Source organism: Carassius auratus, chromosome 15, assembly GCF_003368295.1.
Source record: "Carassius auratus strain Wakin chromosome 15, ASM336829v1, whole genome shotgun sequence".
Classification (NCBI taxonomy): Eukaryota; Metazoa; Chordata; class Actinopteri; order Cypriniformes; family Cyprinidae; genus Carassius; species Carassius auratus.
Window position 1 is genome coordinate 12,503,908 of NC_039257.1, and position 55,000 is coordinate 12,558,907.

General features: G+C 36.5%; 4 protein-coding genes across 10 annotated transcripts in view; 2 read left to right on the top strand and 2 right to left on the bottom strand.

Moving 5' to 3' along the window:
* The window catches only part of LOC113115135 (small G protein signaling modulator 2), a 43,835-nt gene extending 31,817 nt beyond the window's left edge, over positions 1-12,018 (bottom strand). For 3 of the 5 annotated variants that reach the window (XM_026282445.1, XM_026282443.1, XM_026282442.1), the window contains exons 1-2: positions 11,637-12,017; positions 7,947-8,022 (exon numbers count right to left, since the gene is read on the bottom strand). In XM_026282445.1, coding sequence (XP_026138230.1) covers positions 7,947-8,022; positions 11,637-11,696 — 136 coding nt within the window. In that variant the 5' untranslated portion in view covers positions 11,697-12,017. Of the gene's footprint in view, positions 1-7,946; positions 8,023-11,636 lie in introns of all 5 variants that reach the window. The other 2 variants (XM_026282444.1, XM_026282446.1) reach the window with 2 other exon arrangements.
* Positions 12,019-13,255: 1,237 nt separating this feature from the next.
* On the bottom strand, positions 13,256-16,883 carry tnfaip1 (tumor necrosis factor, alpha-induced protein 1 (endothelial)). Of its 2 annotated transcripts, none has more exons than XM_026282447.1 (7): positions 16,678-16,882; positions 15,753-16,095; positions 15,486-15,655; positions 14,627-14,710; positions 14,455-14,507; positions 14,150-14,345; positions 13,256-14,072 (listed from the first exon to the last, which is right to left on the bottom strand). In XM_026282447.1, exons 2-7 carry the CDS (start codon positions 15,991-15,993, stop codon positions 13,854-13,856), a joined length of 963 nt encoding a protein of 320 aa, XP_026138232.1. In that variant the 5' UTR covers positions 15,994-16,095; positions 16,678-16,882; the 3' UTR covers positions 13,256-13,853. The 2 variants fall into 2 exon arrangements, with proteins under 2 accessions (XP_026138232.1, XP_026138233.1); XM_026282448.1 differs by having other exon boundaries at positions 13,854-14,072; positions 16,673-16,883.
* An 865-nt stretch (positions 16,884-17,748) lies between these two features.
* LOC113115137 (mitochondrial import inner membrane translocase subunit TIM50-like) lies at positions 17,749-49,815 on the top strand. The gene is made up of 11 exons (XM_026282449.1): positions 17,749-17,981; positions 18,863-19,022; positions 19,738-19,769; positions 28,885-28,906; positions 38,905-38,963; positions 39,050-39,169; positions 42,396-42,500; positions 43,717-43,815; positions 48,334-48,490; positions 48,579-48,685; positions 48,772-49,815. Exons 1-11 carry the CDS (start codon positions 17,784-17,786, stop codon positions 48,868-48,870), a joined length of 1,158 nt encoding a protein of 385 aa, XP_026138234.1. The 5' UTR covers positions 17,749-17,783; the 3' UTR covers positions 48,871-49,815.
* Positions 49,816-53,912: 4,097 nt separating this feature from the next.
* dlc (deltaC) overlaps positions 53,913-55,000 on the top strand; it is a 4,899-nt gene continuing 3,811 nt past the window's right edge. For both annotated transcript variants that reach the window (XM_026282450.1, XM_026282452.1), the window contains exons 1-4: positions 53,913-54,193; positions 54,272-54,505; positions 54,631-54,688; positions 54,800-55,000. The exon at positions 54,800-55,000 is cut by the window's right edge and continues 57 nt beyond it. In XM_026282450.1, the coding sequence (XP_026138235.1) occupies positions 54,143-54,193; positions 54,272-54,505; positions 54,631-54,688; positions 54,800-55,000 (544 nt within the window). In that variant the 5' untranslated portion in view covers positions 53,913-54,142. The remainder of the gene's footprint in view (positions 54,194-54,271; positions 54,506-54,630; positions 54,689-54,799) is intronic.

The window sequence follows — 55,000 nt, forward strand, 5'->3', positions numbered from 1 at the left end:
GATGGATGGATTGATAGATGGATGGATGGATAGATATTAGTGCTGTCAAAATTAGCGCGTTAACGCATTCGATTAATTTGAAATATTTAACGCGTTAAAAAAAAATAACGCAATTAACGCGGTTGCAGTTTTTTTTATTTCCAGTTGTGGCCATGTGTGTTCAACGTGCAAAGAAATATGGATAAGACCAAGGAAGGGCTTTTAGACGGAAAGTTTCAGTATAAAACTCTGCCGGATTACTCTTCAGTCTGCCACAAGAAACATTACTCTTCATTTAGTCTGCCACAAGAAACAGCAACATTAAAATCATGAACTCAAATGTCATTGTTTAAAAAAACAAAAAAAAAACAATGACTGTAACGTGCGTAAATCAGACCTTTCTGTAACGCTAACGTTAATAAGCTTAAACGAAAATAACGAAATAATTGTGTAGCGGAGTATTTTTTGTACACAGTGCCGCGAACTGTCAATCACTCCTGTACGCGTTCTTCACTGTCAGTCTTTTAATTGCGATTAATCGCGATTAATTTTAAAAAATTGTGCGATTAATTAGTTAATTTTTTTTAATCGATTGACAGCACTAATAGATATACAAACGAACAGCTCTTCAATTTAATCAGGTCTCCCTATAGTCATACAGTCACACACACACACATCATTCCAACAGGTGCACTGATCACGACTGAATGTCCCCTGGTGACAACCAGCTGTAAAACCTAAAAGGCAACACATAAATAAAACATCCCATCTAGACCTCCAGTCATCAACAACAAAAACACCTCCGTCAGAGCCACCTGAGACAGGTCTTCCCATCAACCCCAGTGGACAGCCCCTGTGAATCCATGTCTCAGTGCAGACTCCTGGTTGATGAAATCGGCGGGAATATGACGCTGCTCCTGTCCTCGTGAGCAGAGCGAACTGTACAGCCGCAGTGGAGTTCAAGCAGTGAAGGTCAGATAGCACCTGTTCCCTGCAGACAGCATCAAAACCAGAGCCTCGGGGGCCTGTGAGCTCCTCGACACCGTGGCAGGGATAATCTCATCGATTGCGATCAGTGGACTGCAGTGGACCCCTTCACTGTCACCTCAGGCCACAGCACATTGTCTTTAGAAATAACCCTAAAGAAGACCACCAGCTGAGAGGGGTTACATAACCATGTGTGTTTGTTTCAGCAAATTTGTGTGTAATAGCCTCGGACATGGCCGAATCCCTGTATAAAGACAGTGTTGTCATGGAGATAGACTGTAATTAGTGGAATACTAGAGTCTTCTGCAGCATCTGTGGTCCCCTAAATGATGCTCACAAACACATATGTGGAAATACAGGACTGACTGCCAAAAAAGGAAAGCTAGATTATATATCCGAGCGAACAGCTCTGCACTTAAATGAAGTCCGCTCGCAGTCTAATTTGAATCTGGGTCTCAAATAAGACTCATTCACAAGATGCTTCATTGTGAGCATCAGCTGAGGGACGCTGGGTAAACAGACATGACTCACAACTCTATTCATTCACTCATTAAGGTATAATTAGCTCACAGTGGTGCAGGTGTTCGAGAGGAAACTTCCGTCTCAGCTCCTTGTGATGTTTAGGGATTTTAAACTGCAGCACAAAGAAAGATGGAAAGGATGAAATGAAAATACTGGTACTGTATTTGTAAAAAAGGAAAATAGGAAGAAACACCACAATGCTTTACTTCCTTCACTAGTCTTCCGATATTGTTTCCATTCCACGAATCAGGAAGTTTCGGCTGTCTCATGATGTGACCTTATACCCTAACCTTTGATTCCTTTCAAGTCTCTGATTTGAAGGAACAGGCCATCCAAAAATACAATTTTTGCTGAAAATGTACTCACCCTCAGGCAATCCAAGATGTGTATTATGTATGAAAATATCTTAATGTTGGATTTGTTGCTTACAAACACATAGCTTTTCGCTTCACAAGACAATAAAGGATGGACTGGGGACATGTAAATTACTTGTGGATTATTGTTATGTTTTTATCAGCTGTTTGGATGCTCATTCTGACGGCACCCATTCACTGCAGAGGATCCACTGGTGAGAAAGTGATTTAATGCTACATTTCTCCAAATCTGAAGAAACAAACTCATCTACATCTTGGATGGCCTTGGGAGGTTCTTTAGAAAATATGTTTTTCATGTCTCTTCAAAATATGTTCTTCTTCTGAAGAAAAGAAATGCATGAACTTTTAATCAATATAAAACAGCAACACCGCAGATGTTGCATTGATTTTAGCAAACCGATTTTGCTAATGCATACAAACAGCAGAAAACCAGCATCTGAGGGGATTCGACCAATTATTTCTGTATTATTCATGAATGGGACCAAATTCCAGCATGTGAGTAATATAGTTCCTATCAATTCAGTAGTTTTTAATTCATATTAAATACATAAATAGCAATTTGTGCTCTCATCCTCTTCTGGTGACCCCTGACCCTGCCCACACACAGCCTGAAGGATTTACAAGGTCTGTGTTTTTCCTTCTATTAATCAACCAGTGGGATACAGCAGCCAGCAGACCCCCGACACAACCCACCGCTTGTTAACTAATATGCATGGAGGATGAAAACTTTTAGAACATGCTGGCCAAAAATCTTTTGAGAGACAAAATCTGCACATATTTAGCTATATGTTTACACGGTTATTTTTGTGAAATGAACAAATGAACACCAGCACTATGCTGACTCTACCCTTGGGAAACCAGTGGAGAACTCATTTTATGCTGGCAGTGAGTAAATGAATGAAGTTATATTGTTATGTAGAGCTGTTGTAATAGTTTTGCACCTTGGTACGTTTTATATAAAGATGAAAACATATAGAACTTGCTTGAATATGAATATCAATTACCTCAAAAGTGGTTATACTAACTGAATCCAACTGTGCTACAATTACTATAGAAATTCTGGAAACGCTTTACAATGAGGTCAATTTTTTTTGCATTAATAAATATATTAAATATAAAAATAAATGCTGTAAAAAAAGATTTTAAATTTTTTATTCATGACACCTAATATTGACAAATTACATCATGTCATTTATAATCACATTCTATAAAATGTCATCATCAGTTACATTTTATATAATTTAATAATCTGTCTATTTCTAATTTATGTTGGTTCATAATATTTATTAATGCTAATTTATACAACTTAGAAATTAACTCTACCAAAAAATAATACTTTTATAAAGCAAAGATGATCAAAATTGACCGTACACACATTTATGATGTCACAAAAGATTTCTATATTAAATAAATACTGCTATTTTGAGCTTTTTATTCGTCACATTTTCCTGAAAAGACATTGTATCAGTAAATATATATTATCTAAAATATTTTATTAGAAAAATAATTATTTTCAATTGTAATACTATTTCACAATATTACTATTTTATTTAATAAATTCAGCCTTAGAGGGACTTTTTTTTAAAAAACAAAACAAACAAACAAAAAACTACGTACCAACCCCAAACTTCTGAAGGGGAGAGAATAAGTAAAATCAGTTAAAAAAAAATAACATAATGCATGATACCAAATGCAAAAAAATATATAAATATACAAATATTTGTTTTAAAGTATAACCGCAACCACCTTAAAAAAAATCACTGGATGATTTGTACACTGAACAAGAAAGCTTTATCCTGATTAAGAATAAGATGTTTGAAGTGTGAAGGTTTTTTTTATTTTATTTTTTTTAGACTAAATACACAAAGTGATCTGTGAGTGCACTCACTCATGTAATTCTCAAACAGGCATTAGCAGGGGCAGCATCAGGACAGGGGCTATTATTCAGCTCTGCTGTGTCTAATGGCTCTGCATCATGAGGGCATGTCCGTACAGTGTGTGCTCTGCATTATGGGAAGGCAGCAGGGTACACGCACATGATCCAACAGCAACACCAAAATCAAACACACAGAAAAGGACGCCAGTGGGATCAAAGCATCTGACAGATGCTTTCTGGAAAACCCAGTTTTTGGTCTTTGACTCATTTCATTTCTGAAGAGAAACCTAAAAAATTGCCAATTTAGGAAATAAATATCAGCATAAAATGTTATTTTGGAAACCTTAGAATATTAGTGTATGTGTTTTTATATGCCCTTTTTTCTTATTAAACGAATGTGAGAAGTATGCCAAAAGACATTATTGTAAGAACCAAGCAAGGCTTGGTTGGTTAGCAATAGCATGGCACAGTCCAGCCAAGCAACTGCCATTGAAATGAACAGGAACGCTAATAGAACGTTTCTCCTTCTAGCTAGGAACCAAGCCTTTTTGTTGGTGCTCAAATGCAGACTGCCGCCCCCTTAACACTTACAGTACAACGCTCAACCAATCCACAATGCACAGACACAATTCCTTTTGATTTATTCCCCTGAAACTTAATTTAGCTGGGAACTGCACTGTCATATGCTGGTGTAACGTGGGTGAGTGTGTGCTCCAGGATGAAAGTGAGGGGGTGGATGACTGCGTGGGGAATCCGTGTCCGGCGACTGACTGGAAAACAGGGGAACTGCACTGTTTTTGGGTGGTGATGACAGACTGGCAGCGCTCCCCAGTCACCCACACACACATACACCAGCGCTGAACTGTATTTATACTGAAACCATCACTCCACTTACGGTCACGACTCAGGCATTCTTCTCCTCAGACACCCAAAAACACTCCAAATCATTATGCAGAACACCTGCGATGCGTGAGAGAGTGAGATAACCGGCACGAGGGGAGGAGCGACTTTGAAGCAAGCACTAAAATGACAGTTTCTTTCAGTCTTTTCCTTTTCCACTCTGAATAAAAGAAACTAAAAAATATGTGAAAAACTACACACTAAGACATACAACAGTCCTAAATTCCTTTTTAATTAATCAAAATAGATGTAAATTCTCCTTCCAAGACAATGAAGATCAAGAGACAAAACGAACCAACACAGAAGACTTATAACAATATTATAATAAACATATAACAACAATAACAACATAGTTGAAGTGTTTCATTTTTTCGAATATATACTTATAAACACTACCTGTTAAAAGTTTTTTTTACTATTTAAAATAACTATTTAAATGTATTTTAAAATGTTATTTATTCCTGTGATTTCAGAGCTGAATTTTTTCTATCATTCTTCAGTGTCACGTGATCCTTAAGAAATTATTCCAATATTTTGATTTGCTGCTCAAAAATTATTATTATTATTGTTGAAAAGAGCGGAGTAGATTTATTTTTCAGGTACCTTTGATGAATAGAAAGAACAGAAGAACAGCATTTATCTTAAATATTTTGTAACATTATAAATGACTTTATCATCTTTTGATCAATTTAAAGCATCCTTGCTAAATCAAAGTATTTATTACATTAATTTTTTCTCCCAAAATATACAAAATATACTAAAAATATACTTATACTGACTTGCTTTTGAATGGTATAGTGTATAATGTTACAAAAGCTTTTTTTCATCTTTGGAGCTATCTATTCATCAAAGAATCCTGAAAATTTTAGTCAGCTATTTTAAATATTGATAATTACAATAATTAAAAAAAATATTGAAAAGCAAATCAGCATATTAGAAATTCTTTTTGAAGGATCATGTGACACTGAAGACTGGAGTAATTATTCAGAAAATTCAATTTATTGAAATGAATGGAATTTATTTACAGTAATAAATTACATTTAAACAGATATTCAGATAGAAACATTTATTTTAAATTGTAAATATATTAAGATAATGATAAATATAAGAAAAAATATGAACTTAAAAAAAAATGTTAATACTTAATAAATATTATAAACTATAATAAATATGAAACTTAATAAATATAAAGTATGTGGGTGTGTGTGTGTGAGTATAATTTCATTATTTAGATTTACACAAGCTGTGTGCAAACACATTTCCTCAATGTGCACACTTTTGCACAGTCAGGCTTAGTGTCGCTATTCTCACATTATACAGCAAGAAGGTTAGATCTGATGTAGTCATGGAGTTCAACAGCTATTGCAATAGCATTTACACAGCAAATCTCATATTCCAACTCCTTGTCATTTAGAGCTAATGAAAAGGAGCACCGAATGAAGATGTCCTCATTACCGTGTCCATAAAAAAGGGCCTGAGTAACAAAAGTAATAATTCAAATTTATTATCGGATGTTCCACAATTAAACAGCGCTAACCGGCTAATGGAAGGACACGGATGAGTCACAGACTAGCCGACTAGGGCTGACATCACTGCTTGTTATCATGTGACCTTTAACCTTGATACACAGAAGCCGTTCCAGTTCAGCCTTCTAAACGAGAGCCGTCAGTGAAAATAACATGCGTTTGGATAAATTTAGCATTCTGTATAAACACGCCAGCACTGCATACTTCTAAAAAGAGTTCAGGCCACTCAGGCAAACATGGGCAGACTGATTTTTGATTTGCAGTGACGGGTCCTGATGTCTTGTACATTGCTGCTTAGATCTTACAGCTCTTCTGGGGTTTGGAAATTCCCACAACACAACAACTGAGCCTCAAAGCAAAAGCCGCCACACCATATTGGATGACAAGAGACACAAACTGTAAATATCAGCAAGCTCAAGCAGTGGCAGCGCAAGAATATCTGCTATGTGTGAAATATAAGATCACCCCCAATGATAAACGGAATTCATATTTGCATAAGCACTTAGATCAAGTGCTATCTGTGGGCAAAACACTACTCCCTACTGTATGAAGGTAAAATGAGGTTGTAAATGTTAACAAAGCTGTGTAATAATGCAGTACATTACTTTTTCCATTTGTACTTGTAGATTGAGGACTAAGCAATATTTTGGTGCCACACAGCACTGGTGTGTCACTGACGTAATGAGGTTGAGCCTGGGTTAATGTTCCAGTCTGTCTCTGTGTCACTGGAGTAAAGAGTGTGTGAGTCTCACACACACACACACACACACACACACACAGAGACTCCAGTCATCCGCACCGGACAAATCAACCTTATTGTTGGCAGTGATCCAAAGCTCCGGAACTATCATCATGCCACAGAGCCCCAGCCATCGCTTCTAAAGTCTTTCCTGATGAGGGCTCTCATATGTCACCATAGACAAGGCTCACCAAAAATTATTTTTCTGCTGGCCATGGTTTAGACTAGTGCTAGTGCCTATATTATATATAATATTACTGCTAATTTATGCACAATTGTTTTCTAGAAATTCTATTTTTTGCAATATAATTTAATTTGTGTCTAAAAGAAAGATATTTTTCATCACATGTTGTCAAAAAGTTATATTAATATAAAATCATTATTAATTAATTCATAATTTAATTGCAATATAAATTTGTAAAACTTGGAAACTGTGCATCTACTTTTAGAAGTTAGAAATAATATATCATCTATATATTTTTAAATATTTATTTTCGTAATTTTAGGCTCTTTACACAAAAAGGGACATGCATGCATATTAATTATTAGTTCATTCATTTGAATAATTTTTCATTATTCAATTTGCAATATTAGATGGGAAATTGTGCAGCAATTTTTACAAGTCAATTTTAGATATTTTGTACTTTTATTTATATATCTATAATTTGTACATAACATATTTTTCGATTATTATTAGGTTTTCTTTACAAAATGTTATATTTATCTACATTAATTATTTGTTAATCATTTAAATTCACAATATGAATTTGCAATTCCAGTTGCCACTATTTTTCAGAAAGAATTTTTTTTTTTCATAATTATTTTATTTCATTCTATAAACTTGAATAGAGTAGTTATTGGGTTTTCTTAAAATGTTATATGTATATTAATTATTAGATGTTTAATTTTTTTTGTACTTTAACTTGCAAAATGAATTCACAAAAATCGTTTGGAAATTCTGACGCTACAGTTTAACTCCACAACAGCTCTAAACTCACTTGTACTGCAGCATGATCATTTGTTAATGAATTTCAACAACTCACTGCAAAGTGCAATAACGTGGCTGCTGTCTTCATGTACAAACTTCTTGGTCACTGCCTCCTCCATAATCTGCTTCACCTAGACATGGAAAGACACACAATTAGGGAGCGGCAAACATTGGCAAAAAATAGCGACAAGTCCAAATTCTTGGAATCAGGTGCACAAAAACATCTAATTAATCATCACAGCATAACCACAAATGCTTTAATTAGCATCACTGAATTGATCGTTTCCCTTGAAGTGCAAGGAACTGTGTAGAATCATCACATTTTTCTCTTCCAACTGTCAGTAATACGGCAAATCCCAGACTAATTAATCACAATCCTTGCAGGCGTCTTTATACTGTCTGTAATTTGAAGAACAGCAGAAGGGTAACTGTACCAATGAGAAGGAGCAAACCATGGGCATCTGCTGATTATAGGCATGACTTGTGTGAAGTGTGAAAATCTACTCACCCTTAGGCCATCCAAGATGTAGAGGAGCATAATTTTTTTTCAGTCCAAAATTGTCAGTGAATTTTGATATGAGAGGACAGACTTTTTTCACTGGAGGAAGCATTATTATGGATTATGGATTCATATTTTGGCCTAAAGTTTAAAGTAAAAATTTCTAATGATCTATTTGTTTCTTAAAAACATACAGATCTTCACAAAACATTTACCGATGGACTGGAGTGGTGTGGATTACTGCAATGTTTTTTTATCAGCTGTTTGGACTCTCTTTCTGACGGCACCCATTCACTGCAGAGGATCCAATGGTGAGCAAGTGATGTAATGCTAAATTTCCCCAAATATGCTCTTATGAAGAAACAAACTTCTCTATGTCTTGGATGACCTGAAGGGGGGTACATTTTCAGGAACATTTCATTTTGGGCGTGCTATTTTTTTTTTAAGGCTGATATTAAATATTTGCTGTTGTCCTTGGGATGAAACGAAAAACAGTAATAGCTCAAATAGTTTTTAAACCAGTTCACTAACAGCAGCCTGTTGCATTGTATAACATGTCTCGAAAGACATGAGAATGGTTGGACGCTTCGAATAGTGCAAATGCTTCACATAGAGACATAGCTGACAGCAGTAACAATGGGATTAATGAAGTCATCACTCAAGGTTTTTTACAGCTGAAATAAGGGGCACACACACACCACATGTGGAGAGATATCGTCACAATATGCTCAGTTAATATACCATCTAACATCTTAAAATACAGAGAGCTCTGGCATCCAGGATATAGAGAACACCTACAAAGACAGACTCAATCACATGCACAGCTATAAAAAGCAAAAGCAGACTGCAGTTCAAAATCTAAGCTCTTGAGTGAAAATCTGACAAAATAAAAATGGGGTATGCAGTTCTGCAGACACAAAAATATGTCATAAATATTAAATAGATCATTGCAAAATGGTGTGATGTTGCTCAATGCAGGCAATAAATATTTATGGGGAAAAAGCAGAGAACAAGAAAATGAAACTAAGTTGTTTTGCTCTTGTGGGAGCCATTTGTGGCCATCCCTGCTTCATGCAGCTGTATTAATCGTCCACTGATGCAATTTAACTTCTTAGGTAGCTGCTGATGCTTTCAGTTCCTAGGCAACCAGGAGGCGGCTAACTGCAGCTTAAAGTGACAGAGACATGGGATGTTACACAAAGAAAGTCAATGGAGGAATAACAATCTAATCCTCTGTCTATTGCAGGACTGTTATTACCTGTATGCACTGTAAATATTCATTCAGATTCTGTATTTCATCACTATACAAATGATGCTTAAAATTGCCGAAAACCAAAAAAGTGAGGTCTTTTGTAAAGATATGTAGGCTTATTTCATTGTATGTATCAAATGTCTTACTGGTTCCCACAGACATATAAATGTGGAATGACCTGCAGGATGAGCTCTACTAAACAGTGGAAATCAATGTTACTCTACGTTAAATAAAAAGAGTACATGATATCTCTGTGGAGGAAGTGACTCATTTTAGAGGTAAAAATAGGTTATTTGAATGAATATGATGCACAAACGTTCTTTAAAACTTGATGAATGAGATGATGTTAAAAACTGGTTTCTTTATTAACCCAGGCCACTGAGCCACCTGAGGACATATACCTTAAGATTTGTATTACCACATCCATGATATTAGACATGCCCTTGACTATCATGAGAAAAGATGTCTGCCAGGACTGTGCATTAAGTTCATCCGCTATGTGGACAGTCTGTTTTGACACAGGAGACATGCCGGGACCAATTTAGAACATCTATTCTTTGCAGAAAATAATTCAAGATTTCTATTATTCATGAGGGCCGGATTTAAAACTAGCATTCCCTGCACTGTGGGGGGAAAGATAAGAATTAATTACACCGATATAAAAGAATGTAACAGCTTCTCCCACTGTACACTTCCTGGAGTGAATACATTGGAAACTCTGTGAATGTGAAGTCTTATCAAATAATTATTGAAAAATACGCTCAAGAACAGTTCATTCATATTCATCTCAAGACTACTTGGCATAAAAATGGTCAGCACATAATTTTAAATATATGGATTAAGGTTCCTAATATATCCTTTTTAGGTTAAAATAATGGATGAATTTGTTTTCCATTATAAGAATCTTGAATACTTGAATCTGATTGGTCGATCACAACATTGAGTAGGCTAATATATTTATACTAAATAAACTGGATATTTCTGCTGCACTGTACAAAAGTAAACATGTTTCTGAATTGTTTTCTAAACTAAATTGGACTCTTATTCTTAGAGGAAGATTTATACACTTATTTAGATGTAAATGAATACTTTCAAATTAATGTCATGTTAAACAACAGAATAGTAAGTGCAACAGCAAATATATTTCATTCATGTACATTATTGTTTACTTGACTTTACTTAGTCATATTAAACAGTTTTTAATAATTAGTTTGAAACCAGTTCAACCTATAGTGTGTGAACCAATCATGTCCAGACTGGTCTTAGCATATACAATGCAGATATGAATTTGACTGTGTGATAACCCCCTCACATTAAACTTATTTGATCATTGATATTAACGTCTAACTGAAAAATAGGTTAATCTTGCATTTCACATGAGAAAGTTTCTCTGCATGTAAAAAAAAAGAGAATAAACCCAGATCAAAACAGGTGACATGCAGAGCAATCAATGCAACGATCTCTTCTAATCTAGTCAAATAATAAAGTAGTGCGCTTTCTCTTACAGTGGTGTTATAAATAAACCTCGCGTGCCCTGAGCGCTCAGCCCCTCAAGTGTCTGTCAACGGAAATTCGATGTCAACTCGTTTTTGTTTACTTTGCAATAGGCTAGTAGCATATTCGTCAGTAAAAACGTACTGTGTTTAGACTGTATTTAGCCTTTTGCAGAAGGCAGAATCTATTGATCACCTCAGAAACGATTGATTGCATCGTCTCCCATAGCTACATTAAGTTAAAAGCGGATGAGGAAAGAAATAGCCGATCTCTCCAGCGCTACAGGTGAAAGGGTTTGAATGTGAACCTATAACAAATATAATAGCCTTCCTGAGCACTCGTTATACATTAATCCATCACTGTACGTAATAAAGCATCAGCGCATGCGAAACTTATATGCATGCACTAAATCAGAAGAAAAGCATGCATGCGAGCTGATCGTGCACGCATGTTTTAGCATTCAATCAAAAATAAGACAAGTAATAAATGATAGCACCCACTTCTCTTTTGACGTTCCAGAGTAATTTCTCTTTAAATTCTTCATCTGTAGTCGAACCCATTGTCCCCGACTATTAAACAACCCAAGTGCAGCATAAACTGTCTGGAGACATAAATCTGAACGGCTCGCCTGCCTTTACTCTCAGTATTTTTAATTTTCTTTACCCTTATTTCGTTTTCAGATAAAAGTGTGCACTGACAGCTGAGCCTTGACGCATATAAGCACTGACGAAGCGCATCGTGAAGCCATCTTCGGTTCCTTTATGACGCAATCACCGCTGGCCCCGCCCCCTTGGCATTGTTGATCAATGGGACAAATCTCTTCACGCGCCGTACGCCGTTTATTTTTAGCACCCCTCCACATTTGACAGCTCATATGGAGGCGCCTGTGGTGGTTCAACTAATAAGGCATTGTCATTAGGCGTTCAACAAGACATGATGTTCATAAGACCTACTGGATGAAAAGATACGTGATGCATGATGGTAGTCACATCCATCCTATTATTGAAGAAAGGAACCGCTGGGTTTATAAATGGCACAGGTGCAGCCAACTGTAAATAAAAATAATAATAATAATAAAATATAACTAGCACAAATGTAAACTACAGAGTTTATATTAAATATTTCAGAGCTGTTTAAGGGGTTTGTGGTAAAATTTATTTATAAATTAGTCAACCCCAAAATGAAAATGTTCTTAATACTTAATTAAAGAATACTTATTTATCGCAAGAGATAAAGAGAAATTTAGCATTACATCACTCGCTCCTCAATGGATCCTCTGAATGGGTGCCGTCAGAATGAGAGTCCAAATAACTGCTAAAAACGTCACAATAATCCACAAGTAATCCGTGAGACTCATGTGCATCAAGAATGTCTTGTGAAATAAAAAGCTGTTAGTTTTAAGGAAACCATTCCATCATTAATGTATTTTAACCACATACATCACTTTTTACAACATATTTGTTGAGAACAGTTTTTGATCTGTTTGACAAATTTCTCCCGTGATCCAGCTGAGACAATTTTTCACTGGAGGAAGCAATATTATGATTAAGGACTCATATGTTAGGTAAAAAAAAAAGTGTCTTACAAACTTAAAATAGAAACAAATTGAATATTTAAACACGCAAAGAAACAGCTTTTCACTTTACAAGACATTAATTAATGGACCGGAGTGGTGTGGATTACTTATGAATTATTGTGACGTTTTTGTGACTTTCATTCTGACGGCACCCATTCACCGCAGAGGATCCATTTGTGTGCAAGTGATATAAAATTTTCCAAATCTGTTCCTATGCAGAAACAAACGCATCTACATCTTGAGTGGCCTGAAGATGATACATGTTTTCATTTCTTTTAATAGCTACTGTTAAAGTTACTAGATAAAAATGAAATACATTTAATTCAAATAAAAGCAAACAAAAGATGATACTTTTAAAAATACCTTCTCCCTTTTTTTTATCATACATCGACAGTCAAAGAGGTCCAAAGTTGTTTTGGACCATACAAACTTTAAATGTATTGGCAAATAAACCTGAATTATTGTTTCAAAGATTTTTCATTTTAAGGTGAACTACCCTTTAAGTTATATATATTTTTAGAGTGTTAAATAACCACAGCAGGAAACCTTTAGATCACATTCATTCATTCATTAAGTATTAAAAGCACATTTCTTTTCATCTTACAAGACACAAATCGAACACTACAACCTGATTTTTCTAAAACACAAAACCCCAAATCCATATAAATGATTTCTTTTTTCATTAAATCACAGTACTTGAAGATTAATGTAGGCATAAGGCAGGACTGTAACGGAGTATATGATCCTGTACAGTTAGCAGAAATAGAGTGATGTACTTGGCAAGATGTTATCAAAACATTCTATGATTAGGTTAGTAACTACAGTTTAAAACATAGTGGTTTCCTAAAAAACAACAAAATAATGAGGTAAATAAATTAAAATATAGGAACTAATGCTAATTCATGATCAACTTTTTGCATTACATTCACATTAAAGGTTCAAACCGCATTTCATCCAAACATTGATTGTCAAGTCACCTACTGAAAAAAAAAAAAAAAAAAGACAAAGCAGCAATCTGTTCAGGCAGCAAACTACAAAGTGGTTAAACGGTGCTGGTAGTTTAGTGTTCTCCACAGTCAATGTGAAAACAGAGGCACTAGTTGAAAGTATACACATAAAATGTCTTCAATTCACATTTAAGCTAATGTCCAAGGGGTCTGTCGTCATAAGTGCTGTATCTTTTAATGTGGATGCGCCGCACGCGCTCCCTCAGCTCCACGGCCTCCTCCTCTTCACTGTGTGTGCAACAATTGTTCCGTCTGCGGGTGGCCTCCAACAGGGAGTTATCTGGGACTGGGAGAGTCTCATAAAGCAGGGCATTTAGCGTCTCCTCGTAGATCCGTGCTTCTGGAAACTCAACCTGAGCGCATTACGAGAGTTCTTCTTTGACACGTTCAAACAGTGCCTATAGAAATACATTTTATAAACACCACTTACCTTTGTCTGCTTCTTCTCAGTAGCATAAACGATGGACGTGCAACAAACTTCTGCTAGCTTACGGCTCTGTCCGTAAAAGGACCAGCAGCAGATCTCGTCTCCGATGACATCTTTAATGAAGAGCACACGGCTGCTGTAGCTCAGAGACAGCTTCTCAAACAGCTCGATATTCTTGAGTAGGTTGTCATCCGAATTGCTTTTGAGGAAGATAAACACCAATCACAAAGACAATAAGAACAGTTGAAGTGAGAACTGCAATTCTCAAAAAGGTCAATCATGTTTTAGGTAAAAGCACTGGTATTTACCTTGTATAGGAATATTTGTTGTTCCCTCGGTTGTAAAGCAGTTTTACAGCAGGCTATAAGTGGAAAAATAATAATGGGGAAAGGCATTCAGAGTTGCAGATTATCTTGTTTTATATTTGAACATGAAACAAGCCCCGAAAAACAGAATATTTGCAGTCCATGAAAGTCTCACCCTTACGCAGCCCTGTATCAGCCTCTCTTCCTCTTTAGGAGATGTTATGACTGGGATAACACATAAAGCCTTTTCTTCATTGTCCTACCAACAAACAAACAAATAAATGGAATGATCTCACAAACCTGACAAGAAATATCTGGGTCATATTTCACCCCAAAATTATAATTACTGTTGTCATTATTATTATATTTTTTAGAAATAAAAAAATTAGGTTTAATTTAGGAGCATTTAAATAGTTTGCATTATTGCTTAACATACACTAAATTTCAAAGGTCCGCATTTATTCGCATTTATTCTATTCGTCAAAAAATCCTTAAAAAAAATTGCCTTATAATTTCCGTTAAAATAGCACAAAAACTGTTTTCAACAATATCATAAAAATGTATTGCACGATATTACAGCTTTTAACCCCCCCCCCCCCCCCCCAAAAAAATAAAAAATTTAATTCAGCCTTTCTAAGAGTAAGAGTAAATCATACAAAAAAAACACTCTACCTACCCAAATTTGTATATTAATATGATATTACAAGACTTTGCCCCAGTTCCCATTACCATAATGCACCCTAACCTTTAATATTCCCATTATTTTCAAACAGGATTATCATTGCTACAATAGACCTTCACGTTTTATGTTACTGCTATACAGTACACAATGATTAGTCTTAATTAAAATGATCATATATTAGAAGCAGTAAACCACTTCTACCCAGATGTACCGGTATTTAAAAATGAAAATAATATACATTTTGTTTTCCATATTACAGTAACAAGAATCGTATTTGCATTACAACAATACGAATGTGTAGGAGATACACAATCACACAAAAACAAGACTAATCAGGAAAGGCTCCACCAACCTGCAGGGCTCTCTGGCACAAGTCTATCAATCCCTGGATCTTGTAATACTTGGCTTCTGCTAGGAGCTCCATGGTACCCTGTTTGCTCTTGGGCAAGGTCACAAATCCATCACGGAGATAGCTGAGAATCGAACCAAAGTGTTTCCCACAGCGATCTATTAGGATCCAACCTTTAAAAAAAACAGCAGAATTCAAATAACAACATCAGCACTGCATACCCAAGCTAAACTGGTGACATCATATCTCGGCACTGTCTAAATAACTCACCTTCCTTATCAGTGAGCACCTCCATCTTGCCGCTGAACATGGATCTCAGGAGGGTGTCCTGTCGGGTGAGCACTCGCAGCGTGGTATAATAAGGATTTCCGCCCACATTGAGCTGCACGTACTTGTTGCCGGTGACACCGCGGTAAGTGCAGGTGTCAGTCTTGGGGCAGGCCACTGAAGAGATTGACACAATGGGCCCGGTTTGCGGTTGAAGCTGGTGCAGGCAGCTCTCTCCTGACATGTCCCGCTGTAGGTAGATAACCACCCTACACACGATCGGTCTGATTTCCCCCGCCGTGGTGAATGCTGCTGGGCAGGCTGCCAGAGACGCAAAACCTACATGCTACACATCACATAAAACAACATGCATACACCATTTATTAATATTATTTATAGATCTTATATATATATATATATATATATATATATATATATATATATATATATATATATATATATATATAAGATCTTTGATATATACACCTTTGTGTGTGTGTGTGTGTGTGTAGACAATTAACAAACACATTTACATTAAATGTGAAACATTTCCAATATGGTAGAACCATGCAATGACTGCCAATGATAATAGCAAATATGACCTTGTACTATAAAGACTGAAAGTGTCTGGCAATCTAAAGTGTGAAATAATTCATTTATATTTGTGTATATCTTGTTTCTTTTATATATATACATTAACGTGCCTTTTTCTGTTGATGAATTGCTACTAAACTAGAAACGTATATACTTGTGTTTACAAAACGTATCTGGCTAATAAGGACGCAAAAAGCACAATGACAAAGCATTTTGTGGACTGCGTTTATGTTTAATGCTAAACTAGAACTAGCTTAGCTGGTTTATTTCAAAATAGTTATATGTTAAGGTAAGTTTGTCGAAATGAAGAAACTTTTCCAAGCTATAAACTCACCCACTGTTGTTCAGTAACTCGTGGGCGTTCAACTGAACACGAAGACTTGATCAGTTCGACAGTTTTAATTCAACCATAGTTGATAAGAAGGAAAACAAATGGTTCTATCTGAAGATATACAAAAGAAAAAAACACTTTTCACTTCTGCCTTCAGTGATAACAGAACGATGTTGATTGATCTTCTTCTTTGAAAGCACAACAGCAACAGGTTAAATCATTATAAGGACATACTGCCACCCAATGGCCAGTGCAGGGATCGTCAGCCTAGCCAAACCCTTTTAAAACGCTTTACTTTGTAAAATATCTTTCAGAAATAACATTGACAAACAATACGACGTAAAAATCGAGTTTCTCAGTTATCTAGCTTACATTTTTATCCATTTCATGTCCTGAAATCATGTTTAGCCTATTAAGGATCTGTAACAGGCTTTTCCCAGATGTAATAACTTTAACTAAAAGCATTATCCAACATTATTACTAGATATTTGTACTTTTTATTTTTTGCTAATTTTTATTTCTTTGTTTGAAATGTTGTACAGACCTTCTTCTTGTTTTCTTTCTTTCTTTCTTTCTTTCTTTCTTTCTTTCTTTCTTTCTTTCTTTCTTTCTTTCTTTCTTACTTTCTTTCTTTCTTTCTTTCTTTTCTATTAAACGTCATACCAGCTTCTAAGGCTATATTCATGGCGAGAATAAAGTACAATCAATCAAAGCGGTTTGACATTTCAAAATAGTAATTCAATTTACAAGTATAAATAACTTTTATTTTGAAATGTATGCCCATTTCACAGTGAATCTTCTAGATATGTCGAAATATAATGTGTATATCTCCATAGGGTGCCATCTTTGTATCATTATTATATATGTTAGTTATTATACAGTATCTTTTATTATTATTAAACCAAGCATTGCTTTTAGGATATTTGTAGTTAAAATATCGTGGACTTTTAACAGCTTTTGACGGTGAACGTGACGACATTCCAAGACCAGCCTTCGCAGTTCCTGGATCTGATTGGCTCTCTCTGCCTGCCAATCACAACATTCGCAACCAATCAAACTCGTTTGTCCTTTCCACTCGAGCTCAGTGCACTAGCTGCATCATATTCAAGATGTCGGCGGTGTCTGTGTATCCCATGTGTGTCCGGGCGAGCCGGGGCCTCCTCAGACTGAGGCAGGGGGTCAGAGGCTTCTCAGCCCCCATGGCGCTGGATGTTGTCAGGTCTCTCTCCACTGACACATCCAGTAGCAGTGCCACAGGAGGACTGGCCCAGGCAATCCTGCAGGAGAGGCTTCAGCAGAAGAGCCAGGTGAGCAGCTATGACCGCCTGACATTCCTGCATGACAGGGTGTTAGACAGCCAATTATTAAAAAATATGTACATTCTCACATGTTAGTACTTTGGCGTTGAGTGTATTGATGAATAAATGACCCTAATTTGTCAAATGGTTAGGTCTGGTTAGTAAAGGTTGACAGGTGGTGGTTTGAATGAAGTCAGACGTGATTTATGTATGACAGAGCAGTAACATTATTTACATTTTCACATCATCAGTAGAAATCAGTACATGTAATAACTCTTGAATATGTAGCATAAATGAAGGCACAGAACAGAGCGGTATCACAAATGCTCGTTCTATGAGTTTCTGTAAACCTCCCATATGAAATAGTCAGAAAACTCGGTTACCTTTTAAATGGAAGTGTATTTACTCTTTAAACGATTTTTTTTTTAACTACATGTGTTTTGCATCATATTTGATACATCACCTCAGTGTTTTATGGTTGTCATGAAGATAATTTAGAGGCCTTCGAAATTGATGTTTCAAATATGATGCATGCTTTATAGGGTTAAAAAAATTGTTCATAATACAAAAAAATTGCAACATTACAATTGAGTGTTGTTTAAATTTATTATTTATTACTTTCACATTGGAGCTGTATCATGCAAAGTCAGGAGCCCTCTTTTGACTGTTGAATACAGATAAGGGCTAAAGGCTAAATGTCTGTCAAAGGACTGAGTGACAGCTCCTCAGACCATTCAAAATATTGGATTTGGTGCATATTAGAAACAGAAATTAGTATTCAAACTGGCTGCTGTGTAACGTAATATTTTATTCTTTTTTGAGTTTAGTCAGTTAATGCTCAGGATCCCAGACAAATGTAAAGCAGGATGCTTTTGACACATTGTTCATAGGGCCAGCTTCCTCCAGAGGGTGATGACTCTGGTGACAAGAAAAATGAACAGGGTGAGGACAAGAAACAGAAAGAGAACAGCGCATATGCTAAGAAGATGGCCCTTCGGTTAGCAGGATTTTTGGGACTTGGAAGCACAGTCGGCATTGTCTACATATTCGGTGAGTTTGTCTGATGATTTCTTACGCTAAGGGTGGGCACCAATCGATTGGAATATAACAAGTTTGAAGATATTTTTTTGAACATCGTTGGATTGTTTTAACCTTTTTTGACTGGCATGTTATATATATAATATAAACATCATATATTTGACCTTGGAGCACAAAACTTAAGTCGCTGGTGTATATTTGTAGAAATAGGCAAAAATATATTGTATTGGTCAAAATGATTGATTTTTCTTTTTTGCCAAAAATCATTAAGACATAGATTAAAGATCATGTTCCATGAAGATGTTTTGTAAATGTCCTACTGTAAATATATCGAAACTTAATTTTTGATGCATTGCTAAGAACTTAATTAATAAAAATCTAAAGGCAATTTTCTCAATATTTAGATGCTCCTTCAGATTCCAGATTATTTTTTTAAAATATATATATATTTGCATTGGAGGATTACGTTGCGTTAATGGTAAATGTTTATTTAACCTGCATATTTACTATTATTTTATTTGTGTTTCTACAGCTAACTAATCATTTTACATGTTTTTTGCATGCAAGTTAAAATTATTATTATTTTAATTATATTTATATAATTATTTTATATAATTTTGTATATAAATATATATAATATTATTATTATTATTATTATTATTTTATTTTTTTTGCTCAAACTCAGTTTAAAATCATGACTCAAATAATGAATGTTTCTGGTCTGTAGGAAGCAGTTCTGTGGATGAACAAGGAAATAAGGTAAGCATGAAATTTCATAAAGTCAGGTTTTAAGACTTTATAGTTATTTTTGCCAAGGAATCTTTAAACTGTAGTTGAACATATGTTTTGAACTCATCCATAGATCTTTTATAAATATGAGCTAAGAATTTCACCACCTTCTCAAGAAAGAGAAAAAAGTTAATGCCACATTGGCTGAAAAGATTTGCTTAGCAGATTAAAAGTATCTTAATGGTGATAGTTAATGGCAAAACACTTCTCAGCTGTCCATCTTTACCCTCCATTTTATTCTTATATGGTAATTTTAACAAGCTCTAAGCCACACTATTGCCCATGGCACACTTTCTCAATGGCCTGGCAGACAGTTCAATCAGATATCGGTGTGAAGACACACTTCCTTTCTTCAGCGAGCAGACTTCTGGCACCTCTCGAGGTGGCCCACTTCAAACGACTCGCTTCACAAAGACAGTCTCACAGGAGACCGGAGTGAAATCTGCTTTGATTGCTGGTGTTGCATTTGATACCTCTCTTGCCTATGCAAGAGACCTGTACTACTGTAATTGTAGCTTGACCATGATGTTGTGACAAGGACTGTTTGTTTGTTTCAAATTCTCAATGTCATAGTCAATTTTTATTGTATATTGATTTATTGCAGCATCTTCACCCAAAATTGAACATTGTGTGATTATGTACTGACTTTCTATTCCAAACTTAAGGTGTTAAAGGTATAAATGAGCATTTAAGCTTCTTTGTCTTATAAACGTTCAAATTAGCAAGGTCTTGTAATCTTTTTGGAAGCCACCCACCTTTAAAGAGGCACACTTCACAGGTAGATGCCAAACATGCCTAGTCTGGAGGCATGTGCCAGAGGTGGGAATTCAGGAAGGTGGTCACTTTAAAGAGCACCTCCACCTTTGACGTCCTGTTTTGTTACCTGCTTAAGTTAGAGCTGACTTGTAAGGGCACACTTCACAGGTCCGTGTGATCTGGGGAGTTCAGAGGGCCGTTGGTGCCTGATCGCACACCTCGTCCTTTATATTGGTTGAGTTTTACTGTTCTCAGCTCTTGTGATCTTATTGTGAGCATGAGACCTTTATCCTGTTCCCGTACTGTAAATATATCTTTGTCTCAGAGACTGGCTTTAATGATCGATCTAACACACTTTTTTTCATCTTCCTGTAAATTAAAAGAATGGAGGACAAGAAAAAAACATTCTAGCTGAAAAAGCTGTACATTTATATACATTACCATTCAAATGCCTTGGGTCAGAAGGTCTTTTATGCTCATTTATTTGATAAAAATATGCACTGTAATTCACTTTGAATAAAAGCATCTGCTAAATGCATACATTTAATTTAAATGTAATTTAATATCCAACATCCCTGTGACAGATTTAAGCTTCACATTTTTTAATCTGTGACTGACAGAGGAGTATCTTGGTGGCAGGGATTTATATCTTTAACAAGACTGACACAGGTAGAGTGAAAGACTGGACTTTTTTAGATCATGTAAAGGTTACAGAGTATGTGTGTGGAGCATCAACAATTTCCCCTCCGCACTCTGAGCATTAAATAATCACTCTGCTCCGGGATCACCATTTCCCGCTCCACTCCACGCTCGCTGATATCTGAAACACTGAAGTCTGAAGTAATTCAGTATGTTTGAAATACCACAGTTCAACTTCTGTTCATAACGTATTAACGTTTAACCTATATAAAAAAATAATAATAATTGTTTCAAAAGCCCCTTTCACACTGCACGTCGGACCGGCAATATTTCCGGAACATTGCCGGGTCGCCTTCTGTGTGAAAGCAACCACGTCCCGGGATCGATTACTGAATTGAACCCAGGTCGGGGACCTAGTAACATTGGGGGTTCGACCCGGGACTGGCGCTGTGTGAACAAAAGCCAGATCTAATTCCGTGTCGAAGTGATGACGCTAGTTATCGCGCGACTCTTTTACCGGCTGTTTTGAAGGAAGATCAACATTGGCGACGAAAACATATGTGCAAACTGTAATGAAGCAGAGATCAGTTAGTTCCTCACTTTCTGCGCTGACGCCGAGATCGTTTGCTTGCTTCAGTGAAACTATAACGTGTCTAGTGTTTTCGACTCATACATTACACGTCACGCACTGATGTCACGTGTCGTTACGGGATCTTCAAGGGTTGTGTGTGAAAGTACGCACATATACCGGGTCATCACTGGCAGTGTGAAAGTGCCAAATCTAGTGACCCGGGAACAATTGCAGGAACACTTTACCCCTGTATTTGCTGGAATGGCAGTGTGAAAGGGGCTATAGTGGCTAATTGGAACACAAGTGTGCAAACGTTTTACTACTACATGACAAGCTAATAAAATGTCTGCATTAAAAGGTATGCAAATTTAGTTTCTAATTAAACGTTTTTGTTTTTATTTTACATACGGATCGATGCATGTCTTACAGATTTGTTTGAATGCATTATTGAGAGAGGAATTGCGTCTGAACAAGTGTTGTAGTACTTGTTTAAATCATGCTTTCAACTGAAAAAAAATAAATAATTTTTTTTAATGAATCTAGAACGAACAAACAAGAACTAACCGTTATAACTTCCTGCTCATGTCCATTGCCGTCATCATAGCCTTCACTTTCTTTTTGATATGAGTGATCTCTCTCTATCAAGCTAACTAAATATCTAACATGTGAATTCTTGCTAAATGTGCAGTTATATTACGGGTCGTTGGCATGAATTGTACTCGTGATGCTCTGACTTAAAAATCAAAACAAACAAAAAAAAAACACTCACACCGCTCCGCTCACATACTCTGATAGGGTACAAGTGATTTCAAAACATTTGAGCCGGTTCTAATTTGACTTTTGCATGCTGTGAACATAGGCGCTGATCCAGTGGTTGTTTGGGAATGGTACCTATGTAAAAGCTTGAGATATTATCTATTCACTTCATCATATTGGCAAAACTGATCTGGCAAAATATCTAATGCATACTTGTGTTTGCGCTCTGGGGAGAATCAAAAGGTTTAATTTTGTCCAGTGCAAGCTTAGAACTCTCATAACAAAACTTAATGAGATCAAGATATAGATAAGGGATAACCTTTTAGTGATTATAAAGGCAGTGCTGTTCTTTTTACGCAATAGCCTTTAATCTGTTCAGAATTTTTATAGAACTTTAATTTTTTTTGGCCACCTACATGCTGCAAAGTTTAGAAATTATATGCACTTATTTATGCAGGATTCAAACTCGAAAGAGCAATAGACGAGACAAAAATATACATGGAAATGAATGTGAATTGAGGCTAGAGCACAATTTCTGAAGCACCCGCAGTATTTAATTCTGGAACCAGGCCTGGATAAAACTAGGCAATCAGATGGAGTTTTGTTTGGCAGTAGGCTATGCTTCAAAGTCAGAAAAATTAGCACAAAATTTGGTAGAGATACAAATATTTGGAAATCCGAGGGCGCAAAAAATCATAATATCGAGAAAATCGCCAAATGAAGTTCATAGCAATGCATATTACCAATCAAAAATTACGTTTTGATATATTTACTGTAGGAAATTTACAAAATATCTTCATGGAACTTGATTTTTACTTGATATCCTTATGATTTTTGGCATAAAAGAAAAATCAATTATTTTGACCCATACAATGTATTTTCTGCTATTGCTACAAATATCCCCCAGCGACTTAAGACTAGTTTTGTGCTCCAGGGTCACATATGATTCGACTATAGGCAAGATTTGAAAATTCTGATTCAACTATGTAAATCCTTAGTGGGGACACCCCTAGAAATATTATTACAATTTAAACAATTGTTTTCTATTTTTATATATAATTATAGATTTTAAATGTTATTTATTCCTGTAATGGTACGACTGAATTTTCAGAAGCCATTAATCAAGAAAATAGTTGTGCTGCTTAATATTTTTGTAGAAATCATAAAACAGTTTTCAGGAATCTTTGCTTAATAGAAAGTTCAAATGAAACTAATTTATTTTAAATAGAAATTTTTTGAGACATTATAAATGTCACTTTGGATGAATGTTGGAATATTAAGGCATCCTTGTAATAAAAGTATTCAATGCATTTAAGAAAAATAAAAGACATTTAAATCACTATTTTGCTACCCTTTTGCTGCACATTTGGCTCAGAATGCATTTTGAAATTCTCAAATCTCTAAAGTCTAATCTAGGTTAATGTTAAATAAAGATATAAAAGCTATATTCATTGTTAGTTGATGATACCTGATGCATTATAATGAAGTTACCAAAGAGGAAGTCAAACTGGCATGCTTTGGTGTTATTAGCTTAAACAAAAATACCAATATATCAACCTGTTCTGTTTACTGTACAAATTTTAACTAGCATTTAAAACACTGAACTGTTTATAGTTAACACTACTCAAGTAGCTTATAAAATAGTTGGCAAATATACACTCCTGAGAAATGTAAATGCATGCTTGGTTGAATGAATAGATTAACAGATATCAAGTATATAAAATAAATTCAAATGCTTTGGAGAACTAAAAGTATGATTAATGTTCATTGTCACAAAAGGACTATAATTTTATGCCATATCATACAGTGACCCCAGACACCAAACCTAGAAATGTATGATTGCCATTTCAACACACAATATATCAAACCCAGGGGATTTTATTTTGTAGGAAGTTATACCATAAACAATGGTATTATTGGTTCCCATAGCTTGTCTGGTTGCTGCAAAGTAGATTAGTTGAAAGATAAAATTGTATCAAACGTCATGGTTTTTTGACTATTAAAGCAATTTCTCACATATTTCTTTAGTAATGTGAGCTTCTATAAATACATTTGTAGGAACCTTTTATTCATATTGGAAAAGTTGGGTTTGCTTGGTATCCTAACTGTGTTATTTAGACCCAACTGTTAAGGTGTTCATTTTCAGACCTCTGGTCACTGTCCACTGCGCAGACACACTTCTCACAGCACGAGGGGTGTGATGATCACAGGTGTCACCTCATTGCTGCTGTGCTCTATAAACCAAACACCTTTCGAGCTCTCTTTAAACTGTGGCATGTGCTGGGCTAAGGTGTTTGCACGGGAACACTCTTGTTAGCTGGTTCCACCTCTCCTGGTCTGCTTTCTTCACTTATTTCAAAAGGCACACTTTAACATGTGCATACGACCGTATAGGAGACAAAATGTGAAGTGTGCCAGATCTTTTGTTGTCAAAATTGTCACCTCTACCCACTCCAGTTGGATGTCAATTAGGTGACAGCGTGGGACTGGAAACCTGTCTCTCTTCCCATAGACAAGCTTTTGTCTGGTTTTTTTTTTTTCAGAACTCTTTGCTTTTAAATGTAATGCCACGTTTCCACCAAAATTACCCGGAACATTTGTAAAAGGAACTTTTTCCCCCCAGACCTGTTGCTTTCTGGATTTCCACCGCAGTCTAAAGAACTGGGAAGATTAAGCAAATAGGCTGGTGACATAGGTCTGTGCGCGTTTCTCAATACAAAGTACACTGATTTTGGACTTGCATCCGCGGTAGTTCAGACTTTGTGCATTCGACTTGGGAGTGTGATGTCCGTGAAGACGCAAGTCCGGTAAATCTGTAAACAGCAGTGTACTTGCTAACATCAGTCAGCTCGCCTTGACTACTGCAATTTTCTGCACTGTATATTTACAATAAAACGAAGTAGGATATCAAATACCACTTCCCCCTTTTGTTTTCATTTAAACATAATAACAGCTGCAGAAATGTACGTTGTTCAGGGATATGTGTATATATATGTCCATTACAATGAAACGAAATATTATATAAATTTGTGTTTTTTTTTTACTTTTTTTTTTTCATTTTAACATTTCGAAAAATTGAATACAGGCAAAAGATAACCTGTTAGATTTACCCAAAACTAATTATATTTTATGTTTAACCACTAAAGAGACATCAGAGCCAGCGGCACACATCAGACGGTCTAGCCGAGGTCAGGCTGCTCTCGGCGGATAGATGAGGACTGAGCTCCCGCTGGCCACATGGAGCTCACCGTTTCCCAGATCTGCAAAACACATTTTTAAATAGGCGCTGTCTTTATAAATAAACCACAGATTTGAGTTTTAAACAACTACATTCTCACCTGAAATGGTGGTTGAACTCAACCAATGCTGCTTGAATTCAACCAATCAGCATGTTCCGCCCCCGAAAGTTCCGGAACTTTGAAAAAGTACCACTTCGCCAGCAGGAAGTTTCTGAGGGGCATTTTTTTACCCTGAACTTTTAGTTACTGGTTCCTGCAGTAGAAACACACCAAGTACCAGCCCGAAGTCCCTAGTTCCTGGGTAAAGTTTATATATATATATATAGTACCATTTCATTTATTTATTATGCGAGGGCATAATACCTTTTACCTTGTTTATTTTTTATAAACAAGTAAAATAAATATTTATTTATTTTATTCCAACAATGGCTGAAACAGATTCCACAGTTCCTGGCCATATGCCAATATGATTGACATTTACAATCATTTTGAAACATCGCAGTAGTTTCCAGGCTCTTAGACATTTTTGGAGGAACTATCCCTTTAAAGGCTTCCCTTTTACATCAGTGTGCTATGTGTAAAGGCTTGAGGTGTTTCCTCGGGAAGATTGCTGCCTGGAAGCTTTAGTTCTTCACATGTCTGTCACTGGAGGTCCTGTAGGCTGTGGGTCACTTTGAACAGGGCACACTTCTCAGGCGGTTGAGATGTCGTAAGACTTGTGAATGAAGTGTGCCAGACCTTTCAATGCTGAGTCACACTTCTCATGCTGAAGACATCGGCGAGACTTGACTTATTAGACTTCTTGCCAGAAGGTCTTGTCACCCTGCCACAATATTTTGGACATGGCTCGCACCTCAGTCTTTTAGTTATTAGACGTCCTCAAAAGATCATTCAATCGGGTAAAGTGTTAGGAAAACCCACATGAAGGGATTGTTTGTCATCTCCCACTGTTACACTTTTGACATTAGCACACTTTTTACATGATTTAGGTATTTACAAAATAAGTGGCAGGCTGTTGTAATTTCCAAGGGCAATAGAGGATTTTATGCTAGACTTTAGCTCAAGGACAGTTTTGAAAACAGGAACCTTCACCAAAGCCATAACCTTCAAACGGACTGTTTATCCAGCATTTGTCATGTGAATGAAACCCTTTTAATAAAGTCCTGCAGAAACAAGTGACTTGAAGGACACACTTAGCACAGTGTGGTGATGTTTGTTGTCTACACTTCCTTAGTTGAATGACCCTTTTGGCTTGCTTGCCTTTTGGACGAGTGAAGAAACTGGGCACACTTCACATGTAGTTACGACCTTGTTGGAGATATATGTGGAGTGTGCTAGGCTTCAGGGTGCCATTTCTTACAGCCAAAGTTTTTAATTGAAGGGCACTTAAGGGAGGTGATAGCGTGAGAGCAAAGGCTGAATCCTCTTCTCATGGAACAGAGTTGGATGTAGGTTGGGGTTTGTTTCGGTGCTTCAGTGTGTGCAGCATTTCCTGCAAGGCTTTCAATTCAAATATTCTCTAATGCTGGTGAGGAATATTAACAGATACATTTAAATAGCTGTTCAAATGTTTGGGGTCAGTAGGATTATAAAACCGATTTTTAAATAATTTATTTGTGTTTACCAAGGCTGCATTTATTCGAGTAAAAATACAGTTGAAACCATAATAAAGTGAAATATCATTATACTTTATATTTTAACAATGTATAATTTATTTCTTGAAATTCAAAGCTGAATTTTCAGCACCGTATACTAATGTATGTTGAATAGCAGTGTGTTTGTGGGTAGATAATGAGTACAGTGCACTCTGTATGGCTACAGAGCTTTCATCTTCAGTGGCTGGGGCTTCCCAGAATACAAATATAAATACAAATTCATAGCTAAAATAGATAGGTAAAATAAAGTTCCATAACCATGTAGTTTATCCATTGCGTTTTGGGGCTTTTTTAATATAAATATGGCTTTGTTAATATAAACAAAAATCTCTCTTCATCTTCAAACATCATTTACTCATCCTCATGTCATTCTAAACCTGTTTAAATGTCTTTCTTCTGTGGAAGAACACTTTGCAGCATGTTGAAAACACACACACACAGAGAGAGAGAGAGAGAGAGAGAGCTCAAATAATCTTAGTTTCACAGAAGCAACATGATTGATTGTAGTCTGGTAAGGTGCAGAAATATACTTCACCAGCAGGGGGCAGTGTGTGTTCTTCATGTTTAATAAGGTGTTGCTTTTCTTAACTCCACTTATGTCTATTTTGTGTTTTCACTTAACATGTATGATTGAGTGTTGTGTTCATGTGATAAACCAGAAAAATGAGGCTTGAATTCTCCCTGGCTTCAGCTTAAAATCGCACTTGGCCCTTTGTTTCTTTTATACTGGGTGTGTTTTGTCCAGTGGAGGGCGCTAGAGTGGTTTCTGTACAATGAATGACAGGGGTTAGAAACAGGCCCTTTACCCATGTTGTACTGTGAGCCGTCCCACCAGAGAGCATGTGGGGTCCTGGACCCTTAAGAGGATCAGAACCTGCTGGCATGCAGCTGAATATTAATTGGTTTGACACTTATTGGTGGACCAATGTGTATTGTTATTTTAAGATTAAAGAACTATATATGTGTACATTTAATCTGACAGTATGCCAAAAGGTATTTTAGCTGTGCCTGATGTGCCATGTTCAGTAGTATTGTAGAATACATGTATTATAAGTATTATAGATAACTAAACCAAAGCTTGAACTAAACATTATAACTTAACTATTTAGCTAGCTGCCAAAGCAACATTACTGAAATAATAAAAAATAAAATAAAAGATGTAATATATACATATTAAAAAAAAAGCATTAAAAAACTAGTAAAATAGCAAAACAAAATTATTAAAACTTTAACTAGAAAATAAAATGGGAAATGAAATAATTATTATTTTTCCAGTCAGTCTGGAAGAATCAAAGGAGTTTTATCGAACGGTTTACTGCTAATTTGTTGTTGTATTTCTAGTGTGTGTGCAAGCACTCTCTTATACTCATACTCACATGTGATGACTTGATGTACCAGTGTGCATTGAAAACATGTCTGCTTGTATCTCACCTCATCTGTTCTTTTTTTTTGTTTTTTGTTTTTTCCAGATTCCAGATGAGTTTGATAATGGTAAGTCCTCCCCTTATCTGAACACCTTATGCTCTGAGGCGGTTATGAATTGGTTTGGACATTTCATGTTCTTACAGAGGCTTTTCAAGCTGTATTAAAAAGTAACCTTAATGTAATAACCCGAGCTGAGGGCCTATCGTGGTGGGCATTTTATTTCTACATATAGACTTTCATCTAATTGATAAGACCATTTAAGTGGGTTTAAAGCCACTGAATGCATAGCTCAAAGCTCAGGAGGAAGTTGGCATGACAAAAAAAAAAGAGAACTCCATTATTTGTAGACCTTTAGTCTACAAGTGCAAAATGCTGTTATTCTCCCTCCTTTTGAAAGCAGAGTATTATTCGCCCTGTTACACAGCCCTTTTTAGCAGATGAGGTCCCTTCTGGCCTGCTTGTTGTGTGTTTGTTCACCTGTCAGTTAGCATGGCACATGATTGATTTCTGGTGCCATGCAGCACCTTTTACCCAGTGCCAGCGGGTGTCAGCCCACTTCACAACCAAATGTTTTATAGGGCCAAGCCTCTGCACATGACTCCTGCAAGCATCAATCTCTCACACACCCGGATTGGCCCTTAACCAGTGACATACAGTGCATGTGCCAGTTCACATTGGCAGTTATTTTATTGCATTCATTGATGCTGCATTGACTATTAATTTGGGGTTTTAATTATGAGGTTTGTGCCTCTTTTTTTCCATTTTAATTGGATAGTTCACATACAAATAGAAATTCACTTTGATTGTACCTGTTTATTAAGCGCTACGTTGTTTCAGACCTCTATGACTTTCCTGTGACCTGTAAAACACACTGAAGTTTTAAAGAATGTCCATATTTCAAAACAGAAATTTTACGTTTGACGTCAGTTTTTTTTTTGTTTTTTTTTTTTGTTTTTTAGCTAGAAACTCTGTTGTATTTAACTTAAATATAAATGGGAAATTCACTCCTTTTAAGTTTGTGGTCAGTACGATTTTTTAAAAAGTTTTTGAAAGAAGTATCTACAGAAAAAACAGCAATATTATGAAATATTATAATGTATGCATGTAATGCAAAGCTAAATTTTCACCATCATTACTCCAGTCTTAAGTGTCACGTGCAGTGGTGGACGAAGTACACAAATCAAGTACTTGAGTAAAAGTACAGATACATATGGTCAAATATTACTCCAGTAAAAGTAAAAATACTCCTTTTTCAATTTTACTTAAGTGAAAGTACAAAAGTACTCAATTTTTTATGTACTTAAGTAAAAAAGTACTGCAAGATAGATGTTTGCAATTTTATATATGCTACTTAATTTAATTTTATATTAGCACATTTTTTTTATAATCCTACTGCTCAAAATACCAGGGATTTTTTCCAAAATAACCACTATATGGAGTCAAGATATTTTTGTTGTTGATATGGACTACGCTGATTAGAGTAATGTTCACTGTGAAGCTTACACTGTGATGTACCTGAGAGAAAACAGAGATGACCATCTGATTTTCACCAGTAAGAAAAAAGTATTTTAAAGTTAGTTGTTTTACAGAACATCAAAGTTACAGTACAGACCAAAAGTTTGGACACACCTTCTCATTCAAAGAGTTTCCTTTATTTTCATGACTATGAAAATTGTAGAGTCACACTGAAGGCATCAAGAGAGTATTTGACAAGATTGTTTGGTCTGCTATTTGAGCAAGAAGTAGAGTGATGGGGTGCTGCACCAGATGACCTGGCCTCCACAGTCACCGGACCTGAACCCAATCCAGATGGTTTAGGGGTGAGCTGGACCGCAGACAGAAGGCAAAAGGGCCAACAAGTGCTAAGCATCTCTCGGGGAACTCCTTCAAGACTGTTGAAGACCATTTCAGGTGACTACCTCTTGAAGCTCATCAAGAGAACGCCAAGAGTGTGCAAAGCAGTAATCAAAGCAAAAGGTGGCTACTTTGAAGAACCTACAATATGACATATTTTCAGCTTTACACTTTTTTGTTATGTATATAATTCCATATGTAATTCCACATGTGTTAATTCATAGTTCTGATGCCTTCAGTGTGAATCTACTATTTTCATAGTCATGAAAATAAAGAAAACTCTTTGAATGAGAAGATGTGTCCAAACTTTTGGTTTGTACTGTATGACATGATAATAAGGCCTGAAGTTAGGAAGAACATTTTAAGGAAAAAAATAATAAAACAAATTTCATAATGATTTTTTCCTTCTCAAATCTTGTCTGTGGTTTAAAAACACCCCTGGCCAAACGGGGTGCATCTCTTCCCACTGATAATTACTGTAGTTACCATGTTCTGAACATTACATCCTTTCTTTTCTAACCAGATGTAATCTATATATATATATATATGTGGCTGAATAAAAATATTTGGACATTATAAAAATTACATCAATTTAGCACTAACAAGCTTGTTAGCTAGACAGTTAGCATCAGCTAACAATATTTACTTATTTTCAGTACGATGAACATTCATGTCTGTCTACTCGTCTATTTAATCCAAACAATATACATATGTATAAAGTTACTGTCGATAAACAATATAAAAACAGACGTAACATAGGACATTTTAATAAAACTGTTTAACATTACGGCAGCGGTGAATTTGAACGTGCATGAGTTATTGTATTTAATCTGTGTTATTTTATGGGGGGGGGGGGGGGGTTTGTTGTTGTTGTTTTTTTTACGTACAATTGATGTGTCTGCATCGTCTGCACTCGAGAATTTCAGTGGGCTCAAATAGATCACTCTTTACAACGGATTTAGTTCCCAAACAACTGACAGTTTTGACCTAAATATGATTTTCAGTTACAATAATTAATCCAAAATTTCGACATAACTTACTTTTAGCAACATCAGACGCACGTGCGCTCACAAGATCTCCCGGTTCTTACTTCTGGAGAGACTCGCACTAAACGGTTCATTTGAATCAGTGAGTGGTCGACTCCAGAACAGCTGCAATCGGATCATTCTAATTCGTAAACGATTCGTTTGGTGCGATCCGCGATCCGATTTAAAAGTATATTTTGAAAAGACTCAGTTCGTTCATGATGAATCAGACATCGCTTCTGCGTGTCGGAGCACGTGATATATTATAGGGAGTAACGATATGTTTTATGAAATGTAGTGAAGTAAAAAGTACGATTTTATGCTTTGGAATGTAGTGAAGTAAAAGTAAAAGTTGCTCAAAATAAAACTACTCCAGTAAAGTACAGATACTTGAAAAATGTACTTAAGTACAGTAACGAAGTAAAGCTACTCCGTTACTGTCCACCACTGGTCACGTGATCCTTCAGAAATCATTCTGATATGCTGATTTGCTGCTCAAGAAACATTTATTTTTATTTTCAATATAAAAAAAAACAGTTACTGCTCAATGTTTTTGTGGAAACTGAGATGCATCTTTTTCAGGATTCTTTGATAATTCAAAAGTTCGGAAGAACCACATTTAGTTTACATTTATATCATATGCAGCATTATAATTGTTTTTGTCAATTTTGATCAATTAAATGCATCTGTGCTAAATAAAACGAAAAAAATTAGTGAAAATGTTTGAACAGTAGAGTTAACAATAATTGCATTATGTTATTTATTTATTAAGGTGTACTGTTCCTTTAAGTTTGGCTTCCTGTTTGTTAAATGGCTTTGGTTATATGGTGAGTTTTATGTGGTTATTTGACTTTGATGTATTTATAGCACCATCGAGTACAGATATGCCATCTTCAGAGCATTATCATTAATAGAGTAAAAGTAGAGACGCCACTTAACAGCGGTAAATGCAGACCACCTGCGCTTTTCATTCACTGCTGATGTCAATTGAGATAGCAGGCTGCTTTCGCTTTCTCTACGTGATTGCACACTGTTATCATAATTACATAATTAATTCTGCGCATTCCCTGATGTGCCCCCCCCCCCCATCCCTGATTTATTACCTCTTAGCCCAAAGCGCTGCTGTCAAACATTAAAGCTCTTATAGCTTTTAATGTCATAACGAAGGCCCATGATTACTTAAGGGACCGAGGTGAAACGCCTACTCCCTCAAGGGAGTGGAGAAGCAGGTTTTTTTGCCTCCTGGGCCCATCCTCACCCTCCCTAACACAGCAGAAGGCCAGTGTGGAGATGAAGAGTGGACCCTTGATAAGTGCCGTCCTCAGGGAGAGGGGACAAGGCAAACAGGCGTGCCTCCAAAAAACCTTTTCTGCCTTGCCAAGTGACGGCATTCAATAGAAGACACTTATATGCACATCCTGCACCAACCCGCCCCCTATCAAAACCTGCATCACTCAATTTGTACGAGATGGCAACTGGCCAGCGATATAATTAATGTAGTCACAAACCGTTGTTTTTATTAGATCACATCACCGAGACCAAAAATAATTCTTTGTCTGTTTGTTTAAAACTTTAGAAACCGCATGGTTTCGTACTTGTGTTACTGGTGTAATGTGTGGAGTGAAATATAACGACAGGTTCACCCATCAACACCCGTCAACAAGTGTAGTCTTGTTTTTTCAGTGGTACTGCATGGATTGAAATGTGTCAGGAGGAGGGGTTGACTTGCTTGAGCTTAAACACGCAAAGATTTCATCACCAACCGATAACAACAACAATAATCAGGAAATAAAAATGGGAGGGTTTGTGTAATGCTCAGGTGTGAAAGCTCACTTTCCATTGAAGGCATTGGGTTTATTCGGTTATCTCTGTAATCCCTTTTTAGTCTGCCAGTCATGGATCTCATAAACCTGAGAACTCAAAGGAAAACTTTTAAAAAAGTCTTCACATCTTCAACAGTAACTAGTGTCCACACCAATAGGTGATACCGTTCTGTTTATTAGTAAAACTTGCTTTCTCACCAAGGCTGTTTATTTTATCAAAAATAGTACTTGTAATATTGTGAAATATTATTACAATTTAAAATAACAGTTTTCTATTTGAATGTATGTTTAAGGGATAGTTCACCCAAAAATGAAAATTCTGTCATTAATTACTCAACCTCACGTCGTTCCAAACCTGTAAGACCTTTGTTCATCTTCAAAATGCAAATTAAGGTATTTTTGATGCGTTTCGAGAGATTTCTGAGACATCCAATAGACAGCAAGGATCCTTAAACCAATCAAGGCTCAGAAACCTGGCAAATGTTGAAATGATCCATGTGACATCAGTGGTTCAACCGTAATTTTATGAAGCTACAAGAATACTTTTTTTCTCCATATCACTACAAGGTGGCATGGAGGGGATAAATTGTTGAATAAAGTTGAATAAAATTTTTGTTTAATTTGCACAACAAAAAGTATTCTTGAAGCTTCGTAAAATTACGGTTGAACCTCTGATGTCACATGGATTATTTTACTGATCTCCTTGCTACGTTTCTGAGCCTTGATCATTTTAGGATCCTTGCTGTCTATGGGATGTCGCAGAGAGCTCTTGGAATGCATCAAAAATATCTTAATTTGTGTTCTGAAGATGAACAAAGGTATTACGGGTTTGGAACGATGTGAGGATGAGTAATTAATGATAGAATTTTCATTTTTGGGTGAACTATCCCTTTCAAATTCAATTTATACCTGTGATGCAGAGCAGATTTTTTTAGCAGTCATTATTCCAGTCTTTAGTGTCGAGTGATCTTTCAGAAATCATTCTAATGTATTATTTATTGTTATTAATGTTGACAACAGTTGTGCTGCTTAATATCTTGTTGAAAGTGGGTCAATTTTAAATGAACTCAATTTATTTGAAACGCAAGTAGTTACAATCTGTAACATTATAAATGTGTTTACTGTAACTATTAGGGATGAGGATCTCATGACTTGAGATACGATATGCATCTCGATCCATAGTCAACGATACAATACATATGAAGCAGCTACCGGTGTGATCTGATACGATTCACCCCTGTTACGATACAGTGCGATCCGATTTCGATTCAATTCAATACAATGCGATCCAATGCAATGGAAAAAATATGATCACTTCTAATGCCTCAAGGCCCGTTTCATAAGGCTTTTTTCAGTTCGTATGAATCGCTGTCAAATGAATTTAACATAGATCAAGTTTAGTCACTTTGGCAACTTATGCTGGGAAACTTACCTGGACTGGTTGATGGTATCAAACTTTTACACCATGTGTCCCAACCAGACGTGACTCAATGCAAAAAAAAAAAAAAAAAAATCTTTTCCATGCAGTTTTTGTCCTAACCATCCGTGACACGTGAAAAAAGTTTTTTTGTTTTGTTTTTTTTTTCTGCAATGTTATGGCAGGACCAACAAAATATGACGGTGATAATCTTAGGTAAGGATTATGTGCTTTATTCAATGTTAAAAGTTTCTAATGTGATTTTTAATATCATTTTGGATGATTTTTATAACCATAGTGAAAGCAACAATAGATATTTTACCTCAGATCTTGAAAATAGATTAGGCTAAAGCAAACTTGTTTAAACTGTGAACTGCGAACCAACAACAATAACAGAAATGGTATCACTCAGTCACTCACTAACTTAAAACTGTTCAGTCCATTCATATTTGAATCATCTATTTTTAGTGTCCACTTTTCTTTACTTCACATTCGCCAAGTTTTTGCTGTCACATCGTGTCTACACTGGATGTGACAAAGCACTGCTAATCATTTGAATGTTGTGTCAGCACGTCATAAATAGAATGAGTCAGCAGTTTTATTTCTGGGATTTGCCGCGCTGCGCCGCATCCACTTATTATAATCACTGATTATAATGAGTTCTATTGTATTTTGTTGCGACGTGACGCTCTCGTAACTTTTCTCAAGACAGTAAATTCCAACTAGGACATACATTCATATAAACTCCTACCTCTCTAATTGAATTGCGATTTGTTTGGCATCTCAACCGATCTCAGTTGTCACATATTTGAATAGATTTTAACCGGCTTGCGGTTAATGGTTACATTCCTAACTTGTAGCCAATGCCCACTTTTTAAACTGATGCATTCCATCAACTTTTTATCCCGATGCACCGAGCAAATCTGGGAATCTTCCCATCCCTAGTAACTATTAATCAATTTAATGCACCCTTGTTTAATAAAAGTATCAGTTTCTTTAAAAAATTTACTGTTAGCTCAACATTTTTTCCCCATATTCCTTTAATGAATTCATATTTGATGTGAAAATAAATTAAACCTCTAATGTTACTCTAACAGTCTAAGTTCCAGGTAGACTGTAGAGTTGGCCTTGTTATAGGGAGGAATAGGTTATTCAGAACCGTTTTTTCATCCTCAAGCACAAAAAGCCTCCAAAACTTAAAACAAACAAATGGCGAGCTGTAGATGACCCAAGAAAACACAAGCTTAGGCTTGGTACTCTATCCACAGGACAGTTAGATCCCCATATAACAGCAGTGAGACAGGAGCCGCACCTAAAGACCACTTTTCACGGATGGAGAAAGGAGCGATTGACAGGGAGGAAAAAAGCAAGAGGCTTCCAAAGAAAGGGATGGAAGAAAGGCAATTGAGTAATGGCCTTTGGCAAACTAGCGAAGCATATGCTAACCCAGTGCAGGATTAAAGGAGGCCTTTGTTGTGTCCAGAGGCCTAGCCTTCGATCTTCCTCTCCCTCCCTCCTTGCTGGAGACTCAATGGACATCCCTCCAGAGAGCCACAGACCCTCTGTGAAGCAACAATGGGACTCCTCGCATTTACACTGACAAACAAGGTTAGCACAAGAGACTCTTCAAAGTGCACCCAGTTGTTCTTTGCTTTTCCGGTGTCGTCTTGGATCAGTCTTGGTAACGGTTTCTGCAACTGTTCACCCTTTGTATTGATCTTGGTCTAGTGGAGAAGGAAGGACTTATCCTGGGACAGATGTGCCAGTTTGACAGGTTTAACAGTTTAAAAGGTGACTGAGGTGGATGTGAAGAGGATAAACTTTATCTAGAATCATACAAAAAGCAAAAGAAATGGTAACTCTACACTACCATTCAAAGATTAGATTATTTAATTTATTTAATTTTTTATCAAAAATAACAGAAAAGAGGTTTTGTATCTCAAGTAAACTTTATTTATTTTTATTTATTTTCAACAAATGCACCCGTTTCCACAAAAATTAAGCAGCACAACTGTTGATAATACTGAAAATGTATCTTTGCCATCACAGGAATAAATTAAAATATATTCATATAGAAAGCTGTTATTTTAAGTTGTAATATTTCACAATGTTTCTGTCTTTACTGTATTTTTAATCAAATAAATGCAGCCTTGTTCAGCATAAGAAACCAGTTAAAAAAATAACCAACCCCAAACTTTTCTCCAAAAATTTGTGGTTATTTTTTCCATGGAACACAAAAATACATTTTTCAGTTCCCAATGTTGTTGTTTTTGGTGTCCAATGTGCCAAAATGTCACAAAAGCACGCACCATGAACTTAATCTAGTTCTCTTAAAGTCTCCAAATTGCTTTATATAAATTTAAGTCATCATTCACAATACAGTGATTCATACTTCTCAGGTGCCATATTTGATTTGAGTTGCATAATAAATTATTAAACAAAGTCATCATATGGCTTCAGAAGACTTTAAATATCATGCATGGACCACTATTATGGAGATTTTAATTCTTTAATAATTTTCTTTTGGGTTCCTCAAAGCAAGAGTGTCTTTAGAACAATATTTTGGTGAGGAAGTGATGCAGTTTTTGGGGAACTATTTATTCAACAGGTGTTTTTGTCTAACAGTGCTTCAGATTTGCTTCATAAATCTATACTTTATAGAAGCAAATCCGTGTTGGTAATGCCATATATATATATATATATATATATATATATATATATATATATATATATATATATATATATATATATATATGGCACCTACTAACACACCACCACTGTTTCTCTTCAACACAAGTATGATGACAAGACGTCCATCTCGTCTCACTCATTAGTCTCAAGGGAAAGTTTATTCCATTGGAGGCTGCCAACGGGCACATGTTCCCTCACAGAGCTCACACACTCCCCCTCCGAACTAATCAAACAGGGGAGAAAAGGAGGGAAAGGGCTTGAGTGGCCAGAGGAGAGGGTGTTTAAGCAGTTTATGTCATTCCTCCCCCAATATCTCCCAATCAGCCTCCTTCCTCGTGCTCTGATGTTGTTGACGGGGGCCCCTTGGCGGGCTGGCTGCCTTAACAGATGCACAGCGAGCTGCATGGAACCTGTGTGCCGCCACTTTATCTGTCCTTTCTGCCGCTTGAAGTGGCATATGGCATGTGGAGACTGGAGGGAGCTGAGGCCAGGAAATGGGGCTAATAACTTTAGTTTGTAAGATGTGGGGATTTTGTAAATTGTCTTGAAGTAGCCATTATCGTTGGATATGGGGAAGTAATATATGTAAGCTCAATGCTCAATTCATTTTTTATAATAAAAAAGTGACAATTACTTCAGTTTATTTCTCTTCCAATTTATTTCTTGCAAATATAAACATTTAAGTAGGAGCTGTCATAAAAACTTAACAGATTTATTAAATTAGACACTAAAGAATATGTGTTATATAGTTCATATATTTAGCAAAATGCTCCTCTCCAGAGTTAATTTATCTAGCTGACAGCAGGTTTATGGTCTCCGAATATGTTTTTAAATGTTAAGTTACGTGGCACTGATTACAGGATGTTATATTGACATCTTTCTGTGGTCGAAACAATCAAGTAATTACATGAGATGGGAAATGGATTTTAGTGGTAGTCTTTCTTTTAACTTCCTTTCAAAGTTCATTTACGTTATTTCCATATTAGTTAATGTGTGCTTTGCAATGCCACTTTTTTGGGAAGTACACTACAATTTTCCGTTCATTAACTGAAAACAGGCTAGACTAACGATTTTTTCCAATTTAAAAATCAATATTACTCCGTGAACATGAGAAAATATTAAAATCAAGACTTTTTTTTTTTTTTTTTTTTTACCCAGGCCAAGTAAATCGAAGGTATTTGACAAACTAAAATAAACATGTATACATTTTTATTCATCTGACTTTTACCAGTCTATGATTTATCTGTCATCTAGATGTTCCTGTCATCCAGCAGCTGAGAAGAGCCTTTAAATATTTCAAAGATTACAGACAGGTTAGAGGATACTGAAAATATTCCCATCTATATCTGCGAAGGAAAGAATCTGGGATTTAAAATGTTTCCTTTCTGTTTCTCTGTAGATGATCATCGAGCCCACAAGCCCAAAGCTTCTTCCAGACCCTCTGCGAGAACCCTACTACCAGCCTCCATACACTCTAGTGCTGGAGCTCACCGACGTCCTCCTCCATCCTGAGTGGTCGGTAGGTGTCAGCTCAATTAAAGTAACCATGGGAGGACCTGAGGAAACACCAATGCACAAAACTAATAATGCATCCAAAAGTAGTGTATTTTGCACTTTTTTTCCATTTAAAAATAGTCCTACTGCTATATGAACAAAAGTGTAATAAGATTTGGTTTGCAAACACTTTAAACAAATAAGGTGCTTTTTACAGCAGTGTTCCTTTTACATTGTAGCAGTTATTGTTATTGTAGCCTAAATCTCAACTTATAACATTTATGTAATTAAATTAAATATAAAACAAGCCATTTGTCACTGCCACGGCATTTTTTTTATAGAAAATATTTAATCGTTTTTTTTATAGAAAAACAAGTTATGCTCAGCGTCCAGAACCTCATAAAATTATAACAGGCACCGTCCTATTAGAGATCTGCATGATTGCGGGACACATCGCAGCAGAGTGCGGCGCGGGACAACACTTGTGCAGGATGCGGGAGAATAATTAGGGTGTGCTCACTAGGCAATCTTAACCGTGCCGAGCACGTTTGACCCCGAAAGCCTGGTCCGTTTGACTAGTGTGATCGTTACGTTTAGCAGTCTCTGGCTTGGTTGGAAGAGGTGGGCAAGATCGCGGTTCAGTTTTATATAGATCAGGGAGTGCAGATCTTCTGATACGTGCTGCATGATGGCATGAATATTTTTGAGCTGCAAAAGTGATAGATCTGTAAAGCAATGTATTGTGAGAGGCATACGTGTTACTGCATCCCATACAACTCAAAATAATAAACCACAAAGTTAACAAAACAATTCACTCCACTGTGCTGAGCCTGTGCTTCTCTGCTGTCTTAACGTGCTATCGGAAACGTCCTATTTCCAAATTATAAAGTCATGATTATGAGGCATTATTTTCCATCAAATAACAGTGTAGTGGTTTGTGAATGTTGATGCTTAGCCTAAATAATTTGATCGGGAGAATCCCGACCCATGAAAGTCTTTATTATGTCTTTATTTTGTGTATACATACACAGAAATAGCTTTTTTTGTGCTATTTTCAGACTAATAATTTTGGTTGCCGAACATTTAGTGCATCCGTATTATATATTATTCAGATACAACATATTCATCAGAATTGTCAGTAAAGACATTTCCAGTATTACAGAATTTTTCTGTTTACGGCAAATGCAGTTGTTTTGAAATTTCTATGCATCAACAAATCCTTGCATAACAAAAATGCATCCGTTTCCTAAAAAATATTAAGCAACACAACTACTTTCAACATTAATAATCAGAAATTATTTTTGCATACCAAATCGCCATATTAGAATGATTTCTGAAGCGTCTGACACAAAATTCAGCTTAATCACCATTTACATTTAATATTAAAACAGAAAACAGTTAAGTTAGAATATTTCACAATTTTACTGCTGTTTTTTTTTTATCAAATACATGCAGCCTTGGTGAACATAAGTCATTTCTTTCTCAAACTTTCACAAATCGTACTGTTAAATGGTTAAATTGGATATTTCTGTTAATTTTTTTTATTATTTTGCCTTTAATTAAATTTTAATAGGCTTTCATTGTGAGAAATACATTTATTTTAAAAGTACAATAAAACAAAAAAAAAACATCTTTATTTCTAGTAATTTTTCCAACACCCAATATGACAATATTTCTGATATGCTTTTATTACGTTTAAGATGGAGTTCAGCGTTTCACACCATATAGACCATGTCAACTCCCCGTCCCGATCAACCACCTTGACTTCACATTCTCAGATCTAGATTCCTAGAGCGATCATGAAATGATTCTTAAAACTAGATTGGTTAGATTGAACCCCTAGTAAACATTTCGTGGGCGTTTGGCTCCTAATTGCAGGCCCTGTCCTGTTCCAAACTAAACACAGCTGCGTCTGCTCTTGTATATTCTGTACATACACTGTTTATGTGCAGTGCTGTATGATGTGTATTTTTGTGCTCTCAGATTCCAGACTACAATAAAATGTCTCAATTTGATCAGTTTGATTTATTATTAAACAACCCTTAGTCAGTTTATTACTATCCTTATCAATTTCTGTTCAATCTGGAACACTGTTTTGGGCCAACCACCTGTTCCCTCTGTTCCTTCTACCTGGCCAGCTGTGAGGGAACGGCCACACACAGGTGACAGGTGGAGCATAGCCGACCTGTAACCTGACACACCTCAGCAGACTGTTACCGTGGTGCATGCCACAGTGATTTTTGTTGAACCTCAAGTGAAGCTTTGTCTGTGACTGTACTCTTTACTTTTTTTGGTTTTGTCTGAAAGTGACGTCTATATATATATTGAGGCATAGGTGTTTAGTTCCACATAAAAGCACAACTGAAGTATCTGTTACTCTAAAGGATACCAAAGTAGGCTTGTATCTCACAGTACTGAGTTTGATCTTAAAATACAACTTACTTGACCAAAGACATTTAACAGTGAGTTGACATGAAAAATGCTTCTTTGCTCTGCTTTTATTTTAAAGACAGATGATCGCAATAGTCATGCTCTTGTTTTCCAGTAAATGACTGAGTAAGGCTGTTCAACGGCATTGTTTGTTTAAAAATGTATTCCAGATGGTACGTCTAAAGATGTTGGAGATTAAATATATCAACACTCGGGAAATCGGAAACAGCACCTATGAGCAAAACACTGCCAATAGCAAAAATCTGTAACATATTATTTCCCTTTTTTTGTCTTGTTTTAACAACTGAATGCATTAAAATAAATGCACTGTATTTCGAAAGACAATATTATACATTACTGTTCAAATGTTTAGGGTCAGAATAATTGTTTTATATATATATATATATATATATATATATATATATATATATATATATATATATATATATATATATATACACACTGTTACGCCAGTCTTCTGTGTCACATGATCTTTCAGAAATCATTCTAATATGCTGATTTGATGCTCAAGAAATATATTTCAAGATATACAATATAATATTATCAATGTTGAAAACTACTTTTTTGACAAGTTAAAAAGTAAAATGATAAATAAAAAGATTAAATTTGTATAATAATGAAAATTAATGTTTTATATATAATGTATTATATATGTACATATATAAACTAATTCTTAACTATTCAAATGATGTTAATGAAAATTATTCTGCCGTTTAACATTTATTCTAAACACTAATAAACATGTAAAGTTTTTATTAAATGGTGTTATAATGTTTTCTGGATCTCCTCTCTCCCTTTAGTTGGCCACAGGTTGGCGTTTTAAGAAGAGGCCTGGCATAGACTACCTCTTCCAGCAACTGGCCCCACTTTATGAGATCGTAATCTTCACATCAGAGACGGGCATGGTGAGTCTCTAAGGTGGTGAGGACTGCCTGTTTACCACAATAATTCAAGTGTGAAGTGCTTATTTGTTTTTAGCATACACTGTTTCAATTGCAGTTAAAAGGAAAAGTTTCTTGAACCCTGCTTGAACATTGAGCTCACTTACAATAGATGCTGTTTTGGGTACAGTGGCACACCTACTTGTCTGTTGATTCTACAAACACACAGTCTTGTGCTCAAATATAATGTTTCCTAATTGATGCCATCAGTGAGACATTTGTGCTCCGCTTTAGTCCGCTAGTGTTTGTGTGTGTCTGTTGTTGTGTTGGTGTGGCACACTTGTAAAGTCATGCAAATGAGCTTTGTTTTGATTGAAGAGCCATTTGGTGCTGCTGCTGTTGTGTTTTATTCTAATGTATGCGAATGTCAATTCAGCTTTTCAGCTATGTAAAAATGACCCATCTACTGTCTTGATGGGCTGCTTAAAATTTAGAGCAACTAGCATGTGCTTTTGACAATATTTGATGGCTCAATGTGATACAAGAAGTGTTTTTAGATATCATGATTCCACTGCATTGTTATATTTCGCTTGCTCACCAAATGATACTCTGCAGTGAATGGGTGCCGTCAGAATGGGAGTTCAAACAACTGATTAAAAACCTCACAAAAATCCATAAGTAATCCACACAACTACAGTTCTTCAATCAGCATTTTACGATGTAGAAAAACTGTACATAAGAAACAAATCCGTCTTCAAACCATTGCTGAAATACGAGTCCTCTATCAATAATAATACTAATGCTTTCTCCAGTGAAAAGGTTGTGTTGTCTGAATCAGGAAAAAATATGCACAGCTCAAACACTGTTTACAAGTGAATACAGTCCAAAAAAGTTCTGAACAAATATGCTGATAATTTTTTTTTGTGAGGGGACAACAAGGATCATGGAATATGGTCCTGTATTTTTGCCAGAAGTGATGGGTTAAAGTTAAAATGACTTAATTATTTGTTTCTTACAAACACACAGTTTTTCACTTCAGAAGACATTCATTGATGGACTGGATTACTTGTGGATTTTTGTGATGTTTTAATCAGCTGTTTGGCAAGTGATGTAATGCTGAATTCTCTACAGAATTGGCCTGAGGGTGACAAGATGTTCAGATCTCTTATTGTAAAACATTTCATAATGTGGATAAAAACGATTCCTGCACACACAATATTGTATGTTTGTGTGTGAGCAGACGGCGTACCCCTTGATTGACAGTATAGACCCTCAAGGATTTGTGATGTACCGGCTCTTCAGAGATGCCACACGCTACATGGAGGGCCACCATGTTAAGGTAAACAACACCGTCTGCGTGTCTAAAAATCTGCTTATCGATATCATGCTTTGCTGGTGATGTGCGCAAATTCAGTCTCAGTATTTAGGACACTTCTCTGTTCCTGTAAACCATGTCCACCACTTACCGTAATAAAATCCAGCTGTCTGGTATTTCACCCCTACATGGCCGTGAGTCTTTTGAGTCACAGTATTTGAGATGAGCCATATGTCCCAAAACAATGAAATATTTCCTTGCCTTTAGATCGATGCTGCTCATTTGACCATCATTTGTAATGTCTTTTTGTACAGATGTTGATAGTTTGGTGTTACCAAAGTGCACATGTTCCGGGGAAATCCATTCATAAGAACTGTGAAGTTTTAAAATGCTGCAATCCTGATTCACAGATGACCATTTGCTAACTTCCTATTGTCTTACAAATCGCTTTGAGTAAAGGAGTAAAAATACTCCTCCATCTGTATGTAATACAGTATGGTCTGATCTTATTGCTCAAGATCCCGCCCCGTGAGCCCCCTCTCCTGAGTGACCCGGGCAACATTATGGCGCGTTGCCCCCCGTGTCTCTTCTGCATGCCGTCCTTCTGTTCGCGCATTGATTTCCCCACTGCTATGTGCTTTTTATTTTTTCATTTTCTCCACAGCCCAAGACAATAGCAGTTTCTTCCCCTCCTTCTCTCCTCCCCCCGTCTCTCTTCTCAGGGCTCATTAACCTTCTGCCCCCTCCTTTATTTTTCGTTAGACTGTCCGTCGTTACCTAAGCTTTCTCCTCATTAGGCTTATGAATGGTGCATAACGCTTCACAATTGCATTAAAGTTTACAAATTCAAATTCAGAATATATATTTGCGGTATAATTACCAAAAACCATCTCATTATATTTTTACAGCTCCTTTTTCAGGAGGTCTGCTAAGAACAGGTTGGTTTTAGCCTGTTATCCCTCACATGGCTCCAGGAGGTGAAAAAGATAAATAAGAATTAGATAAGATAAACAACCACATTTCAAACGTTAAAAGCACAAAACAAGGAAGAAAAACGTAGGAGGATTTCGAAATAAGCCAAGAGGAGACTGGTTTTCCTTTGCTAAAGAAAGAAAACTGTTACCTTTGCTCCTACATTTTCCAGAGACGCGCTCGTGACGTGTACATCTTTCATCGTCTGCCTGCACGTCTTCTGGTTCCAAACAGTCAGCAGAAGTGAGAAAAAAAAGTGTTTTACATTTTAAATCTGGTTATTTCTCTTACAAGAACGCATGGATTCGCTACATGGGGCCTTTATTAACCCCCCAGAGCCATGTGAGGGATGTTTTATTAGAGATGCACGCACTTTATTTCACGTCTTCTGAACTAGGATGCTACGAGGGTGAGTAGAAGATGGACATATTTTTATTCTCGGGTGAACTAACCCTTTAAGAGACACAGGCCTGTAAGATGCACCTTAAGATCTTGTGTTAAGTATTTGCTGAAGTAAATAACAGAAAAGATCAATTCCCGGCTTTTGTGAATCAGTATAATCAACATCAATTTAAAAAACTAGTATTAGTGCTGGGAGATATGCTCGATTTTTATATTGTCATATCGTCAGCCTGTGAGATCGCAGATACACATTATTATTGTGGTTATTTATTTAATTACTTATTTACTTGGTTTCATTGTCGGAAAGTGATTTGTATTTAACATGATAACAATTTCATAAAAACAATGCAAGTTTGTAATTATAATTCTTAAATTTCCTACAGAAAATGAGCAAAGAACATTTACATTTACCGAAGAACGTTGTCTTTCTAGCACGAGTACATGCACTTTAAAAAACACTCCCGTTATAATCAGTGAAGCTGTCTATACTGTATGATGAATAAACCTCTTATTCTTACTTTGCACGTACATCTGCACTTTGTTGTTTATGATGAGAATTTGCGAGCTGAATTCAGTCGGCAAGTGTGCTTTGAACAACAAAACTTATTTTTCAGTGATAAATCATCTGAATGCCTCTGATTGGCCATTGCATTCATAATCTCAGCATAATCGTATGTGATTGGTTATAACGCGCAACACTGTAAAAACGCGGATATTATTGTCTGTCGGCACAACCCTATAATGTATAGTATGATAAAATATATACTAATTTGCTTTTGAAGTTGCTAAAGAATACATTTAACAGTGTTTTTGAATTTAATGCGTCATTATTTGTGCTGAACCGAAATTATTTGCAGTTAATACACTCATGATACTTCGTAGCTGCTTGTAATCGTACACAAGCAGAGATTAATGTATGCATGCGTATTTGCGCAATAGGTCTTCACTTGGGTCACATTTCACCACTGCCTGTCTGGCCTTGTCCACCAGACCCCCATCAGCACTCTCTCCATCCACCTTCTGCCAACCCACGTTTATTTCACTCCGCTTCCCCTCCTCTCCACCTCTCTCACCTCCCATCTGGCTGTCAGAAGCGGGTGAGGGAAGGAGCAAACAAAGTCAGATAAGTGTGTCTTCTAAAGATCTGATTTAACAACTAGTTCACTTACTAAAAACAATGCGAAGTTTGAAGAAAACTGGTGCCATGACAAGACTGAATGCAAAAGCAGTCATGATGGAAAGGTTTTCCATTTTGGGCCAGCATGAACTTGATCGCTTTGAGTGATGCATGACGAAAGGTTCCCAGGTATTTAAGTAAAACAAACTGTGCTTAGTTTCTCAAGATAGCTTTTCTGTGAACCGTTTGGTACAGATATGACACCAGTAGATGCTGTTGCTTCCCACCCCAACACAGAAAGGGGGCGGGACAGACTTTGATTGGCAGCTGTGTAGCGTGGCACGTGTGTATAGTTAGCGGCACGCTTCCTCCGGCTCGTGCTTCAGTGTTTTACCTGGGGAATTGGAGAGACTCGGCAACATGACACTCTTACGCCCAGCTGCGTTACACGGCTCTGGTCACACGTACACACCAGCTACATAAACTTACTAATTACCATTAGGTTTCACATTTTGAATGTGATTTAGATGCCATTAAGGTTGCGTGTTGCTATAATCCATGAAAATCTCATTATTTATACATGCACGCTCATACACTCGTAATAAATACAGTGAAACACACACTCTTGCTCCCGGTGTGTTTCAGGGCATCCCTCATTTGGAGGCAGATGCTGGTAATTTATTGTAAATGCTACGGAGTGTGCCGCCGTCAAGAGGGCTTTCCTTTCAGGGCCCCTTCATCTCTCTCGCACATGCAACTTTTTTTTCGGTCCCTCAGGGGGATGCTGATGACCTCAGTGATAGAGAGAGTGCAGCGTCCCTGTCCATCTGCTCTGAAGGAGCACCACTGAGACAGCTGGTCTGGAGAGAGTGTGTGTTTGTGTGTGAGTGAGCGGGTGAGCGCTGGGGCCAGTGGGCTGGTGTTAAGTCTTTGCACCCCTCCACAAATGCATAGGTGTAAATATGGTTCGCATCAGTGACACACAAACGTTCAGGGGTGAGAAGGGTCACATTTAACCTCAATTTGTATGTATAGCTGGGATAAGTAGACTGCAGCTAGTTTACTAGATGGCAGGGCTCTTGAAGCAATAGTCCACAAGAGGCAGAGCGTTACAATGATTTTACCACATGTAAGAGGGGTCTTGGGGATCTAAACTATTTAATTTTTTTACTTGTTTATTAAAAATGTTATGTTCTTAAAGGGTTAGTTCACGCAATTAAAATTCTGTCATAAATTACTCACCCTCATGTCGTTCTAAACCCATAAGGCCTTAGTTCATCTTTCAAACAGAAATTAAGATATTTTAAAATAAATCTGAGAGCTTTCTGACCCTTCCATAGACAGCAATGTAATTACCACAGTCATTGTCCAGAAACATAGCAAGGAGATTGGTAAAATATAATATATTATTTTTATATTCTTCATTATTTTTTTGTTTTTTATATATATTTTAAATTAAAATGTTAGTTTGGAGCATGATTTGATGAACTGTGATGGTTTTAACTCCTCCCTTCTTTTAGATTGATTTTTGAGAAAAGTGAGACTATTTTTAGAGACAATGTACATATTATCAAAGAAACTTTGATAATTTGTTAGAGTCAGGATTTGTTATTGATATATATTTATGTACCTTTTTCTTTGTTTTTGCTCCTTATTTTTGAGAAAAAAGCTGTGGTAGCTGGCATGGTGCTAAATTATAAACAAACAATAGAAATATATTCATATATTTAATATATTCTATATTTATATCAAGTAAAAATCAAGTATATAATTGTATTAAATTATTATAATATAAAATCATTAACTTTTTAAACCCGTTCATTGAATTTGTCTAATTTGCTTTTTCATTGCAATATTTTAGTTTTAGTTTAGTTTTAGTTTTTCTACAGATTTAAAGGTTTAAATCTAGGTTTGTGTTTACATCTTACACATCTTTTAAAACCTTTTTCCCAATTCCTTTTTTTTTTTTTTTTATAACTAAAATAACTTGGTAAATATGGTGCATATGCTTGAATGGTATTCACTAATGACACTAATTGTTTGTCCTGCAGGACGTGTCTTGTTTGAACAGAGACTCCTCTAAAGTCATTGTGGTGGACTGTAAGCGAGAGGCCTTCGGTCTGCAGCCTTTCAATGGTCTGGCGCTGCGCAAGTGGGATGGCAACTCAGAGGATCGCACGCTCTACGACTTGGCTGCTTTGCTTAAAAGTGAGTATGAATGTGTGAGAGAAGAGTTCTAGGCAAATTGGAGCTGTGGGATCGTTGTTCATTTTTATAAATCATTTTCTCTCTATAGCTATAGCCATCAGCGGAGTGGAGGATGTGCGTTCAGTACTAGAAAACTATGCCCATGAGGAAGACCCCATTGAAGCCTTCAAAAGAAGACAAGCACAGCTTGCACAGGTACTCATCACATCATCTCTATTCAACCGTCAGATGCCATATTTAGTCGTATTTAATAATGCAACATAAATATTTTGCACATACAGGAGGAAGAACAGAGACTTTCGGAGCTTGTGCAACAGAAGAAACAGGGATTTTCTTTAGGTACTATCGCAGGTCGTTTCTGGTCCCGGAAGCAGCAGTGAGGACTCGTCCTGCTCACACCCACCTGATACGGTCCCACCTGAACTGTGACCAGCCATTGAGATGAGGGTCATAGTCATACAGGTGGACAGTGTCAGTGGGAGGGAGGGAAGAACAGGAGCAGAAGGGCACGTGTGGGAAAAACATCTAAAGAGATGCTACCTTCCAAAAGACATTACATTCCTGTGGAAAATAGCACTTCCTGGACAGCAGACACAGATATGGTGCCCTAATGTATGATCTCACTAAATAGAAATTGTTTCAGAGTGGTTGGACCAGTTTCTATCTACTTCTCGGCTCCCTTATCTCTGCAAGAGCAAAGAACTTCAATGTGAACTGAAAAATAAATGATGTTTCCATAAAGAAGATTCTATTTCAAACCCATAACTGATGCTGTAGGCTATAGCTGGATATTAGACTTTGAAAATGTCTGCTCAGCACATGGGCACATGATGCAAAACCTTGGATTTGTGTTTGTGCTGCCTTTGTCATGGTGATACTGTTGCAGTGTGTTGAGGAGAACCTCTCGGATAAAGAGCTCAATCTGGTGCTATTTCTCTTGAAGACAGAAATGGCTAATCATGTCTGAGGGTGTTCTTGTGGAATGTTCTGTGTATTTCTTTTGTTGTGAAACACCCAGAATATCGCCAATAAACAGACCGTAATGTAATGTGTGTGCGTGTGTGCAATGGTTTGCCATGGACACATTTTCTTGTTTAAATGGTCTCCTTTAGAGCAAATCAGCTTGAACTATGATGATGCTTTAAATGATTAACTTGTCCTTTAATTTATTAGTAATCATAATTTGACAGATCGTTATATAAGGTGTTTTTGAGAAGAAACTGTAGATTAAGTGTAACACTTAATGTTAATGAAGCCTGTTCCACAATTCTGAGGAATACAGTTATTATTATTATTATGAAAGAAACTAAACAATTCTGTGTTTACCTCTTGCATTTCTTGCAGCTGTGTATATTTCATTATTCAGACTTTTTCTTAGAATTTTGTTTATATTTCTCAATTATGACTTTTATTTAGAATTCTAAGTTGGTATTTTGCAATTCTCAGAACTGTGTTTGTTAACTTGATTTATTTTTTAATACAATGCATTAATTGTATTTATTAATCATTAATATTGTTTTGTTACCAGGGCACTATTTATATATATATATATATATATATATATATATATATATATATATATATATATATATATATATATATATATATATATATATATATATATATATATATATATATATATATATTATTTTTGTATTAAAAAATAAATCAAGTAATCAATATAACCATTATAGAGAAATTAATGTGAACGGTTTAATGTTAGTGATTTTATTGAGTGGATCCAACATTTATTTCGGGAAACCATGTAGAAATGAGACATGAAATGTATATAAAAATGTCATTCAGTTCTGACTAAAATATTTCACATTTCTTTTACAATAGAATTAAAACAATTGAACGGTTGGATCTAACTCATGATATTTTTAGTGTGTCATTTGTTCCAAAAATATTAGATTGGTTATGAGTTTGAAATCACTGCGTACCACTATTAACCAATATTAACTTAAGCGTTCAAATCTGTTTAGACTGTTTGTGTTCCTCCGTTTGTATCCAGTGAATTAGAATCCAGTACTAAATCAATTGATCCATTTCATTAACTTCATAAGGCGGATAACCTTTCTGACCGCTGCACGCTTCAGAACGCACGCAATTTGAGGCAACTGAAAGACAGAATGCGAGGTGTTAAACTTTTGTCAGTTTCACACCTTTGCGTTTGACAGAGGACACGTGCCATTATGGCCTCACTGTAACCTCTGCTGGCCTCTGCAGAACCACACCATGTTTTGCTTTTTGGAGACACGAGGCAGAAAACATTTAAACAGAAATGTGGTGACATTTCATGACTCTATAGAAAAAAAGCCTATTAACAATTAATATTTTAACTAAACTTTGTAATATCAATAATAAAGCATGACGAGCCTTATCATTACATTATTTAGATTAGGATATGGCGACCTTTAGTAAGTAGCCTAACAACTCCGGCCGATTTAAGTGTTTTTGATTCAATTATAAGAACCGGTTCGTAAGAGTCAAGATCCATGCTGTAAGTATATTGTATGATTCATTTAAAAGAACCGAATCTGAAGAGTCATTTGCTCTGGAGTCGAACTATCGCACTATTGATCACACACTGTATGTGTTTGACTCACTAAAAAGAACCAGCTCATAAGTTATTCGTGCGCGAATATGAGTACGTAATTCAGTCACATTACGATGTTGTATATGCAGTCAAAACTATAACATAACTGTAAATCATACAAAAATATTTATGTTCATGCATTTTAAAAGGAACCTGTCCCGAGTAGACTAAATATAGGTTCCCAACGCCAGTTGATGGGGAAAACGCTTTCAACTTTAGAACACCAGTACAAAGTGTTTTCGCTGACCTGTTAAATTAATTCGCCAGGGCCATAGTTTAACCCCAAAAGACTGTTTCCCAAAGGTGTGAACAAATGACATGCAAATAAAGTGACGCCTCGGGACCCCGCGCACGTGCAGGGATCCTGGGAACCGCTCTGTGCCGAGCACCGCGTGTCGCGCTTCACACCTTGGCAGAGGAACACCAATTCACATGTACGGATGCGCCTTCTGCCACTGGCTAACACCTCACCATAACTGTCGCCATGTGTCATTTCACCCCCATGTGCCAATTCTCCTCCTCCTCCTCCTAGCACCCGCTCACAGACACGCTTTATTCCAGCCAAAGCGACGGCTATGACACCGTTTGGATTTGAGACACGTGGATAGTGTTTAAGCACTGGCATGCAAAGCAAAACATCTAGTGCTTAATTCTGTAAGCCGATGAAACCATTACTGTGGTGACTTTATTACACTTATTAATGTCCCCGGGGAAAGGAAGCTCGTGAAAGTTTGATCTACCATCCACCTATATCAGGAAACATCAGAGATGCACCACGCGCGTCTTCGATTGAGCCAGATGGCTATCGATTTTGTGACTTTCGCCTCATCACTCTCTTGTCGAATGAACATAATGAGCACACGACACCTATTTGGCTGAACATGTACCCCATATAGCGCTCATCAATACGAGCGTGGCCAGGCAGGTCAAAAAATCGAATTGTTGTAGGTTTATATATGCCCTATGATAGCCTATATTATTATTAATATTCATTTATTTATTTATTTTTGTAAGAAGTTCTACGAGAAAGGTGTATCTGTTAAAGTTTATATAACAGTTTATTGTTATTAAGTTGACATTTATTGTTGGAAAGTCTTTTTCCCCTTCCAGCTGTGTTATCAGTAGGTGAAGAGTTCGTTTGCAAAAACAAATAACTCCGTTTTAAAAATTTACAAAAATCATGTTATATATACTATATTCCAATTAAAATAAATTCCAGCTGGGTTGTTTTGATTAAATAATAATAACTAAAAAAAATACACAAAAACACAATACACAATAAAACACAACCAAAATATAACACTATAAAGCATGATTGAATAAGGAATTTAATAATAAACATTGTTTTTTTTTCCTCAAATATACAAATATAACTCAAATATGTTGGTATATTAAAAAACAAAATTACATTGCTGTATGCATAAAGTGTGTTATTCACCCAAACTCCACGATTTGTTTATTTACTGGGACAGTTTTCTTGTTCACACTGATTATAACTCTGGTTTATTCTTCCTTGTGTTCATCAGAAGCCAAGAAACCAGACTGTCTTAATAATTGTCCGACAATAAATGAACAATAGCAGGCCTTCTTAACCCCCCTAATCATATGGTGCCGTCCAGTGGGCAAAGCGTGCCTGGGGTAAAGATGGGGCCAGCGGAGGCACGCGCTGCTCTCATTAGAATCACAATAGAAAATCACTAAAGCACAAGCAACAGTTTGGAACGCTGCGCATTGTTCGCGCGTGTCTCCCCTTAACGTGTCCCGGTACAGTGCGACAGAAGCTTTCTTTCTTTAACTAACTCACAAATGGAAAAGGCTACCTGCAATTGTTAATTCTGAGTTTCTGCTCGCATAGTCTACTTCAACAACTGCTGCTGCGTGCTCTAATTCAGCCCGTTTGACCAACAAACCTGAAAGTTATACAATTGAATATTTTAATTATAATAAACAAATCAGTAAATCAGAAAACATCATATAATGCATATTTTCGTATACTGGTGACAAGGTGATGTTGTGTGTGTGTGTGTGTGTGTGTAGTCTAAATATACAGGCTATCTCAAGAAAGCGAAGCGCAAACACAGTGCGCAGGTGCAAGGATTATCATACAGCTGTAGCCAGAGCCCCCTCCTATTACATGCACACACACTCTTATTCCAGAAAGCAATTATCTGCGATCTTAAATGCCCTGCGCAACCCCCCGCCATTTCGGCCTCTTTACCAAAGACCCACAATCCAAACCCAAGATAACAAAAGAGCCCTCCGGATCTTTCCAGGGCACAATAAAGCGCTTGCCGGTTTAACGACTCACACGCGTCAGAACAATTACAGATTTTAGGGCTGAATTAAAGGGGATGTACGAATCCCCTCCACCCAAGAACACCCCCTTTCAGCGATCAGTGACGAAAAACTTTTTTGTTTTGTTTTTTTTGTTTACCAAAATGTGTGTGAATACAGAATACTTAAATATCCGACAAAAGGCACAGGTTTAATTATGCCCCAGATATATTTAGAAAAAAAATCAGATTGTATTCCTTTAAAGTTCAGGAACACTACGCGGAGCAATTTCCAATGAATTATGATTTGGCTTTTGAATCCACTTTGTAAATGTTAGCTATATAATGTGATAACAGTGTTAATATTTAACTAATGTCAGGTTGTAGTCAACATTAAATAACTTTCTTAAAGTTTCCAAATGCCTGTGTATGTAGGCTACAGTTAAATCCTACAGTTAAAAGCACATTTATGAGCTGCGCGTAAGCCACGCCCACTCTCTCTCTCTCTCTATTTAAAAGCACACACGGACTATAGTCCACACTCCATGAAACTAACTGACGGGTCCAAAAAGTCAACTGGAGCTAGAAAGCTGTTTATTTTTGCTTTATACACTCCTACATAGACGACATTCAGTTTTTTAATAGTTAAATAGCATTTTCCTTTGAATTCCGATTTTTTTTTTTTCTTTCTTTTCTTAAATCGTGGATACCACCACCACAACCATTCATATCGGACTACTCTCTCAGTCTGCTATCATTCAGTAGCGGACAAGATCCAAAATGCCTCGTGTTTTATTAACGTGTTTTTTAATTTTGTTACCAGTGCATCTGGTGAGTATTTCCCACTTATTTGAATGTGCATGTGCTTTCACGGCGTGTTAATAGGAGTCCTGTTTTATATTTCTATAGGTGGAATCAGCCGGTGTGTTTGAGTTGAAAGTGCATTCTTTTACAAGCTCAAGCAGTGTGTGTAAACGGTCCAGCGACTGCCAGATCTTTTTCCGTGTTTGCCTGAAGCATTCACATGACATCATATTACCAGAGCCGCCGTGCAATTATGGCTCTGGAATGACAGGAATATTCAGCGCAGACTCCGTCTCCAGCAATGCGCATATCCAAGTGCCTTTTAAGTTCAAGTGGCCGGTGAGTAGGCTAGCTTAAAAAGCCACAGCCTACTATTCATTATCAGTTCATACTTATGTAGCCTATAAATGCGCGCATGTCTAATGCATGTAAGTAACCTTAAACAGAGTGTTCTGGCTTTACAGGGAATCGTCTCGTTGATAATAGAAGCATGGAACGCAGAGTCCTCTGACCAGTCAACAGGTATGCGCTCAACTTTTGCCTCACATGCGTAGTTTTTTAATAGTTTACACAACGGCTATTTGTTACCTCCAGATCAATATGTTAACACACAGTTTGGTTTTTGTATTTCAGAGAACATCAACAATTTGATCAGCCGGTTGGCCACCAAAAAAAGACTCGGCATCGGCGAGGACTGGTCCGAGTACGCGGATCTTGGAGAGCAAAGCGAGCTGCGCTTTTCTTATCGCGTTGTGTGCGATGAATTCTACCATGGCGAGGAATGCTCGGATTTCTGCCGCCCACGGAACGACGCGTTCGGCCACTTCAATTGTG

Excerpts from the sequence above, each read along its gene's own strand:
- LOC113115137 (XM_026282449.1), top strand. The coding sequence starts at position 17,784 with ATGTCGGCGGTGTCTGTGTATCCCATGTGTGTCCGGGCGAGCCGGGGC. Across the intron at positions 19,770-28,884 it reads TGGATGAACAAGGAAATAAG|ATTCCAGATGAGTTTGATAA; the intron begins GTAAGCATGAAA and ends TGTTTTTTCCAG. Across the intron at positions 39,170-42,395 it reads TCCTCCATCCTGAGTGGTCG|TTGGCCACAGGTTGGCGTTT; the intron begins GTAGGTGTCAGC and ends CTCTCCCTTTAG.
- tnfaip1 (XM_026282447.1), bottom strand. The coding sequence starts at position 15,993 with ATGTCAGGAGAGAGCTGCCTGCACCAGCTTCAACCGCAAACCGGGCCC. Across the intron at positions 14,508-14,626 it reads TGATACAGGGCTGCGTAAGG|CCTGCTGTAAAACTGCTTTA; the intron begins GTGAGACTTTCA and ends TTCCACTTATAG. Across the intron at positions 14,073-14,149 it reads CTGAGAAGAAGCAGACAAAG|GTTGAGTTTCCAGAAGCACG; the intron begins GTAAGTGGTGTT and ends TAATGCGCTCAG.